At 40.8% G+C, this 72,089-nt stretch overlaps 3 protein-coding genes, 1 non-coding gene and 1 pseudogene across 4 annotated transcripts; all 5 read right to left on the reverse strand.

Annotated features, from left to right (window-relative positions):
- Positions 1-17,709: 17,709 nt before the first annotated feature.
- On the reverse strand, positions 17,710-18,753 carry LOC115081353 (olfactory receptor 1009-like). Its single transcript, XM_029585833.1, has one exon. It carries the CDS (start codon positions 18,751-18,753, stop codon positions 17,710-17,712), a length of 1,044 nt encoding a protein of 347 aa, XP_029441693.1.
- A 1,450-nt stretch (positions 18,754-20,203) lies between these two features.
- Positions 20,204-20,276, reverse strand: TRNAT-CGU. The gene has a single exon. It is a non-coding gene; the product is annotated as a tRNA-Thr (tRNA).
- Positions 20,277-36,607: 16,331 nt separating this feature from the next.
- On the reverse strand, positions 36,608-37,543 carry LOC115081354 (annotated as a pseudogene).
- Positions 37,544-37,771: 228 nt separating this feature from the next.
- LOC115081355 (olfactory receptor 1019-like) lies at positions 37,772-48,888 on the reverse strand. The gene is made up of 2 exons (XM_029585835.1): positions 47,980-48,888; positions 37,772-37,807 (listed from the first exon to the last, which is right to left on the reverse strand). Exons 1-2 carry the CDS (start codon positions 48,886-48,888, stop codon positions 37,772-37,774), a joined length of 945 nt encoding a protein of 314 aa, XP_029441695.1.
- Positions 48,889-57,709: 8,821 nt separating this feature from the next.
- On the reverse strand, positions 57,710-58,342 carry LOC115081356 (olfactory receptor 1019-like). The gene has a single exon (XM_029585836.1). It carries the CDS (start codon positions 58,340-58,342, stop codon positions 57,710-57,712), a length of 633 nt encoding a protein of 210 aa, XP_029441696.1.
- Between the last annotated feature and the right edge of the window lie 13,747 nt (positions 58,343-72,089).

The raw sequence follows: 72,089 nt of genomic DNA on the forward strand, positions 1-72,089 counted from the left end.
AGATTTCTTTCCTGGGTGGTAGGTTGCATATTAGGAGCTAACATCGTGTAACTATAGCATGAGTTATTTTTCTCTATATGCATCATCTTGAAATTATCCACATTAAATTTCATCTGCTATATGGATGCCCAATTTTCCAGTCTTACAAGGTCCTCCTGCAATTTATCACAATCCGCTAATGATTTAACTACTCTGAATAATTTTGTAGCATCTGCAAATTTGATTATCTCACTCATCATAGTCCTTTCTAGATCATTTATAAATATATTAAAAAGCACAGGTACAAGTACAGATCCCTGAGGCACTCCACTGGCCACTCCCTTCCACTGAGAAAATTGTCCATTTAATCCTACTCTCTGTTTCCTGTCTTTTAACCAGTTTGTAATCCTCAAAAGGACATCACTTCCTAGCCCATGACTTCTTACTTTTCCTAGAAGCCTCTCATGAGGAACTTTATCAAATGCCTTCTGAAAATCCAAGTATACTACATCTACCGGTTCACCTTTATCCACATGTTTATTAACCCCTTCAAAAAAGTGAAGCAGATTTGTGAGGCAAGACTTGCCCTGGGTAAAGCCATGCTGACTTTGTTCCATTAAACCATGTCTTTCTATATGTTCTGTGATTTTGATGTTTAGAACATTTTCCACTATTTTTCCTGGCACTGAAGTCAGGTTAACCGGTCTGTAGTTTCCTGGATCGCCCGTGGAGCCCTTTTTAAATATTGGGGTTACATTAGCCACCCTCCAGTCTTCAGGTACAATGTTAAACCTAAGCTATGACCCATAGATGGCCATCTCTTTAGCTCAGATATGGATGAATATGTGAGGATGAAAGGCCCTGAAAGGGGATAGACAACTTTAACCCCACTGTCCTGGGGAGGGGGGAGTCACATTACCAGGCCTTAGGAGCATTGGAGTAAAGCAATCAAGGGGAGGAATTACACACTCAGGGCATTATGGGCTGGGGGGGGGGGGGTTGAATCATCATCAGGGCCCTTCCTGGACTGAGGACAAACTCACACAAAGTTCACTGCTCACACCTACAGAAAATAGAAAGTGTAAAACACAGAAAAAGTAGTTGCAAAACATCCAGTTAGAATCACAGTCCATTTTGAATGCCAGTTTGCCACAGATCACAAAACAGGTCTAATTTTTTTCTGTACTCTTATCTCCCACGTTCCAGGACCTGTGGGGCTCACACAGGCATCCTCCACCCTCACAGAAATTGTAAACTTCAGTACTTATAAACCAGGAGCAGCTCTGGGATGGTGCACTGCACCCCCTTCCCTTGGGTAGATACAGCTCTCAAGCTCTGTAAGTAAGCTCCAGTCCATATGGCCCCTCCCCCCACCATATTTCTTTTGCTTGATTCCCAAATATTCAAACTTCCTCTCCTTTTCCACCAAATTGCAGGTTTCCCAATATCACTCTATACTCCTAAAAAGTTGTTTGGACTTTTAGATAGTTGTCCTGTCTCTTCCAATCTGCACTTTACTTCTGGGGCACCACTGGGGATGGTACCATAAGTCTCTACTCCCAGCTCCCTGGCTTATCTCTTCCATAATCTTTCAGCCTCCTGAGACCCCCTTCTTTAGATGATCATCTCACCAAGGACTAACACTTTCTTATATCCTTATGGTGATTGCTGAAGGTTGGCAAGTGGAATGCATGAAAAGGGTTGAGAGGGCTACTCAGCATTTCTAAGTTTTTGTTTACTATTCATGTATACATTTGCAAGAAGTTCAGTTCAAGCACAGGCTTGAAATAAGAAAAATAGATTGTAGCAGCGACAAGAACAAATAATGAAATATAAAAAAAAACAATCCAAACATAAAAGAAAGTTCTGCACTAATGCCTAATAATGCTAAGTGTGTCAGCAGTACCTTCTATGACATTTGCGAGTATAATCAATGGTCAGTGTACAACCATGTGCCCCTTATCGATTTGAGCATATATGTTTAACAAATGCAAATAAAAATCTATAAGGCTTCTTAAATTCAACAGCACCTGACACTGGCAGAGTTGCAAACTCTGCAAAGCTCTTGGTACATAACAGCTTCAGTTCAGCACTCCAGGGAATGGACAGCTCCTGTGCCATCTTATTGCATGTTTTACTGGCAGGCTTTGCACGGTTCTTTTTTTTTTCTCTTTGTACCTAAGATTTTATTTATGATTTTATTCTTTTGCAGTGAGCTTTGAACCTGCTTGGCTGCTTAAAGTGGAATATACATTTTTAATTAAAGTTCTCCAAGTGAAAGTTGGTGCTCACTTTTGCTTGGAAGCCTGCTGTGGGTACACAGGACATGAGGTCACCTGCACCTGGGCAGAACTGTGTTGGAAAGGTAGGCAGGAGGCTTGGAAAACAACTTCAAAGTGTGTTGCTCTTCCTTTCCCAGCCTAAACCCATCCTCTGTATAGCCTCTTCGGTGCGGCTGAATCCTGCACATGGTGCAATGATTTGTGGGCTTTTAGCAGGCATTGAAAGGACATTTCCTGACCAACATTTCAAGCCAGTAAAATGCTTTTTACCATTTGATATTGCTTCCCCAAATGGTCCTCTAGGTTGCTTGCCCATTCCCCCAATTATTCTAGTTTTGGCATCTTACTTCGCTTTCTCTCACTCTAAATGTAAACACCTCGAGGAGGTCCCCATGCATCCCTCAGGTGCAAGCTTTTCTCTGGTGTAAAAATTTCTGTGCAACATTGGGATCCTCCCTAGAGTGTAATTGGGCTAATACATTGCATTACACATTTGTTTGGACCAAAAACACCCCTAAATTGGGCCGTGCATGTATGAATTGCCTGCCATGCCTTCTCATGTGCAGGGACCATTTGGCTGCACCACAGCATAACTTGCCACAGTGCAGGGCCCTTAGCTTCCCATGCATGCAGAATATTGCAGTGTAAATCATGAAGGTGTACTTCTGGTATTCTGTGCAGAGCCCTGTACAGGAATTGCACAGCAGGGGTTCTGAACTTTACAGTAATGGGGAAGGTTGTAAGGGAAGCTCTCTCCCAACAGAAGGCAGGGAGCAGAGAGTCTTCAGCTGCTCAGGAGGAGGAGGATGTAGCTTGCACCTCTACCTGGCTGAAAGAGAGTGAGAGGGTCTGTCTCAGTAAGTGGAAGGCTCCTAAATCCTGAGGTCTGTCCATGGCAGTGAAGCAGGCTTAGATTTAAGTAAATCCCTAGAGGGGTTACTCTTCCAGAAAAAGAGTGCAGAGAAGCAGATGTGTAAAGAGTCTTTCAGTATTTTTTCACAGTGACCAACATGCTGGGTGTCTCCAAATGTGTATTTGAATGATGGGGCAAAGAGACAACATTTGCGATACATATGAAGAAGGATTATGCACCAGCAGCATTAAATCTTTCACACTGATGCCAATTCTTGACACATTGACCCCTCTGTAAGCATGCTGGGATTCAGCAGTGCTGTAATCCATTCTCCTGTATGCTATTTCTTGCTGAGCTGGGATATTCCAGGCTGCACTATCGTAGGATGGAAGAAGAGACACTCTCACTTGTTTACATAAAATCCCTCTGATGCCCCTACCTCCACCAAAATCTGACCCTGTCTGCACTAACAAAGATACTTAGGTCTTGGCTGAGAGATTCTGTATCTGCCATTATAAGACCTACCTTAAGCCGGTCTTTGTCTCTTCCACTCTGGTGTTCCCTAACAAGGCCAGTCCTGAATGCTGCTGCCAGAAGCTTCTTCCCTGGCAGAGACCTTCACTTGGTCTCCTTCAGTCTTGAGTCCATCCATTGTCTTCCAATAAAACTCTATTTCAAAATCCTAAAATTACCTTTCTGCAAAATCTCAAACGGCCATCTCCTGCACTGTATGCCTAGCCCTATGTATCTTCTCTGTCATTAGTGCCTTCTGTTACATTTTAAGCTCTTTCTGTAGGAACCTATGACCTTCTGCTCCATTGTTCCTTTTCTGGAAAATCTGTGTTAGTCTGGTATTCTCTTAGGCATCTCCTTATTGTGCATTTCAATGTGGGAATTGACGATGATTTAATAGGATGATATCTCTGCTAATATTAATAATCAGCAATGTACTTACACTCCTTGCTCTCAGGATAACTGATGGACTGTACCTGCTCTGATCTGGTAATCCTCTGCAGTCAGAAGCATTTATTCTCACTGTAAATCCCTTTGGGGAAGGATCCCTGAGGGTGAAAGCATCACAATGCAGAGTGCAGGGCACAGAAGTATGTGAGATCTGCTTTGTGCTTTTAATTAGACCATGCAATACCCACCAATCAAGTAACAGAGAGGGTCAAAATTAACCACAGCAAAGCAAAGCACACCAAACCTTCAATTTCCACAAATACACAATGCCCTTAATGGTAAAAAGAATACGGACACTGAGAGAGAATTTCTGAGCTGCCTCGAGGGAGTTTGTGTGCACTCTACTGAGGAAGCCCAGCCTAATGGAAGCTTTGTGAGTCAGCGGCTGGATGCTGAAGGCTCTGCTCTTTTTAGCATTACAGGTGCAATGTCTTTTTTTTTTTCACATCCTAGAGAATTTTTTCAGCTCTTTATCTTTTGCCCAAAAGAATCTTTTACATTGGTGTGTGCTCTTTTTGCTGATTAGAAATCTAAGGGAAAGCTAGGCCTTGAAGCTTGAGTGATAGCTTTGCTGGAATGTATTCTAAGAACATGACATTGCCATACTGGGTCAGACTAAGGATCCATTAAGCCCTGCATCCTGTTTCCAATAGTGGCCAATCCAGGCAGCAAGAACCCAAACGCTAAGTATATCCCACGCTACTGATGCCAGTAATGACAGTGGCAATTCCCTAAGGGCCACATTTTAAAAAGTGCGTGCGGGCATAGATTTGTTCGCACAATACGGCGCGATCAAATCAATGCCTGATTTTATAACATGCGTGTGCTGCCGCGCACATGTTATAAAATCCAGGGTTGGCATGCGCAAGGGGGTGCACAATTGTGCAACTTGCGCGCGCCGAGCCACGCAGCCCTCCTCCGTTCCCTCCAAGGTCGCTTCGAAATCAGAGCGGCCTCGGAGGGAACTTTCCTTCCACCTTCCCCCACCTTCCCCTCCCTAACCCGCCCCCAGCCCTAACTAGAACCCCCCTTACCTTTGTCAGGTAAGTTGTGTCTGCCTCCTAGCAGGCGTAGCTTACGTGTGCCAGCTGACGGTCGGCACGAGATCCCGGGCATAGCGGAAAATGGCCGCTGTGCCTGTAGGCTCTGGCCACACCCCCACTATGCCCCTGGACCGCCCCAGACTGCCCACGCCCTGTCCCTTTTGGCAAGTCCCCGGACATACGCGCGTCCAGGGGCTTGCGCTCACCACTGAGCCTATGCAAAATAGGCTTGGCACACACAGGGGTAGGTTTTCGGGGGTTACGCGCATATCTTTCGCACGCAACCCTTTGAAAATCTACCCCTAAGTTACCTTGATTAATAGCAGTTAATGGACTTCTCCTCCAAGAACTTATCCAAACCTTTTTAAACCCAGCTACACTAACTGCCCTAACCACAAATTCTGGCAAGAAATTCCAGAGCTTAATTGTGCATTTGTTTTAATGTGCTACTTGCTGACTTCAAGGTGTGGCCCCTACTCCTAATATCTGAAAGAGTTAATAACTAATTCATATTTACCCATTATAGACCTCTCATGATTTTATAAACATCTATCATATCCCCCCTCAGCCATCTCTTCTCCAAGCTGAACAGCCCTAACCTCTTTAGTCTTTCCTCATAGGAGAGCTGTTCCATCCCTTGTCATTTTGGTCACCCTTCCCTTTACCTTCTCCAGTGCAACTATATCTTTTTTAGATGTGGTGACCAAAATTGTACACAGTACTTAAGGTGTGGTCTCACCATGGAGCGATACAGAGGCATTATGACATATTCTGTTTTATTCACCATTTCCTTTCTAATAATTCCTAACTTTTTGTTTTCTTTTTTGACTGCTGCAGCACACTGAGTCAACTATTTCAATGTATTATACACTAATAGAACTTCTAATAGAAGTTTTGTATTCATTTTATGGGCAATGAAGCATTCACTTCCATAGATTTCAAAGCTATCTCCCTCCTAATCATGTAATTCATCTCCATAGACATCAATGGTACCATCTTCCTAATCATGCAGGTTACTTTTATAGACTTCAGCCCTGAAAAGCAGTGGACAATATCTGGATCACCTGCATGGAGAAGTAGTTACTAGGGATGCACATTCATTGCTCCATTAGTTTGATTGTATGCAAGTATCTCATGAATGGATACTATGTGAATGAAATGAATTGTGTACACACATGTAGGCATGAACACAAATCCACGCACACCATTCATTTTGTGTGCATTCATGAGATCTGCATGCATTAATCAACAAATGTGTATCCCTGGTAGTTGAAAAAAACAATGCAGATCTCCCTCTAATACAATCAAAATTAGAATACCTGGATATAGACAAAAAATATCATTCAAATCAAAATAACAAAATTATTGAACAAAAGAAAAGACAAATTAAAAAAAAAGAACACGGCATCAGAAAATAAGGTGTAAATTGATGTGTATCCTGCCGCCTCTCGCCTCGCAATGGGCCACAAGCGGTAACAGCCAAAACACCTAAAGTTCATTCATTTGCTGGTTCTGATTTTATAAAGATTTGTAAAAAATAAATAAACTGAAAACTCTTATAAAGGCCAATAACCAAAAGAGTGTTTGTGTCTCCTGTCACCACATAGAAGCTCCAAAACTTTAAACCCCCATATTAATCACCATAAGATACTTCTGTAACATTCGTAGGGAAAAACAGAAAAGGGCCCCTTTACAATGGCTCAAAAAGCCCAACATGATCCCTTGTATCGGTGACCCAACCACCTGGCGCCATTTTTCACCTCGTCTTTTAGTGTCTCGACAGTTTAAAGATTGTTTACCCCTTTCAGATTTCCACCCGGAGGCACATATTGTTGCCCCTGATGCAGGGGGTTGGGGGTAAACTTTATTTATATTATTTGATTTATATTCCAACTTTCAGCCACTTCACGGTGGATTAGATTCAGGGATGTAGGTATTTCCCTGTTCCCAGAAGTCTTAACGTATAAGAGCCTGATTTACTGAGGCTTTTTCCCCACTTTGTGTCCATGGGAGAAAGTTTTAGTAAATGATCCCCTAGGTTTGTACCTGAAGCAATGGAGAGGGAAGTGACTTGCCAAAGGTCACATGGAGGGCACTGGGTTAAAACCCACGTTTCAATGAGTATGGGAGGCCAGGCATTTTGGAGAACAGCCTGATTACATTTGGTGGCTGTGGGTAATTATTATGGAAGTTATTGTTAAGACGTGAAAGGGGTCCTAGGTATTGACTTACAGTATGTATTAGTCTGGAGATAATTAAAGATGAATAGGCCTGAGATGACCTATCAGTAGAGGTGGTGAAGCACTTTTAACACATTTTGGGCATTCTTGCAACAGTTATGTTGGGCAGTGGTAAAACAAGGGTTGAGGGGTTAGGCCACACACAGATGGTTCTCTGAATCTGAATCAAATGCCTCATGAGTTCTTTGTATGCCATTTTATTTTCTGTGGATTTTTGTCCCTTCCAAAATTTGCAGGGAATTAAATCCTTGGGCAAAAGATGCTGCCATTCCCAAACTGCTGGCAGATTTGGGAACTATTTTATAATATTTTAATCTGACTCTTGGGACAGATAAGGTGGGTAGTCATGAGAAAGGGTTGAGAGGTCAGGTAAAAGGCTTCAGGTAGGCAGGATGAGGAATGTCTAGTGTTGGGTTGCACATGATAATTTACTGTATATGTTCATCTACCCAAAGAAGAAGAATCTGAAGTAGGTAGATAAGATAGCTCAATGTGGTCTTAATCTTCTATCATTTACTATATTACTCTGTTACATCGATATTGCTCATCTCTATGCCTTCAGTGGAATCCTGACCATATTAGTCACCTCTATAGACTTGAATGGCATCACCCTCCTAACCACATCGTTCGCCTCCATAGACTTCAATGGTATCACCCTCCTAATCAGGTCATTCAGCTCCAGACTTCAGGGACAACATCCTTGTAGACATAGTTTTTACTCTCATAACTGCAATGATTATTTGTTTGGATGGATTTTTCCATTTTGTTAGTGGACTCTCAAAGTACTGATTACAATAATTCAACTCTATAAACTTCAGTTGCATCATTCTCTTAAATACTAGAAAATTATATGATAAGCTTGCTTATTAGAGATGATTTAGGCTGCCAGGCAAGTATCACCTTTCTTTGCATGATTATCTGTCTAGATGCACAAGTTCTATTCTATACTTTCCCATAGTCAATTTATCAATCATGTGATTCCTTTTGTTTTTCCAACAGGGCAACATTCAAACTTCATGGGTAACTTTTCCCCCATGGGCTTTGCACCAGTTCTTAAAGTGAAGAGTATATGTACCTTTTGGCTTTCAAACTTGACATGGGTAGAAGGTATGAGTTATGACTAGTGTTTGCTTCTCCTGCACGTGTTCTTCTTTCATGGCAGATAAAGTATGTAGATTTGAAAATGTGGCTTGCTCATTATTCTCCTCCTCCTCCCAACCTCAACAAACCATATCCAGGAATAACTTCTTTAGACGCAGCTAAAAGCTAAGAGCATTTATAGAATAGAGCATTATCCTTGTTGACCTCATCTATGTGCTCCCAGCAGCCTTTCAATTTTTGCTGGATAATTTTCTTCATCCCTTAGTTTAACATTTTTGGTGTTATCTTTCACTTTGGTGTAGCAATCATTGTTAAGCATGATCAAGAATTGAAGTTGCCCTACAAACCATGGTGCTGCACTGCCTTCTATCCCATGGCAGTTCCAGGCTGTGGCCCACTGCCCCTAACCAATCAGACCCAAACAACAGAAAGTAAGGTGGTCGATCAAAGCCGTGAGGATTAGGATAAAAAAGATAGATCTGAAGGTCCTTGATAACTGTTTATTAATAACTGAATTGCCCAGTAGATGCCCGACTCTAGGCCTGAGTTTCACCCTTATAGGGGCTGCTTCAGGGGCTACATAATGAAAGCAATCAATGGAAAATAATTAAAACAAATACATTAATAACAAATAGATATATAATAATATTAAAAATCCCACATCACATAATAAATAAACATAATAAGGCAGACAGACGAATGTTTAAATCAATATTCTGACATATAAAAAATTATAAATAAAACAGACATATATGTACAGGTTAGATCACAACAGAAACATATTTAAAACAAGACCATGGCAACAGCTTAGTATTGAAGTTATTTTTACCTTTTCAGGCAAAAAAATGTTACTTAACAGTATGCACATTGGGGTACATGTTCAAAGGGTTATGCATGTAGGTTGCGTGCGTAACCCTCGAAAACCTACTCCAAACCCCCCCTGCGCACGCCGAGCCTATCTTGCATAGGCTGCCTGTGCGCGCAAAGCCCTGGGACGCCCGTAAGTCCCGGGTCTTTCCTGGGGGGCATGTCAGGGGATGTGTTGTGGCCAGCACATCATCGGGGGCGTGTTGGGGCATGTCATGGTCGGTGCATCATTGGGGGCATGGCCGCAGCCTCCGGACCAGCCCCTGGACTGAGCCATGGCGTGCCGGCGGCCGGCCCAGCCGCCAGCGTAACTTGTGCAACGAAGATAGGGGGGGGTTTAGATAGTCCCGGGGGGGGAGGGGTTAGGTAGGGGAAGGGAGGAGAAGGTGCAGGGGGGTGGAAGGAAAGTTCCCTCCAAGACCGCTCTGATTTCGGAGCGGCATCGGAGGAACGGAGGCATGCTGCGCGGTTTGATGTGTGTGAGCTGCCGATTTTGGGCAACCTTGTGCACAGACCCCAGATTTTAACAGATATGCACGGCTACGTGCGTATCTATTGAAATCCGGTGTACTTTTGTTTGTGCCTGGTGCGTGAACAAAAGTATGCGCGCGTGTAGTTTTATAAAATCTGCCCCATTGAGTATCCGATGCCAATCAAGAAAAAATAGAAAATATAAAAAAATTAAACCAAATAGAATGGATCTGTTATAAGTTTAAAAATTATGTGTAATTTTACCTTAATTATAGTGATGTTGTCATGAAAATCCGGACCAGTGAAAAATAGTCTGTTTATATTTAGTATTAGCTCTTGTAAGTATAAAGGATTGATAAATTAATTGTTGCTGATTCATAAAAGATACTTTGAAGTACAGAACTATAAAAAATCAAAAGAAATAAATAAAAGAAAGGGAAACCATTCCTATAGACAATTTAAAACTATGGGGAATATAGTGTATGCAAAACATAACCGAGAACTGCTCATCATCAAGGCAGTCACTTACTTAGGGTCAACTCTAAAGACCAAACCAGAAGGAGAGGGACACCTAAGGGAAAAAATGATAGTCAATTAATATAGAGATTTATTTATTTTTATTTATTTAAAATCTTTTCTATACCATCATTAAGTTATTTACCATCATAACGGTTTACAGGCTGGCACAAATAGGCAAAATAAATGTTAGTACTTTAACAGGGGTGCCAATAGATAACCGGTAACATAATTTCATACAATTTCTATTTGAATCATGTCCTCTAGTGTCCAAGATGGTTATCCAATATAAACAATCCTCAAAGTGCTTAAATGAGAGCCCTGAAGGTACTGTTAATACATCACACAAAAAAATTATATAAAGTTATTTAAATATGCGGCTGTGCTGGGCTAAATGAGCAGACTTAGATAAGTAGTGCTTTCCTGCTCTATATCCCAGTTCTATTACCTTGTTATTTGTAACTGCTTCCTTCTACACAAATAGGTTATTGAATTGTTCACAGTACACCCCTGTTATATGTAAACCGGCATGATGTGTTTGCAACATGAATGCCGGTATATAAAAATTTTTTAAATAAATAAATAAATAAATATCAGGACCCGTCGAGCCATGCCTGTCCACATAAAAAGTTTTTGCATACAGTAAGGAAAGTGTACACTCAAATCTAAACAAAAAGATCAAGCAACCATTACATAGCTTAAAAAACTTAACTATAATTGCTCGAATCATAAAATGCACGTCATCTGCCATAGTTCATGTCGGCATCAAGGAGTGTGCTTGCTTAGGGGCATTTAAAAAGAATGGATTGGCGCAAAACAAAACATCAGTCAAACTATTGTGGGTGTGGCTAAGACATCAATCAAAAAAACGGAGTAGCAACAAAAACCATGGGGATGGCACATAGATAAAAACAATTGCTATTGGTAAAAAGGGAACTAAACACAAATTTTTAAAAAGACTGAAAACTTAAAAATAAATATAAATATGGAATGTAATAAAAAACCTAGGTAAATTGAACCAAAATAAGACAATATAAAGGGCCAGATTTTTTAAGTTATGCGCGGGTGTAGGTTTGTTCGTGCAACCCGGCGCGAGCAAATCTACGCCCTTTTTTATAACATGCCTCGTGCATGTTATAAAATACGGGGTCGGCGCGAGCAAGGGGATGCACCATGTGCACCTTGTGCGCACCGAGCCCGAGGGAAGCCCCAATGGCTTTCCCCATTCCCTCCAAGGCCGCTCCGAAATCAGAGCGGCCTTGGAGGGAACTTTTTCTCTGCTACCCCCACCTTCCCCTCCCTTCCCCTATCTAACCCAACCCCCAGCCCTAACTAAATCCTCCCCCCTCCTTTGTGGAAAAAGTTACGCCTGCCCAAGGCAGGCGTAACTTGCGCATGCTGGCTCTCCATCCCCCGACACAGGCCATGCCCCTGGACTAGCCCCTGGCCGTAGCCCCACCCCTGGAATGCCCCTTTTTCGAAGCCCCGGGACATACACGTGTCCCGGGCTTGTGCACACCGCCAAACCTATGCAAGATGGGCTCGGCACACACAAGGGCAGACAGGGGCAGCTTTTTGGAAGTTACGTGCATATGTTACATGCATAACCCTTTGAAAATCTCCCCCAAAATGTATAGAAAAAAACATGTGATACCGATATCTTTATAAAACACTGAAAAATCAAAGGGAGTGGCTAGGGCATGTCAATCAAAGATGTAATAATAAACGGAAAAAAGAGGACTAAACACTAGGGATGTGCAATCATTTTTCCTGAATTAAGCAATTTCAACAAAATTGCCTAATTTGGAATGGTTTGGGAGAACCAAAAAGCAATTTATTTTTTTCTGAAATTTCTGAAAGAAATTAATTTTCGTGTTAGTGGTAACAGGGAGTTAACACGCACTAACTCGAAAATCGGGATTCTCCTCCCCCCCCCCCAAAAAAAAAACAAAGCATGGGAAAAATGAAATTCCCTTGCGGGGGCCCCAAAACAAAGCCTGACACAAAATTTTTACCTGAAGTACATCTCTACTAAACACAAATTCCTAAGAAATTGGAGAAGAAATAAATAAAAAAGAAAAAGAAAACCTGATAGGCAAACCAATTACAAAATGTAAAACTGATGAAACCATATAGTAAAAATATAAATTACATAAAACTAACCATGTGGTGCTGTTATCTTATAAAAACACTGAAAAATTGATGTCTAAGTTTAAACCATATGGTGCCATGGTCTTAAAATCATATATGAATTTCTGTTCTAGCCATAACAGAAGTCTATCTAAGTCTCCTCTCCAATGCAGTGAAAGTTGCTGCAGGACACAAAATTTATAATCATCAAATTTATGGTTTTCCTGAATAGAGTGGTGACCAGCGGTTTAGATTCTATTTTTCTATTAATATTACTTCTGTGTTCAATAATTCTTTTATTAAATTGTCTAATCGTCTTACCGATATACATTTTATTATTCCTTTACTTTTGTAATTTGTAAACCGTCTCAATTTAAATTTATCAGTGCTCGGTATATAGTCAGATGTCAATTTTCATATTTACATTGCACACAGAACAGTTGTTACATGGACAGTGACCTGGAGGTCTGATATCCTTTATCAGTTTTTGAGGTAAGGCAGATGGTGAAATACAGGGCCGGATTTTAAAAAGGCTATGAGTATCGGGCCTATTTTAAAAAGGCCCGGCGATGCGCGTAAAGCCCGTGTAACCCCATCAGGGATTGCAAAAAGGGGTGGGGAAAGGGGCGGGGTGGTCCAGAGGCAGCTCCAGTGCTGAAGTAAGTTTAACAACAAAGAAAAAGGAAAAGGTAGGGGGGAAAGGGCGGGGGAGGTAAGGGAAGGGAAGGTGGGCTGGAGGGATAAAAAACGGGGGAAGGCAGCGCGGGGTTGGCACGTGCAAGGTGCATAATGGTGCACCCCCTTGCACGTGCCGATCCCCGATGTTATAACTTGAGCACGTCTGCGCACGCAAGTTATAAAATCGGGCATACATATGTATGCACACTCCTTTTAAAATCTACCCCATAGTCTTTAATAGAGATGTGAATCGGAACCGGAATCAGTTCGGATTCCAGTTCCGATTCACATCGTGTTTTTTTTTCGTCTGGCCCGATCATAGTTTTGTTTATCGGCTGCGCCCGAGCCGATAAACAAAACCCACCCGACCCTTTAAAACTAATTCCTTAACTTCCCCCACCCTCCCGACCACTCCAAAACATTTTACAGGTACCTGGTGGTCCAATGGGGGTCCCGGGAGCGATCTCCCACTCTCGGGCCGTCGGCTGCCACTAATCAAAATGGCGCTGATGGCCCTTTGCCTTTACCATGTGACAGGGGCCAGCCATTGGCATGGATATCCTGTCACATGGTAAAGGCAAAGGCTATCGGCACCATCTTGATTAGTGGCAGCCGACGGCCCGGGACTCCCACTGGACCACCAGGTACCTGTAAAAAGTTTTTGGGAGGGTCGGGAGGGTGGGGGAAGCTAAGGGATTAGTTTTAAAGGGTTGGGGAGGGTTTAGGGGTTATTTTTGTGTACCGTTTTTCCCACCCTCCCCCAAAATGATAAGAGAAGCCCCACGAACAATATCATGGGATTTTCCTATCATTTTGGTGGAACCCCTGATTTCTGACGATTTTGAAAATATAGTATGATATTTTCAATCATCCGAAGCCCGATTCACATCCCTAGTCTTTAATGTTTTTGGCATGTTTGTTGGCTATTAGCAGATTTTTATCTTTGAAACCAGCTAGCAACTGTGTAACTAGCCAATGTTGTTTCAGAATTTTAATGATAGTTTGTGACGTATGTGTATATGTGAGCGGACAGATAATCTTTTCATTTAGTTTTTTTTACTTTGGTTTTGAGGAGATCTTGTCTGATTTGTTTGAATGCCCTTTTAAATTCATTTGTGACATGTTTAACAGGATATTCCCTGTCAAGAAACCTCTGTTTCATTTCAATTGCCCTTGATTGAAATGTCTCATCTGCACATAGGCTCCTTAGTCTCAAAAATTGTGAATAAGGTAGATTATTTACTAGTATCCTGATATGAGAACTCTAATGCAACAACTTGTTCAAATCGGTGGGTTTCCTTTAAATACCTGTATGGAATCTCCTGCTCTTCAGAGATATTTGAATGTCCAAAAAAGAAATTAATTCACTGTTAAAATGCATCATAAATTTTAGATTAGAATCTAATGTATTTTTTAACCAATAAAAAAATTTTGTAAATAGCCTTGGCTGCCTTTCCATAATAAAAAGATATCATCAATGTGTATCTTTTTCAAATCATAATATTCTTCGAATATGTGTGCCTGACAAGGAAATCTTTTTCGAATTGGGCCACATATAAATTTTTTGTTGAGGGAGCCATTGCTGAGCCCATCGCTACTCCTTTAATTTGCAGAAAAATATTCTTGTTGAATTTTTAAAAAAATATTTTTCGTGCTATCTCCACAAGATCAATTACAAATTGATTTGGGATTCATCTGTGTGGGTTATGTTTTAAAAGTTGGTTTGCAATAATTTCTACAGCTGCTGTTTTTGGTATATTCGCATATAGTGACTCAATGTCTAAAGTAACCATTAATGTATCTTCTTCAATCTCTTGAAAATCTTCTAAAATTGTAATAAAATCCTATGAGTCTCTCGTATATGATGGAAGAGGTTTGTTTTTTAAGAAAAATATCTATAAAACTAGAGATTGGTTCAAACAAGTAACAGATCGCAGAGATTGGCCTTCCTGGTAGTGCGCTCAATGGTTTATGTACCTTTGGTAAGATATACATAGTAAGCATAATTGGATTGTCTACATTTAAAAAATCAAGTTCTTTATTAGTTAAAAAATTACCATCTCTGGCAGTACACAGTTATCAATTTCTTGCTTAATTCTTTTCGTTGGGCCGTTAGATAGTCTCTGATAAAATGATTGATCTGATAATTGTCTCTCTATTTCAAATATGTATTTTACACGATCCATGATGACTATGGACCCACCTTTATCTGTTGCTTTGATAACGATGTTAACATCATTTTTTAATTCAGTGATAGCCCTTATTTCACCCTTGGTCAGATTATTGAATGATTTATTTGAATCTTTTTGTTCTGCTCTAGTCAAACCATTTAAAACCAATGTCTCTTAGGTATGGATGATTGGGTTAACAGCACCAATTGGTAACCATCTGCTTGCCAGTTTAATGATAGACATATCTTGATTTCTTTGTCCCATACTTGAAAAAACTCAAGAACTTTAAGTTTTCTTTTAAATGTAAAAAGATCACTGCAAGTTCGAAAGGCATTATGAGAAGCTGTTGGTACAAATGAGAGGCCTTTGTTCAGTACTCTAGTCTCATCCGAATTAAGTGACTGTGAGGAAATGTTTATAATCTTATTTTGCATCCCTAATCTCGGTACATCTGGAATGGATTGTAAAACTGGTTGTGGAACTGGTTGTGAAACCCTCTCCCTCTCCATCTTCCTCTCCACCCACCTCTGCCTCTGGAAAAAGGAGATTCACATTTTTTATTAGTAGAGTACTCCTTTTCTGAATCCTTTCTCCACAAATTACCTAATTGTGAAACATGGGAATCATTTTTTTCATAAAAGTCTTGTTCTACATCGGTGTGGAAGAGGGTGCTGACGGGTCTATATTGTCATCTGTTGCAGTGCATATGCATTTAGCATTCCTATCTTTATGCTTACATTACTTCTCTTATCTTTCCTCTCCTCATTGTATTTTTTTTTATCTATGTGGAAACTCCTTGTCATTTCTAATAAAACGTTTATTGAATTGGTACAACAGGTATATCTTATTATTTTTGTAATCTATTTCATCTCGTTTGAACTTATCATATTTAAGAGATTTAAGTTCTTTTGTAAAGATTTCCAAATTTGTCTTATAGTCACTATAATAATATCAAAACATATGCCTCAGAAGTGGCCCCAACACTGATCCTGAAGGTCAAACTGTGCTTAAGTGACCAGGATTCCTTTAAGTCCAGAATATTCCACAACCCACAATAGCTTCCAGGTTTCAGTGTGTTTATGTGGGCTGTAAGGTCTGGTATAGAAAATTATATTGTTTGTTTGGTTGGGTTATTTCTAAATATGCCTTCCCAGCCAATTCATTTGGTTGCCTGGTGGATCAAATGAAATGTTCCAGCCTCTCTCTTTTTTTTTTTTAATTTCAATTTTTATTGAAAGTTTTCTTTGTATTTTTCCAGTAAAATAACAAAACCAGCTATTCACACCAAACCATCCAGTTACACAGTACATCCCCTCCCCACACCCCTTCCTCCCTATCCCCTCTCCATCACATTCCCAAGAATAATGAGCTAGCATTTGTATTCCATGTTTTGAAGGTTGACTTTGTCTTTTCAAATCTGATCATGGTATTATGATAAATTGACATCTCCATCTGATAGATTATGCAACAGTCTTTTGTAAACAGCAATCCTGCTAGGTGGACCCCTGCATGTCCAAAGAGTAGCAACCCTTCAACAGAAGCTGATAGAAGAAAAACCTGCAGATATTTCTCCACAATATTTATTTCCTTAATTAAAGATTGTATTATATCCCAATAAGTTTTAATTTGGGGACTTGTCCACCAGATATGCCCCATGGTCCCCTCTTCCACACATTCTCTCCAACATAAATCAGATGTATTTGGAAAGTTTTCAGTGTAACTGAGGTATAGTACCACCAAAAGTATATTTTATATGGATTTTTTACCAAAGGGACAGCAATGGATGATTTACTTCCTCAGTAATCTTCATCTAGTGTACATCCTAGGTCCATAACACAATATTTTTCATGCTTAAGGAGACCACCTGGAAAGCCACACAAAACCTTATTGTGCATTAGTAATAAATCCTTTCATAGGTAGAGCTTTGATGCAGTATCTTTCATATATACAAACCTCCTTCATATCCATCACCATATGTTTACCACTGTTAATATCCTAACTACCCCATGACTCCTCTAACACTACAATGTACATAACACATTTCACAAGATTGTTAAATTAATTGAAACATGTAAACCGTTGTGATGGCAATACCGAACAACGGTATCTAAAACTCTATAAATAAATAAATAAATATAGCATATGGTTTCCCCAAACCAGTTTTAACCACACATCACTGCATATAAAAACACAGCTGTAAAAATGCAAAGTGGTCCTTATCTTCCAGGTCATGATTGATTATATCACAAAACTTCAAATCCAGTCCAACACAGCGGACCGAGTATTTGGCCTAAACATATATCCTGGGCTTTCTTATTTTGTAGGACCACCAGGCAAACGAACGTCCTTCCCTCTTGCTTTTCAGCCATGCATAGCAAATACTTGAGAATGTTTGGTGGAATCTCCAATTGCTCCTTAATAATAAGATATGCTTTGGACAAAGGGTCTGAACTGGACACCTTGCACACCTTCTGAGCTATGATGCTTGACAGGCACAAATACAGAAAATGTTCTTCTGATCTTTGAATGAAAGGATTTTCTGGTAAATACTTTTCTTAAAGCACTTCTTACTTCTCTGTTTTTCAGGCTGTAAATCATGGGATTAAGCAAGGGAATTAAAACATTATACAGCAGAGCAAAGAGCTTGTTTTGATCCAGTGACTGCATGGATGTTGGTCTGACATACAAACAGAGCATGGTCCCATAGAAGAGAATAACGACCGTGAGGTGGGAGGAGCAGGTGGAGAAGGCTTTGTGCCTCCCCTCTGCAGAACGGATCCTCAGGATGGTGGAGATGACGTAGATATAAGATACAAGGGTTGATATAAATAAAGGTAGACCTAACATGATACTCCATATATAAGATATGTGATTAATGGTGGAGGTGCTGGTGCAGGAGAGTTTTAGCAGTGCTGAGATATCACAAAAGTAATGGTTAATCTCATTGGAACCACAAAAAGAGAAATGTGATACCAGGACAGTGTGTGTCATTGGTTCCAGGAACCCAAAGAACCAGGCCCCTGTGGCCATCAGTACACAAATCCTTTCATTCATAATTATAGTATAGCGTAGGGGATTACAGATTGCAGCATAGCGATCGTAAGCCATGACTGAAATAATAACAAATTCCACACATGTTAAACAGAGAAAAAAATACAGTTGTGTAAAACATCCATTTACAGAAATCCTATGACTCTTTCTTAATAGGATGTCCAGCAGTTTAGGGAGAGTGACTGAGGTGTAAGAAATATCGATGAAAGACAAGTTACAGAGGAAAAAGTACATGGGGGTGTGCAGGCGAGCGTCCAGGCACGTCAGGGTTATAATAGTGAGGTTCCCCATCAGGACGATCAGGTAAATCAGTAAGAACAGAAGGAAAAAAGGAGTTTGCAAGTCTGGAAATACAGGAAACCCCAGAATGATGAATTCTGTCACTGTGGTGAAATTTAACTCCTCCATGCACTCTGAAAAAAATAAGGGGGGGGGGTTAAATAAAATAGAGACAGAGTGCCATGGATAGGGTGGTGAAACTATGTAATATGTTGCCCTGAGACATGTAGAGTGACATAGGGTTACCTTAGATGAGAGAAGATGTGAGGTCATGAAGCTCAGCCTTACTTGTATTGATGGTTGGGAAGACACTGGGGAAAAGGTCATCTTTGGTCATCTTTTCTGAGGTCCTGCTGGCACCTGGATTCCAGTGAGTTAATAAAGGCTGTGAAATTACAGGAGAAGCAGAGGAATGGTGGGATATCATTCTGGACTTTGGTGGAATTGTTCACAGTTTTCTTATTTCTCTGGTAATCGCCCAGAATTGGTTCTCCCACTTCCCCTGTGGAGCTCACTAGTGTGACCAGTCCTGAACGCTGCTGCCAGATGCTGCTTTCGCTCTGTCTCCTTCATTCCTTGCTCCATCTATTGTCTCCCAATCTTTCTCAGAGGTCAGTACAAAATTATCCTTCTGCGACATCACAAACTATCCCAATCAGCGTTGCTTTCTCCCCAAAATCTGCTTCCGCTTTTCCCCTGTTTTCTGTCTTTGTGGATGGCGGTCTCATCCTCTGGTTCTCTTGGGGTGAACTTCGATGCCTCTCTCTCCACCTCCTCCTCTACACACACATACACAAAACTCTGCTAAAATGTGTTGATTCTTCCTGTATAATATTGCTAAAATCTGTCCCTTTTTGTCTGACCTTGTTACCAAAATACTCCTCCTCTCTCTTATCACCTCCCATTTATACTACTGTAACTTGCTCTTTGCTGGCCTCCCATTGAAGTATCTTTATTCCGAAATCTGCTTCACAATTTACCTTTCCTCAGTCTTGCTATGAACATGTAACTTCTCTTCTCAATTCGCTCTGTCAGCTCCCCATCCACCTCCACATGCATCTGAAGCTTCTCTTACTCCATCTACAAATGCATTCACTCTGTGGCTCCTCATTATCTTTGTGTTATCTCCACTACAGACGTCCTCATAACATTCTCTTTATCAGACAAGTTGCTCTTATCTGTCCTTCTCCTCCACTGCCTGGACTTCCCTGGTCCATGTGTCAAGAACCCTCTCTGGCCATATTCAAAACTAGTTTATAAGCTCATGCTCTTTAATAAACATCTTACAGATTCTTATTTGTCAAGGCTACTTTGTAAGCTTCTTGGAACAGGGACTGTCTCTTAAGTGAGTCTGTAGCAGTGTTGTGCCTAGTAATAATTTGGAAATAATGATAAATAGTAGCATGCACCACTATGCATTTTTCTCTGCTCTGTCAATGTGGTCCATTAGCTTTTAAATTCTTTGGCATTATGACCTGTGATCTATTAAGGTTACAAATTTTTTGAACCAAACCAATTTAGAGAAAAGCAAGCTGACCTTCTTTGCTCCCACTGGATTGTCTGTTGAAGGGCAGCTAGAAGGCTCTGATGAGGATCGAACTCATGACCCCTGGTTTACGAAACCAGTGCTCCTACCACTGAGCTACAGAGCCATCTAAAATGCTCTTGCTCTCTTCTTCCCTTCCTGTAATATTTGTGTAAATCTTGTGTCCTCTTAAGCATCTCCTTGTCCATAATAATGTGGGAATTGATGATTTAATAGGATGATATCTCTGCTAATATTATTAATCCACAATTTACTTACAGTCTTGAGCCTCAGGATAACTGATGGACTGAGCCAGCTCTGATCTGGTAATCTTCAGTAGTCAGAAGTATTTATTCTCACTGTATATCCTTTTCTGGAAGTTTCCCCAGGGCTGAAAGAGTCACAATGCAGAGCACAGGGAACAGAAGCAAGTGAACTCCATGTTATACATTTAATTAGATTATGGAATATCTGTCAATCTACTAATGAAGCCAGTCTATATCATCCATAGCAAACCACAGCACATCGAGCCATCAGTGTCTGCAAGTGCAGAATCCGTTTAATGGTATTTACATAATTTTATATTAGTAAATGCAATGTATGCACTAATAATGTAATGATATTCAAAACCTGTGCAAAAGAACTATGACTTTCGCATTCGTGCCCCTCATGGACCTCCATTTCAAAATATAAATTAAAAATAAATAGCCTTTAAATTTGTTTCTTTGTTTGAAGCACTCATATTTGCAGCAATATGGCAGATTGATTATTCATCAAAATATAATAGAGTCGAGTGTAGCCCCAAACAAATTAGTACCTAAAAGAGGAGCACAACAAAAATATATGAAGTGGTAAACCAGCAGTAATACAAAGGGCCAGATTTTAAAAGGGTCACGCACATAAGGTACGCGCGTAACTCTTTTAAACCCCCCCTGCGTACGCCGAGCCTATTTTGCATAAGTCCCGAGGCTTGCAAAAAGAAAACAGAGAGGATGTCTTGGTGTGGTGTAGAAGATATGATTAAACAAGGTGAAAGTGTGATCCGACCAACCAAATCTTATTCTGAATGAATTAAACATTGAAAATAATTCAGAATAAGATTGGAGCCTCAAAAAGTGGATACGGCAATGTAATACCATCTATCTGCGAGCGCGTGACAAGCCCTGCTATTGTGCAGTAAGCTTTGCAATCTCCTTCATTTAATTATTTTTTATAGAACTTAATTTGGTTGGTGGGATCACACGTTCACATTGTTTAATCATACGTTCTACACCATGCCAAGACATCCTCTCTGTTTTCACGCCAATTAACAATGAGAATCTAATTCAGAAATCACATAACTGCACCCTATTATGGATTTTTCTCGGTGTTCCTATGTACTATCTTGTGTTTTTGTACACCATTATGTTTGCCACACATCACAGGGCTCTTGTTTCTGAGATTGTACATATTTTCATGCTTTTTGTTGATTTATGTTATTCTAATGAGTCCATGTATGTGTTTTTAATTGTAATATATTTGTTTTAGTTGCCCCTGAGGCAGCTCTTGGTTATAGAGCAAAACTCCGCCAGAGTCGGGCTAATTTCAAATAAAGGGCATTATATATACACCGATCTCCATCTCTTCTTTGCTAGACAACCAATAAATCATAGACACTTATTTTAAATGCATAAAAGAAAATGAAAATGAAAAAAGTAATGTAAGAGATTGATTAGAAAATTGCTGAGCATTTATTCATTTTAGTGGTCTAAAGAGTCTCATTGAATTCTCTATAACCACATATAAGTGAATTTTTCATTTTACTCAACTATACATTTATGAAGGTCTCTTTAATTCTTGCATTTATTTGCATTCATTGATAATTGGCTTTTTGACCTATTCTCACTGCCATAACTTATTCAATTCTGTCATTTCTATAAATCTGAACATGGCTTCCTTTAGTTGACCCTGTGCATACCTCTTTTATGTTCAGCATAACATTTTGGTCTCTCTGAGTAGGTGTTTGAACAAAAGTTTGGATTAAGTGTCCCAGAGGCTTTCAGATGTGCAATATCAGTTTATTCCCAGTTTTATGTATAACAGTAAAGTTCATGTTTACTGTTATACATAAAACCTATCCAGCTTTACTTCTTTTTAGATGTGTTAACACATCTTTCTCTTAAATTCTGCTTCATTTTTTTGAAAGGGTTAATAAGCATGTGGATAAAGGTGAACCGGTAGATGTAATGCATTTGGATTTTCAGAAAGCGTTTGACAAAGTCCGTCATGAGAGGCTTCTAAGAAAACTAAAAAGTCATGGGACAGGAGGCGATGTCCTTTCGTGGATTGCAAACTGGTTAAAAGACAGGAAACAGAGAGTAGGATTAAATGGTCAATTTTCTCAGTGGAAAAGGGTAAACAGTGGAGTGCCTCAGGGATCTCTACTTGAAAAGAGTTTTTCAATATATATATAAATGATCTGGAAAGGAATACGACAAGTGAGGTTATCAAATTTGCAGATGATACAAAATTATTCAGAGTAGTTAAATCACAAGCGGATTGTGATACATTACAGGAGGACCTTGCAAGACTGGAAGATTGGGCATCCAAATGGCAGATGAAATTTAATGTGGACAAGTGCAAGGTGTTGCATATAGGGAAAAATAACCCTTGCTGTACTTATACGATGTTAGGTTCCATATTAGGAACTACCACCCAGGAAAAAGATCTAGGCATCATAGTGGATAATACTTTAAAATCATTGGCTCAGTGTGCTGCAGCAGTCAAAAAAGCAAACAGAATGTTAGGAATTATTAGGAAGGGAATGGTTAATAAAACGGAAAATGTCATAATGCCTCTATATCGCTCCATGGTGAGACCGCACCTTGAATACTGTGTACAATTCTGGTCGCCGCATCTCAAAAAAGATATAGTTGCGATGGAGAAGGTACAGAGAGGGGCAACCAAAATGATAAAGGGGATGGAACAGCTCAGCTATGAGGAAAGACTGAAGAGGTTAGGGTTGTTCAGCTTGGAGAAGAGAAGGCTGAGGGGGGATATGATAGAGGTCTTAAGATCATGAGAGGTCTTGAATGAGTAGAATGTGAATTGGTTATTTACACTTTCGAATAATAGAAGGACTAGGGGGCATTCCATGAAGTTAGCAAGTAGCACATTTAAGACTAATCGGAGAAAATTCTTTTTCACTCAACACACAATAAAGCTCTGGAATTTGTTGCCAGAGGATGTGGTTAGTGCAGTTAGTGTAGCTCGGTTCAAAAAAGGTTTGGATAAGTTCTTGGAGGAGAAGTCAATTAACGACTATTAATCAAGTTCACTTAGGGAATAGCCATTGCTATTAATTGCATCAGTAGCATGGAATCTTCTTAGTGTTTGGTTAATTGCCAGGTTCTTGTGGCCTGGTTTGCCCTCTGTTGGAAACAGGATGCTGGGCTTGATGGACCCTTGTTCTGACCCAGTATGGCAATTTCTTATGTTCTTATGTTCTAAGATTTGACTGGTTAAAATATGCCTCAGAGATATGGAAATAATGCTACAAAATTGTACTTGCTGTGTGTACAAATAATGTATGGTAACTAGGAAATAATGACTTATTTAACAAAAAACTTCAATAAATATTGGGCTAAATTTTCAACTGAGCATCTATCTAGAGATGAATGTATGCAGATTTCCACATTCACAAATCCAGTTTGTTTTCAAACACATGGCACCAGTGTAAGTAGTGTTTGAAGATCAAATTGCCTGACTAAATGTCCATGCATTCTGCTGACATGCTATTCAACAGTGGGGCAAAATGCTCTCAGTAGCAGAATGCTGACTTTACACTATGAACAAGGTTTTCATTTACGATGCCTAACACCTTCCCACCCCTCTGCAGAATATTGAGCCTTTCTGGCGAAAAGTGCATGCATACTTCCTGCTAAAAATCTACTTCCCTGGATATGGCTGATTTAGCTGGATGGCTGCTATTTTTTGCATGCTTTTCAAAGTGCCTAAACTTTTCAAAGTTTACCCCAAAGTTTCAAAAGAGTAGAGGGTCTAATTTACATCCCCAACCCTCTATCATGTCATACTCAGAGTACCAGCACCCTGGAGCAGATATTCCGGGGCAATGAGATATTTCATTCATTTTTCTCTGCACACATTGCAACGATAGCACTGATTTCCCACAATTAACTGGAATTTTATTTATTTTTATTGGAATTCAGAAGAACACCAAGGAAGAGACATTGATACAATCTGAAGATTAATGCACAGTACAGAAAGAGAAGACAAGTTTCACATTTTGCAGAGTGGATTACATATTATTCTAGGGCTGAAGACCATGAAGGCAGAAGACGTTGAGTTTTTAGATTCCACTTATAACAAAGAGATGAGAAGGTGCCTGGGGACTCTGCTCTCCTTTTGCACCATCTGCCTTGATGGCTAGAGAGTCAGTGGATGTGTTGTGAGGCTGCATCTAACATATGATGAAAAGTACAGAAGGGATGGTATTCAGCCTTATGAATAAGCAGGTATAATGAGGTAAATGTATTACATAGTCAGAAATAGCCAGAGATAGGGAGGAATTAGTCAGTCAGAGATATTGAGGACCTGGAGGATTCCGGAGGCAGTACTGCTTTGAGGAATGAAGAAACAGAGAACAAGGATTATTAGTCAAATTTTATGCTCCAGCCTACCCAGTTGATTAAGTTCATCCAAATTAGTGCACTGTATTCATGTAGAATACCTAATTGATTAGATTCTGCAGTTGCCCATTGCAGGTACATGACCCAATGTGTTTTGCTCAGCTTGTAAGCTTGCTTCTCCATTTCTAAGTCTTCTCTTGAAATATACAATATCATATATTCACCCATCCTGATAAACTGTACCTGGAAGTGGCAACTGAAATTCCTACATGCTGCATCACAGTGTGAAGTCCAGCGGGGAGACCCTGGTCGTTACCCCTTCAAGGGTACCTCCAATGCTGAAAGGCCCTAAGAATAACCTTAGAGATGCAGGGCTACTGTGTCTTTCTGCTGTTGCTTCCAGCCTGTATCTACCTAGTTTACAGGTGAGAAGCAGTTGATGTGGCACAGACCCACTCTGCAGAGAAAGCAGAGCTCAGGATGTGAACCATCAGGGACTGAAGTCATCAGCCAATGAGCTAACAGCATTAGACAATGGTTACGCATTTCACAAGTATGTGGTCTATCTGCAAATTGCTTATTTTTAAGTCTACTGGCTAAAATCTCCCAGGCTTGCTTTCTCTGCCCATCGCCTGAGCTCCCTCCTAGGAGGGGAACACTTTCCTCTTTCCTGACCACCTTAGAATTATGAATTTATATTGTTTTATACAGGCTTTGGGGTACATTTCTTTATCAGTGTGCCATACATAGCTGGATAATTTTAGGAAGCTATGAAACTTTTTTTTTTTTAAAATAAACGAGAGAGAGAGAGAGAGAGTTAAGGGCAAGCTGATTCAGGGATTTTCTAGTGCTTGTTCCACTTTGACCCTGTTGAAAATAACCTTATCCTTATTAGATCAGATACATTTCAGACCCATGCTCCACCTTCCTCCTAGATGTGGACTTGATGGGTGAAGGTTTACAAATGTTATCATCCCCAGACAGATGGACAGACAGCAGATGGAAGCTATGGTGGAAAATTCTAATAAAAAATGGATTACATATCACAGTGAAACTTGCACACTAGAGATGAGAAAGCTACAACCCATGTTGGTCTTGAGTTTTAGGTGTCTGTGAGGGAGTCTACAGGAAACCTCCCTCCGACCACCTTAAGGGACCGGCCACAGCTATCTGGTCCAGTTCTCTTTAAGTCTCAATCCAGCCTGTGATTCTGGGGCCCAGAGGGGATCCCTTCAGCCTAGCAAAAGAAGGCAGGACCTAGAAGGTTTAGAGGGGCCCCGGGTAGCAGTTAGAGACCCAACCTAGACAAAGACCTGCTATGTTTGAGGACTGTGGTTACCTGAAGTTAAGATGAGTTGCAATATTTGTTTGATTTTTGGCTTTTTCACTATAAATAAACACTTAAAGAAACAGCCAGAATCTGCCTCCTTATTTCTTTTGACTGTTTCCTAAGCCACGACTGGCCACGCTACCAGTGTCCTTAATAAGAATTCAAGATTTATATAGTTAGGGATTGCAGTCATTCTCTTAACCAGGTTATGTCCTTAATATGCAGGGTGCATTTTATTCTATCTCTTGGTCAGCCAGGACATTTTACAGTCCTGGGCAGAGAAAATGTTCCTACAGACTCTAGAAACTTGTTTTCTAATAAATATTTTTCTTAGGGCTTTTTTTACCTCTTGGTTTCTCAGGCTATAAATCATGGGATTGAACATGGGGATTAAAGCATCATATAACACTGCAAAAAGCTTATTTTGATTGAGGGACTGTGTGGATGTTGGTCTCATATATGAACAGAGAGTAGCCCCATAGAACAGAATAACAACCATAAGATGTGAGGAGCAGGTGGAGAAGGCTTTGCGTCTGCCCTCAGTTAAACGAATCCTGAGGATGGTGGAGATGATGTAGATATAAGATACAAAGGTTGAGATAATGCAGGGCATATCCAGGACAACACCTATAGTGTAAGTCAGACGATCAATGGTGGCAGTGCTGCTACAGGAGAGTTTTAGCAGTGCTGAGAGGTCACAAAATGAAATGGTTAATCTCATTGGACCCACAATAAGAGAAACGAGAGAGAAGGACAGTGTGTGTCACTGTTTCCATATAGCCAAAGATCCATGTCCCAGCAGCCATCAGTACACAGAGTCTTCGGTTCATAATAATGGCATAACGCAGGGGGTGACAGATGGCCACATAGCGGTCATAAGCCATGACTGTATGGAGAAGAAATTCTACACATACTGAAGAGATGAAACAATATGCCTGTGTAAAACACCCAACTAGAGAAATCTTCTGCCTCTTTCTTACGGAGATATCCAGCAGTTTGGGGAGAGTGACTGAGGTGTAACAGATATCGAGGATGGACAAGTTACAGAGGAAAAAGTACATGGGGGTGTGCAGGCGAGGGTCCAGGAAGATCACAATTATAATGGTGAGGTTTCCCATCAGGGTGATCAGGTAAATCAACAAAAACAGAAGGAAAAGAGGAATTTGTAGATCTGGAAATTCAGGAAACCCTAGAATGATGAATTCAGTCAGTGTGGTGAAATTTCTTTCTTCCATTGGATTTTGAAAATAAACAAAAGAAATTAAGGAGAAAGTGGAGTCATTAGAAATAACCTCACTGCTGGAACATGAGGATGCACACAGTTACTGCCCAGGGACGCACACAGGGATGCACACAGTTACTGCCCAGGGACACACACAGTTACTGGAGTTGAAAGTAGACATTAGTCAAAGTTCAGCCTTCTTCACACTGCCCATATATTACTTTTTATTATGCTGACAATACCGAGCTTGGGAAGCCATCATTTATCTTTGAGAGCTTCCTGGCACACCTCTACCTTGAGAGAAAGAGGGAAGACCATTAGAATGGACCAGCAGTGCCAGTATGAGGGAGATATCTTTCATCGGCTCAGGATAAATACTTCCTTCCTTCAACCTGACAGTCTCATGTGAAGATGGGGCTAATGTGGTCTCCAAGTGCATGTTACATCACGTGAACTAGCAACCTGTCCACCCATGACATCTTCCTCAAGTAATTGGATTTAGGGGCATTTATACAATGGCTGAGTGGTGCTGACCCTGAAATAGCTGCAGTTAAAATCTTGATATCATTTGGTACATCATATAATCACCTAAGCATAATCTGAGAAAAAGTGGGGGTTAATTCTCTCCAGGTGTAGCCTGTGCAACATAAGAACATAAGAACATGCCATACAGGGTCAGACCAAGGGTCCATCAAGCCCAGCATCCTGTTTCCAACAGGGGCCAATCCAGGCTATAAGAACCTGGCAAGTACCCAAACATTAAGTAGATCCCATGTCATAGCTTTAGCATATACAACACAACAGTGCAGGCAAATATCACAGTCCAATTCAAATTCACAAATGGGTATTTATTTTTTCAATTTTTTGAGCGGCAACTCCACTGGCTTAGAACATCACAAGTTCAAGGGGGTCCCCCGACACGGACCCGTGTTTCGCCAAAGCTGCGTCGGGAGGGACATGAAGCTCAAACAAACAATCTTAGTACATGGAATTCATACCTGGCAGGTATGAATTCCCTGCCAGGTATTCATTGAAGTGCAGTCCTTGCTCTTTGTGTTCTCTGGATAGCTATAGCATATGTCATATCAGGAAAGCCATCTGCAAGAATTGTATCACTGAAGTTAATATTCAAAAAAGTTGACTCGGTAACTTTGGGACTTACCTGGACAAGTCTTTGGTTTGCAAAACTCCGTTCCCCACCACCACTCAGTGGGTAAATGTATCCATATAAGAGGAGACGGAGTAGCGTATTTAGCTGTTGGAGTCATGTGTTGTTACTTTTGCTGAGGATGTATATAGAGGATAGGCCGTATGGATTCAGAGTCCTCACCCAGACACAAACTAGTTTGAAGGCCCCAGGCCAACCTCTGAGTGAACTCCTCTTTACTGTCTTGCACTGTGAAATGTTTATGATCAGATAAGAGTCTGTTTAGTTATTCCACTAAGTCTATGATGAGAAAACTAAAGCTTGAGAGAGAAAGTGCAGGCCACACAGCTGTGTCTAAAATCTGATAAGAACTCAGAGGGAGGGAACATCACTTTTTCCACAAGCATTTGTAGTGTAGAAGGAGAGGCGGCAAGAAAGAGAGGGGGAGAGAGCCCTGGACATGATGGTATGGCTGATCCTTTGGAAATGTAAGCTTTTTATATCTATGTAGCAATCTACCTTTATTTCTTATGCATAATCTGATCTTATTTGTTCTATCCTATTGCTCAAATAAACTCTTTCCAAAGAACCTGGAACCGTGATGTACTGAATCCAAGCTTGTGTGAGGCTCTTTGTGTAGGGGATAAGCTCCTGGATTCAAGCCCCCAGGTATAATCCCAGTAATTGTGTGTGTGTGGCCATTTGTGTAGGGGATAAGCCCTGGGTTCAAACCCCCAGGTAAAATCCCAGTAATTTTGTATGTTTATATGAGATTAGCCACCCAGGTCAGAGCCCCTGGGCAGGATGCCAGCGTGCATGGTCTGAACACATAATACTGGCTCACTGTTTAACAGTTATTTTGTGTCTTTTCTCTCTTACAGGTAATTATAAGATGAGTTGAGGTGCTGATAAGATATCAATGCTGGAAAAGTCCCTGAGTCAGTGAAAGTTAAGATATAAAGCGTCAGTAGATGTCCTGACAGTGGATGCATGTATAAGGTGGTGGGGTCCAGCTTGTCTGTATATCTGACTAAAGTGGCAGAACGAACAATACAGCAAACACATCATACAGCCCGTCTAGACTGCTCAGTTTGCTCCCACTCAAAATGTCATAGGCCCCAGTTGTGCTCGGGTTTGTTTCTCACTCCTCTGCATCCAAGAAATCTCTGTGCCCTCCCCCCCCACCCCCATGAAAAAAAAACAAACTCCATCAGTGTCCCTACCTCCATCACCTTCCCTGGGATGCTGCTCCTTGCATCCACCACCCCTCCCATGCAGCAACATTTCCCAGTGTTACTCCTGAGCCTACACCCTTTGACCTCTTGTTCCAGATTTTCCTTTCTACTCAAAAGGCCCAAACCTATTAACTATTCATGCAAGGCATTGTCCTGTTTCTATCATTCCCACCCACCCCCCTCTCTCCTTTCCTCAGGACATATGTATCTGGGTCCCTAAGACCCACCGCTTAGCGTTCCTGGTGCAGACCCCACCTCTGGTGTTCCCAGCACACATTAACTGCTTTCCGCACCTTCATATGCAAGGGGCAATGAGCCGTAACTTTGGGTCACATAGCACCAGACTCGTGGCACAGGGAGGGTAATTTTCAAAGGGACTTCTCTGGGAAAAACTGTTTTACATGGAGAAATTGTCTTGATATGCAGGTAAAGTTACAGGCAGCTCATGTTCATATGAAAATTAACCAGGATCGACCAGAGATGTTCCTGGGTAAAAAAACTGGAGTGGTGGTGGTGGTAGGGGGGTGGTGTTTGGGCAGATACCCATACTTCTGCTTTTTAAAACCCATGTGGGTAGATTTGGTGGGATAAGTTTCAAAGCAGACTTATCCATCGAGGTCCACTGTGAAAATGGGTGAAACTTGCACAGGCTGTGTTGCAAATTTACCTACAAAATGTGTTTGCACCCATGATACATTAGGAAAGGATTATGGACTAGGCCAAAGTGACATAAAACCCTTTCTATTGACTCCGTGCTTCCTGGGGTCAATCGGCAGTGCTGTAAAATATTCCCCTGAATGCTATTCCAGGCTGTGCTATCATAGAATGGAGGAATGAATGCATGCATGTGAAGAAGGTATCCTAATTTTACCAAGATTAAATAAAACCCTACTGATGCCTCTGTCAATGCCAAAACCTTATCCTGTCTGCATGAAGCAAGATCCAGAAGCTCTCCCACATGACTTAAGCATCTCCCATTATAAGTAGGGTAACTTCCCAGAACTGGGTCTTTCTCTTTCATGGTGGAGCTCACCAGTGTGGCCAGTCCTGAACGCTGCCACCGGCAACTGCTTCCAGTGGGGAGGATTTGACTCTTGCTCCTTCATTCTTGAGTCCATCTATTGTACCCCCATTTTTCTCTTGATTCATTTCCAATTGGGATTTGAAGCCAGAGTTTAAATCTCACCTCCGCACCTTGTGACCTTGGGTGAGTCACTTCACCCTCCATGGCCTCAGGCACAATCTTAGTACCTGATTCACTAAGGGTTTTTCCCATAGACACAAAATGGGAGAAACATTTTAATGAATCAGGTCCATAGACTGTGAGCCCACTGGGACAAGGGAATACAATCGGTATCTGAATGTAATCCAAATTTGAAGTGCCCGAAAAAGCAGACTATAAATCAAACTCCTAAAAGTCTCTTTCTGCAAAACTCCCAGCACTGCATGCTAAACCCTACAGACTACAATTACATTTTAAGCTCTTTGGGATAGGTACCTGTGAACTTCTGTCCTGTATGTCCCTTATGTAAAATGTGTGTAACTCTTGTGTTCTCTCGCCTACTATTTAGTCAAACTCAGGAGTCCCAAAGAGCAATACAGAAGAATGAAAACCAGACCTGGATGTGACAAAGTAGATAAACAATGTGAAAGCAGGAAAGAACATTTTCCAAACAAGTTCAGAGGAATAAAATGAAGAAAACAAGGAAATTAGCAGCTTGAAATAAAACAAAGAATGCAAACAGGAGCAAGTCAAACCAGGGTGAAGAGAGACCGGTATCGTACTGTAAATGTCTGAGACCTCCAAACTCCAGACATACCTACGAGCGTGAATTAGCTGAGAAATTAGGACCCTTAGATCAGGAGAGAAAGCCGGGTTCCCCCCCCACACACACACACATTCCCAATAAACAAAAGCTTAGGAGTAAGAGTCGGTGAAAAGCCAATTCGTGAACAGATTTTGTACTTCACGCAACTCTGGAAATTCTGGAGAAAGGGGGACGCCAGTCCAGATGTAAGCATGAACGCCACAACTTCGCAGCCCCTTCAGCACCGAGGGCGAGCAGCAGAAGAAATCCGAGAGGGAAAAAAATGGGCATTTGAAAAAGAGAGGGAAGAATCTAATGAGGAGCTCCACCCTCGGTGTTTTTTTGTTCTCTTCTTGCTTAATAAAATGATTTAAATGAAAACAAACAGAACTCTTGTGAGGCCTATTCCATCGAGTTCTTTCATATCTCCTTGTTGTGCATTGTATTGCAAGAACTGATAATGTTTTAATAGGATAACTCGCAAGCCTCGGCAGCCAGCAGCATTTATACTCATTAAAGATCCCCTTGGGGAAGGAACCCTAGAGTGGAGGCACACAACAAAGAAGCAAGTGAGCTGTGCTTTGTGTATTTGGATAGAATATAAAATACTAGAGATGTGACTCGGAACTGGAATCGGATCCAATTCCGGTTCTGAGTCACATCATGAATTTTTTTTCGTGCGGCCCGATCGGGTTTTTTTTATCGGCTGCTCCCGAGCCAATAAACAAAAAATCCACCCCAACACTTCAAAACAACTGCCGTAGCTTCCCCCACTCTCCCGACCCCCCAAAAAAACAATTTAAATTACCTGGTGGTCCAGTGGTGGTCCCAGGAGCGATCTCCTGCTCTCGGGCCGTCGGCTGCCACTAATAAAAATGGCGCTGATGGCCCTTTTCCCTTACCATGTGACAGAGTATCCATGTCATTGTCCCCTGTCACATGGTAGGAGCACTGGATGGCCTGCGCCAGCCGTCAGGGTATCCGTGCCATTGACCGGCCAATGGCATAGATAACCTGTCACATGGTAAGGACAAAGGGCCATCGGCACCATTTTTATTAGTGGCAGCCGATGGCCCGAGAGCGGGAGATCGCTCCCGGGACCACCACTGGACCACCAGGTAATTTAAAACGTTTTTTGGGGGGGGTCGGGTGGGAAGCTAAGGGAGATGTTTTAAAGGGTTGGGATGGGTTTAGGGCTTGTTTTTTTGTGCCATTTTTTCCGCCCTCCCCCAAAACGATAAGAGAACCTCACGAACAATTTCGTGGGGTTTTCCTATCAGTTTCAGGGAGCCCCCGATTTCTGACAACTTTGAAAATATCGTATGATATTTTCAATCATCAGAAATACGATTCACATCCCTATAAAATACCTACTGGTCAGCTAGTACAGCAGGTCTAAATGATCTGCAGCAAAACCCAGCACATCAAACCTTCAATGTCTGCAAATACAGAATCTTTTTAAAAGAAAAAAAATACAATTTCACTCCCCAGTTATATCACCCTCACATCATTCACCTCCATAGACTTGAATGGTATCATCCTCATAACCATGTCATCCATCCATAGACTTCAATGGTATCACCCTCCTAACCATGTCATTCACCTCCATAGACTTCAATGGTATCATCCTCCTAACCACATCATTCACCTCCATAGATGTCAAAGGTATCACCCTCCTAACCACATCATTCACCTCCATAGACTTCAATGGTATCACTCTCCTAACCATATCATTCACCTCCATAGACTTCGATGGTATCACTCTCCTAACCACGTCATTTATCTCCATAGTCTTCAATGGTATCGCTCTCCTAACCATATCATTCAAGTCCAGACTTCGATGATATCACTTTCCTAACCACATCATTTATCTCCATATACTTCAATGGTATCTCCCTCCTAACCATGTCATTCATCTCCATAGACTTCAATGATATCATCCTCCTAACTCAGTCATTCCTCTGTACAGGCTTCAATGGCAGCAACCTCATACATTCTTCAGTTTCTCTACCCTTGGTCATTGACCTCTAAAGATATATGGTATTATTATCTTATCTAAGCCTTTTGCAGTTATAGATATCAATAGAAAATTACAAGATCCTCAGTCATTGGTAGCTGTATTTTCTGACACTTCCAAGCAGATTACATTCAGGTATTGTATGTATTTCCATGCTTCAGAATGCTTAAAATCTAAGTTTATACCTGAGGAAATGGAGGGTGAAATGATTTTCCAAGGTCACAAGAAATGTCAATGGTTTGGTGGCTGAAGCTCTGACTACTGATGACCCTTCCACACTGGTATTGTTATCAAGAGTTTTTGGTGTCTCTCTTGATGTGCAAGTCCTTTCCAGATTTGTATATGCTTACATTATAACTAGAGTAGCCATGTTCCCTCTCCAAATAAGATGCTACATTCATTTACCTTGAACCATATTTTTGTTTTCAAAGTCCTGCTTATCCAGCTTGTCCAAGTTCTCCAGCAGTCTTTTAGTTTTTACAGCATTATTGTCTCTAATCCTATATTAAAGTGTTCCATCTTTTGTAGGTAAGTATAGAATATTATGATAAAGATGAATGAAATGCCTATGGAATAACAATTAAATGCTTGCTGTAGTACAGTGGAATATAGAATAGTATTTTATAAGGTACTTTAGTATAGTATTAGTTGAAAGTCCATCACAAAGTGATGGGGTAGACCAACATTGCATCTGGTTGCTTCCCTCCTCCTCTTTCACACCTGCCTCAACATAATCTCCCTTTGCTCTCTAGCCCACCCAAGAAAGCTGTTCTATCCCACCCCCACCCATCTTTAGGTCTCCCATGTACCCTGGCTCTCTTCCTTAACCCAAGGGAATCCGAGCTGTTCAGAGGATCAATACACAATCTCTCCTGTCCCACCTGCAACATTATTGAAGGTAGCACGGCAAAGTCGTAGCTCCCTTGTCCACCAGTGTCCATTCTGTGCAGACACTTGATGCAAACAGCACACTCTTATTGGCTTTCCTTTCTTCAGACAAAGTTTTAAATTCTGCTTCCCATGTGTGGTCTGTAAATTTCAATGCATTCTGCCATGGCTTCTGGTCATGTTACATCACTCTTGAGTGCAGCAGCCTTGCCATAGAATAGCCGAACATGTGTACCACTAATTTACCACTATGCATGGTGATATGACATTCAGATAGTACCAATGTCTGAAAGCAGATGCCATGAGATAGTCTTTACCATGAAGGCATTTTTTCAGTTTTGCAGTACACACAGGAACAGTTAGACAGAGTCAGCATCATCAATGGACATTTATTGCTACTCAGATTACATCTTGGGAGAGACACTCTCACAACACAGATTAATGCTCAGCAGAAATACATAAATTAAATTTTCACCTTTTCCCGAGTTCTATTCATTATCTTTGGGAGAAAGCAAAGACAAAAGGCATTTGGGTGCTCAGTTTCCAAGTGTCCATTCTAGAACTAAAGATCAGAGGACTGACATGGTCAACGTTCATTAAATGGAGATGAGTGATCTCTGACTTTCTCATACTCTGGTGCTTTTCTAATTTGCCCTAGCTTCTGATGTATCCATGAGTGCATAAGGACATTTTATAAGGGATTTAGCCAGGTGCATAAGTATTTATCTGGTTGGCGTGTCCTTAGTGACAATCCTTTATCTCAGAGCAGCTAACAGTACAGGAGGAGGTGGATTCAGGTTGATGGGGTAAAAAAAAAACCACGCATACGATTGCATTTTCAGATCTACCACATTTGCAAGGCTTGTTTTCTGTTCTGCTGCCAACAAATAAAACAGGTGTAAAGGACACGGATGCTTTTATTTTTGTCCTTGTACCTTTCTAAGAAATTAAAGGGAAACTTGCACACATTGGTTCTCTTTAAATATTGGCTATAACACCCCTGGGGACAAAAATGTGCACACACTTTACAAGCTCGTGGGTTACTGAAAATGACCCTGTATGCTTCTGTCTATGTGTCCCATGTATAACACCAGTTATTCACTGCTTACTGAGTCCAGTTCTGGGAAGATCACCTGAGAGACAGTGTGCGCTCACTCACCAGCTGAGTTCCACTGTGGAGGCTCACTCATCATCCCTTAAACCATCTCCCAAGTGGCAAAGGTCATTGCCTATTACAGATTGGAAAGGGGTTGGTAGAGTCAGGCCTAGTTCATGCATGGCTTGGTGCAGGACTTGAATTTCCAGATTTTCTGAAAATATCAGTAGCCTGTATTTGCAGGACTGAGCCAGGCTGTCCTTGGTCTCCTACATAACTAGTAACATAAAAGAAGCACACGTGCACCTATAAACACGCAAGGTTAGAAAGAGAGAGAACCTCTGTAAGAGAGACAATCTGACACTTTATCTCCCACTGTAAGATGAGCACTTTCAACTCAGGGTGGGTTTTGGTGGGGAGGGGACGTTATTACCAGGGTTTATAGACCTTTGTGCCCTAGGCAGAACAATGTAACACTGCCTGCCCCAAAACCCACCTTGAGTTCAAAGAGCTCCTCTTACAGTGGGAGATATATAGAGTGTCAGATTGTTTTCTTTCCGACTTTATCTCCCCCCCCCCCCCAGCATCTTAAAACTCAAAATCCAGCAATAAGATTACACGGGTAAGATACCAATCAGACTTTGCAAAATTCAGGGTTATGGCTTCTTAAAATTCTCATGCGTGTATGTGCCATTTTTACGCAAGCAATGCCTTTAAAATTTAGCTGTCTCTTCAATTTTTTGGTTTCAGCAGTACATAAGAGAGCATGATTGTGAGAACACAGACTGTATCATCCCTTTAATAGTGAAAACTTATAGAAACATTAAATATGATGCCTGAAATGGGACCATGAGGACCATCTAGTATCTGCCCAACTCCATTTCTGTTGTGTTCCGCACACTCCACTGATCACTGAAGTTTCCCTCACATCTTCAAAACTGAGGATCCTCTGCCCCTCTCAGGCTTTCTTCAGTTCCTTTAGTGTTTTTGTCTCCCCTGCTTCAGAGGGTCTAAACAGGTCAAATTTCATGATATATTTTCGTCAGCCATGACATTTGACAGTCACAAACGCAGATGTTCTAATTTTTCATTTAAAATGATTTCTAATAAATACTTTTCGGAGGGCTTCTTTTACTGCTTTGTTATTCAGACTGTAAATGAGAGGGTTACACATGGGGATTAAAACATTATACAGCAGAGCAAAGAACTTGTTTTGGTTCAAAGACTGCATGGACGTTGGTCTCATATACAAACACATTATAGTCCCATAAAAGAGAATAACGACCGTGAGGTGGGAGGAGCAGGTGGAGAAGGCCTTGAGTCTTCCCTCTGTGGAACGAATCCTCAGGATGGAGGAGATGATGTAGATGTAGGATGTCAGGGTTGAAATGAGGCAGGGCAGTGCTATAAAAGCTCCAGCAATGTAAGTTATACTTTCAACAGCAAAGGTACTGGTGCAGGAGAGTTTTAGCAGTGCAGAGAGATCACAGAAGAAATGATTAATCTAGTTGGACCCACAAAAGGAGAAATGAGATATGAGTGTATTGTGTGCCACTGGTTCCAGGAGCCCAAAGATCCAGGTTCCTACAACCATCAATATACAGACTCTTGGATTCATAATCACAGTGTAACGTAGAGGGTGACAGATCGCCACATAGCGGTCATAAGCCATGACTGTAAGGAGTTGAATTTCTATACATAATGAGGAGATGAGAAAGTGCATTTGTGTAAAACACCCAATTGCAGAAATACGTTGCCCCATCCTTAAGAAGATGTCCAGAAGTTTGGGGAGAGTGAGTGATGTGTAAGAGATATCGAGGAAGGACAAGTTACAGATGAAAAAGTACATGGGAGTGTGCAGGCGAGGGTCCAGGCACATCAGGGCTATAATAGTGAGGTTCCCCATCAGGATGATCAGGTAAACCAGTAAAAATAGAAGGAAAAGAGGAATTTGTAGATCTGGGAATTCAGGAAACCCTAGAATGATGAACTCTGTCACTGTGGTGAGATTTTCCTCTTCCATTGGAGTTTGGGATATAATAAGGGAATTAAAAAAAAATTGACATTGTTACAATTAAGCTCAATAGATGAACATGAGAGAGGAAGCTATTAGATGCTGCCCAGGGACTCATATGGTTACCGGAGATTAAAGGAGTTGTCTGCCCATAGAGTTCAACCATCTTCACACTGCTCACATTCGGGTATTTACAAGTTTACTATGTTGATAACGTGGAGTTCAGAAAGTGATCATTCATCTTCCCTGAGAGCCTCCTGTCACACCTATATCCTGAAAAAGAACAGAAGAAGGACCATTAGAGTGAACCAGCTGTGCAAGTTAGAAGGAGTCAGTTTTGAAAACCATTGACCAATTTTCTTGGCAAGCTTTTATCTTCACCCAGAAAACGTGAGGGGCAGAGGTAGCCATTAATTAGCCAAATAACACAATAGGAAAAAAATCAAAAACAGAATGACAACTCTTGAAGTCTCATTATAAACTTAAAAGTAGGTCACGCATCTGTAACTCCTTCCCAACTCCCTCCTTATGGGTAAGGGGCACACAGTCTGTACTGGGGCTGAGTCCTTATCTCTCTCTCTCTGCTCCCCAGTGTGAATGCTCCATTGGAGGGAAGGATTTACTCTCTAGGACCAATGTGCTGACTGTTTCTGTGTCTTCAGTGTGCCAGTAAATAGCTGGGACTCCGTACTGGTGTTCCAAAATAACATTTTACTGAATAAATCTTCAACATGAATAAATTACCATTTTGTTAACTTCTTCCTGGTATGATCCATCATACAGAAAATAAATTCCAGTTATAAAATCTATGACTCCTTGAATCTCTCTATGGGGTTCCCTCTACTCCCTCCTGGACATTAGTGAGGCTTGGTGGTAACTAGGCAGGTTCCTCCCTTCTACTGAGGTTTTCCCTTGGTGATGCCTGCAATCTACTGCTTGATTCTAATTCTCAGTTCCGTTCCTCTCCATAGTGTGTCAGACGGGCACCTCCTCTGCTGCTGGGTGAGCACTGGATAGGTAGCTCAATGCTTCCTTACTCCTCTCAATGGGCATTGGATTGGCAGTCACTCTCTCCTCTAATAGATTTCCATTGTGTTGTTACCAAGTCTCTCAGGTTGAGTGATTTCAGGGGTGAACTTCAAAGGCACTAAAAGCACAAAGCAACCTCCAGCTATTAAAACAAATCAATCAGGGAAGCCTTACACATCTATAATATCACTAATGCTAAATCATAAGTGACTGTTCCTAGTTGTAATCTTTTGTCTTAATGCTTAACTCATAATCAAAATTCGATAGTCATCCACAGAATTCTTCACTGAAACACAGAAACATAGAAGTGATGGCAGAAAAGGACCCAAGGTTCATCCAGTCTGCCCAGCAAGCTCCTATGGTTATCAGTTTCCCATACTTATAGGTTACTCAGATCGCCAAGGTCAGGACTCATGTTGGTTACTGTTTGAGACCAATTTTCCTTCCCACCCACCCCCTCCCCCTGCCATTGAAGCAGAGAGCAATGTTGAATTTGGCTTAGCTGCCAACGTCAAATGTCGCCCAGGGTATGCCTTACTTATAATTCAGCCCTGAGATGAGCCATATTTTGCTCAGAAGAGCTGCTTCAGGGGGGCAGTAACTACATATGCTGTTAAGGCATCATTAAAAATAAACATAGATATCATGTATGCACAACATCCATCCCAAGAATACATCACAAACAAGAACAGCATTCAAAACATATCAATAGGTGCATTTTGTATATTACCAGGAGCTGTGTTATAATCATGGCATGCAACGGATGACACTTGGCTTCAGCATCCCAGTGATGTATTTTATAGTGCCGGATTCTACGGATGCCTTATTTCTAACTTCTTGATGACACACTGGCAGTGCTAATTCTTTTCTTAACTTGTATAAGGTACTGCTCTTTGTGGTGTCATTTCTTTTACTTGGATCATTATTCCTGGGTCAGAAAGTTGGGGTACCTTTCATGGGGAGAAAGCCCATGCTTTTATCCACGGACTTTGCACCAGTTTCCGAAGGGAAAGTCCAAGCATCCTTTCTCTTGGAGAATCACCCTAGAACCAAGGACCCAAATTTATCCCCACATGCTCTGCATAGACTTGTTTTTCCTTGAAAATAATATGTGTAGATTTGAAAATACCATATGCGGGCGTTATTACTCTCCCCTGACCTAAAAGTGCTCCAGAAACACCTCCTTCTAATCCAGCTCACAGCACACAAGCCATGGTGCACCGTGCATACATTAAGCTGGAAAGGGCTGGACAGTTTTATGCATCCACTTTATGGATCCATAAAGTCTAGAGGACGTGAATGAAGAGTGGATGGCTTGTGGGAATGACGGCTACTACCTGGAGATAATACCCTTATTCAATAAACATACACATGGTTAATGCGACTCCAACATTGCTCTAAGAGTCCAACATTGCTCTAAGCTTCAATGGCAAGAGGAAATGAGGAAAAAAGGATTTGCATTCACAAAAAAGTGGGGAGTAGCTTGCTTGTTACGGCGGTTACTACCCCAAACCAAATAAGCCTGATACTTCACACATATCCAGCATAGCTCTCTGCTTCAATGGCAGGGGAGAAAGACCGCTACTTTACGCCTACCTAGCATAGCTCTCTGCTTCAATGGCAGGGGAGAAAGACCGCTACTTCACACATATCCAGCATAGCTCTCTGCTTCAACGGCAGGGGGAATGAAGAAAAGTGGATCTATATACAGACAACAATCAACAAGGACTGAATTACATAGCCTGGGTAAACAAATAAGCATGGGTGTGGCTTGCTTATTGCGGCGGTTACTACCCCTAACTAATTAAGCTATATATTTCACTTAGATGCAGTTCCAACACTGCTCTCTACATTAATGGTGGGGGTGGATGGGAAATAGAACCAAAAGGTTACTAAGAGCCAAGAGAAACAGATAAGTATGAGAAGAAAAAAAAGTGTGAAGCTTGCTGGGCAGACTGGATGGGCCATTTGGTCTTCTTCTGCCGTCATTTCTATGTTTCTACTCAGGAGAATGGCTTCTGAAATTATCCCGATCTCTGTGTTGCATTCACGCACGGTGAACTCTACAGTCTTCAAGTCAAATCTCTCTTGCATATATGGTGCTGACCCAGGATTCACAGACCAACATTAAAAACTTTTTAATCCTAAATATTAATTAAAAGTAACACAAGAGCTCACAGAAGAGCTTGTCTTTGAATATCAGTGCCTGGGAAAATGTGCATAAAAAATCACCTGTGGGCTTTTTGCCTGGTATTACAGTGAGTGCTGGGAGAGGGGAGCTGGAGCGAGTACTTTATAAATAAAAAAAAGATCTCCCCCTCTTTATAGTGGATAATTGTATGAGCATTGTCATGAACCCCTGCAGTTACTGTGCAGCCACTCTGAGGATGGTAACTTCAGACAGAGCCAATTTAGCTGGAGAAATGACTGAAAAAGTTGCCTCAGTGATTATCAGCATGATCCAAACCCTATTCATGTTTCTGCTGTAACAAAATGTGATTCAGTCTAATGAACCAAGATCCAGATCACACTCATATATGCTAAATAGTTTTCACAAGGGGAACCTCTCATAAGTGGGTCTCTGTCTCTTCCACAGCAATGTCCATCAGTCCTGGAAGCTGCTGCCAGAAGCTCCTTCTAGGTCAGAGGCTTGACTCCTTCTAGGTCAGAAGCTCCTTCTAGGTCAGAGGCTTGACTCTGTCTCCTCCATTTTTGACTGTCCACTGTCTCCCAATCTCTTTCTTGAGTTCATCTCAGAAACTCCTAAACCTTTCCTTCCTAGTCCTGCTCTCCAGTGTCCCACCCTATGTCTCAGTCCTCATCTCTTCCTGTGCTCCTTTACACCTTCCACCTCACAAGCACAGACATCACCCCTGTGTGCTCTCCTTCCTTCATGCCTTCTCCCTCCTTTCTCTTCACCTCTGGATCTTTCTCCCTCTCTCCTCACCAAACTCCTCTCTCCATCTCGAAATCCTGCCTCATCTCCTACTTAGCAATAAAGCTCTCTGCTCCCTTTGTTCTGCATCAATTACATGCTGTCTCCTTCTCAGAACTGCATTGCCTCCCTATATAACTCTTCTGTCACAGCTGTCATTGTAAGCCTATAATGGAAAGGATCTGTCACATCCTGTTTGTTCTTCATTTGTGCTATCTTAATATAACTCCTGATGGAGGCTGAGTAGGATCAGTGCTAATAACATCCTTCACACATTTCTTACATTCAGGGTCCTCCTCATTCCATGTACGATCAGCGATGACCCTCGCAAGACTGGTAACTGAAAAATCTATACCAGATCTGTCCTCAATAGGTAGAATTATTTACAGTCACTGTGCACCCTTTTGGGAAAGCATCCCTCAGGCTGAATATTTCTAATAGTAGTTCACCTAGCAGATAAGCAGCAAGGGAATCCTGCGTTGTGTACATAATTGGAATATCTTGTACACTTGTGATTATAAGCAAAGGATTGTACTTCAGTGATATCACCCACGTAACCACGTCATTCCCCTCCATAGACTTCAATGGCATCACCCAGGTAACCACATCATTCACCTCCATAGACTTCAATGGCATCATAAATGAAAGTGTTCAGCCGTTCCAAGGTGTGACTGTATCTATATTATTGGAGTTTTATCGATTGCCCTGGGAGTGTCACGAAATAAGAATGGATATCGTTTCCCCTGAAGCAGGACCTTAAAAGTGGGGGTCCGAAACGTGATCGTGTTGGGCTATGCAGATGAGTATCACTGCTGAATTACTTTGAATTGGGATTAAGAAAGTGACATTTAACTTGATTGTAATTTGAAATGTCATCTTGGAGCTCTCATTAGGGTGATGGAGAGAAAGTAAGAAAACTAAAAAATTAAAAAACAAAAAAATACAAAAAATTATATATATAGTAAACCGGACCCAAACCACAAAAAGAGTCTGGTAGAATACCGTGACCCTATGAGTAGTGGTCCTACAAAATTATTTGGTCATTGGATGGGATATTAGCTGGTACAAATTAATTAAACAAAGAAACCAGTTTCACTGACAGTTGATGTATTGTTTACAATTTGGTGCCTGGAGTACAGATGGTTTGAGAGCCACAGGTTGTGATTGATCACCCAGGTAACTACATCATTCCCCTCCATAGATTTCAGTGGCATCACCCTCCTAACCACATCATTCACCTCCATAGACTTCAGTGGCATCACCCTCCTAACCACATCATTCACCTCCATAGACTTCAATGGCATCACCCACCTAAACACGTCATTCCCCTCCATATATTTCAATGGCACATCATTCCCCTCCATAGACTTCAATGGCATCACCCTCCTAACCATGTCATTCCCCTCCATAGACTTCAATGGCATCACCCACCTAACCACATCATTCACCTCCATAGACTTCAATGGCATCATAAATGAAAGTGTTCAGTCTCAATTAAATGTTTTGCTGTAGTACAGTGGTATATAGAATAGTATTTTAAAGAATAGATAACTAATTCTAAAGACCATAACAAAGTAACTGGGTAGTTTCTCCCACCTGCCCAACATAATCTACCTTCGCCCTCTAGCCCACCCAGAAAAATTATGTTCTACCCTACCATCACTCAAATTCCAGAACACCTTACATCCCTTATGTCCCCTGGCTCCCTTCCTTTCTCCAAGGGAAGCCAATCTCTTTACAGGTAGGATCAATACTTGATTACTTCTGTCCCAACAGCTGTATCATTGAAGATGGCATCTGCAATGTCATGGCAATCCTGCCCATGAGCGTGCATTTTTGGCAGACACTTGATGCAAAGAGAACAAATTTATTGGCTTCTATTTCTTCTTCAAAGTCATAGACACAGCTGTCCATGTGTTGGCTGTAAATTTCAATGCAGTCTATTGCAGCTGTGTAAGAAAGGCTTCTGGTTGTGCTACATCATGCTCTAGTGCAGTAGGCCTGCCATAGAATTCCTGACAAGTTTACCACTAATGGATCACTGCTCATGATGGTATGATGCTCAGAGAGTATTGCACTGATTATACCTGAATTCTGAAGATGCTGTAAGCTGCCTTGGGAAGGCTAAAAACCCAAGATATGATTTATTATCATTATAGAGAGTACCAAGGTCTGAAAGATACTGTGAAATAAAGTCTTTGGCATGAAGCTGTTTTATTTGGTTTCACATTGGAATGGTTAGACAGCGTCTGCATCATCATTGATAAGACAGGCTAAGAGAAAATTTGAAAAGAAGTTGGCCGTAGAGGCAAAAAGCTCATAGTAAAAACTTTTTTAAATATATCCGAAGCAGAAAGCCTGTGAGGGAGTCAGTTGGAGCATTAGATGATCGAGGGGTTAAAGGGGCACTTAGAGAAGATAAGGCCATCGCAGTAAAATTAAATGATTTCTTTTCTTTGGTGTTTACTGACAAGGATTTGGGGAGGTACCCATACTGGAGAAGGTTTTCATGGGTAATGATTCAGATGGACTGAACCAAATCATGGTGAACCTAGAAGATGTGGTAGACCTGATTGACAAACTGAAGAGTAGTAAATCACCTGGACCGGATGGTATACACCCCAGAGTTCTGAAGGAACTAAAAAATGAAATTTCAGACCTATTAGTAAAAATTTGTAACCTGTCATTAAAATCATACATTGTACCTGAAGACTGGAGGATAGCTAATATAACCCTCATATTTAAAAAGGGCTCCAGGGGTGATCCAGGAAACTACAGACCGGTTAGCCTGACTTCAGTGCCAGGAAAAATAGTGGAAAGTATTTTAAACATCAAAATTACAGAACATATAGAAAGACATGGTTTAATGGAAAAAAAGTCAGCATGGCTTTACCCAAGGCAAGTCTTGCCTCACAAATCTGCTTCACTTTTTTGAAGGAGTTAATAAACATGTGGATAAAGGTGAACCTGTAGGTGTAGTGTACTTGGATTTTCAGAAGGCATTTGACAAAGTTCCTCATGAGAGGCTTCTAGGAAAAATAAAAAGTCATGGGATAGGTGGTGATGTCCTTTTGTGGATTGCAAACTGGCTAAAAGACAGGAAACAGAGAGTAGGATTAAATGGACAATTTTCTCAGTGGAAGGGAGTGGACAGTGGAGTGCCTCAGGGATCTGTATTGGGACCCTTACTTTTCAATATATTTATAAATGATCTGGAAAGAAATACGACAAATGAGGTAATCAAATTTACAGATGATACAAAATTGTTAAGAGTAATTACATCACAAGTAGATTGTGATAAATTGCAGGAAGACCTTGTGAGGCTGGAAAATTGGGCATCAAAATGGCAGATGAAATTTAATGTGGACAAGTGCAAGGTGATGCATATAGGGAAAAATAACCCATATTATAGTTGCACAATATTAGGTTCCATATTAGGTGCTACTACCCAAGAAAGAGATCTAGGCGTCATAGTGGATAACACATTGAAATTGTCGGTTCAGTGTGCTGAACTCCTTATTAGAAAGGGAATGGTGAATAAAACGGAAATTGTCATAATGGCTCTGTATCTCTCCATGGTGAGACCACACCTTGAATTCTGGTCGCCACATCTCAAAAAAGATATAATTGCGATGGAGAAGGTAAAGAGAAGGGCTACCAAAATGATAAAGGGAATGGAACAGCTCCCCTATGAGGAAAGACTAAAGAGGTTAGGACTTTTCAGCTTGGAGAAGAGACGGCTGAGGGGGGATATGATAGAGGTGTTTAAAATCATGAGAGGTCTAGAATGGGTAGATGTGAATTGGTTTTTTACTCTTTTGGATAATAGAAAGGCTAGGGGGCACTCCATGAAGTTAGCATGTGACACATTTAAAACTAATCAGAGAAAGTTCTTTTTCACTCAACGTACAAATAAACTCTGGAATTTGTTGCCAGAGGATGTGGTTAGTGCAGTTAGTGTAGCTGGGTTCAAAAAAAGTTTGGATAAGTTCTTGGAGGAGAAGTCCATTAACTGCTATTAATCAAGTTTACTTAGGGAATAGCCACTGCTATTAATTGCATCAGGAGCATGGGATCTTCTTGGTGTTTGGGTACTTGCCAGGTTCTTGTAGCCTGATTTGACCTCTGTTGGAAACAGGATGCTGGGCTTGATGGACCCTTGGTCTGACCCAGCATGGCAATTTCTTATGTTCTTATTGGTTAACCTTGAACTTTTTTCTTCATTGTTCCGCTTATCCAGTTTTTCTAAGTTCTCCTGCAGTCTTTTAGTTTCTTCTGGATTATATTCTCTAATCCTGTATGGAAGTATTCAGTTTCATGTAGTTCAGAATAGAATATTATAATGTAGAAGAGTGAAATGCCTTATAGAATAGTAATTAGATGTTTGCTATAGTTCAGTGGCATATAGAATAATATTTTATAGTGTAGATTACTAGTTCAAAAGTGACTGGGTAGACTCTCCCAGCTACCCCAACATAATCTTCCTTTGTCCTCATTACCATCCAGTAAAACTATGTTCTACTCCACCGCCATCCAACTTTCAGAACATCTTAGATCTCCCATGTCCCCTGGTTTTCTTCCTAGTCTCAAGGCAAGCCAAGCTGTTCAGAGATAGGATCAGTACCCTATCCCACCAGCTGCACCATTGAAGATAGCTCTGGCAAAGTCATGGCTCCCCTGTCTACCAATGTCCTTTTCTATGGAGGTTTCCCTTTTTTCTTCAAAGTCTTAAATTCAGCTGTCCATGTGTTAGCTGTAATGTTCAATGCAGTCTGCCATGGCCGTGTAGGATAATCTTCTAGTCATACTATATCACATGCTAGTGCTGCCATAGAATACCCTGACAATTTTACTACTAATTCATCACTGCTCATGATGACTTGATGCTCAGAGAGTTCTTGCACTGATTGTACCTGAATTCTAAATATGCTGTAAGCTGCTTGGATATTATTTGCAAAGGCGGGTAAAAATATAAATTATGATTTATTGTTAATATAGAGAGTAGCAGGATCTAGAAGAAGATACTGAGAGAGAAAATCTTTCACATAAAGATGTTTTATTCAGTTTCACTGTACAACACAAGAATGGTTAGAGTGTGCATCATCAAAGAACATTCAATGTTATTCAGATTACATCTCAGGGGAGTCAGTCACACAGTCAGCAGGTTAATGCTCAGTTGAAAAAGAATTTAAAATTTAGCTTTTCCAGAGTGGATTATGTATTCACGAGTTATGCTTATTATTTGTGGGAGTCAATTGAAACAAAATACATTTGGGGCTCAATTTCCATTGTAGAAATAAAGATCAGGTGGTACTGGCATGGTCATTGCACTGTTTTCTTCAGGTTCCATTAAATGGATACGAGAGTGTTTCCTAGCATTCTCCTACTCTCATGATGTCCAATTTGCATGAGCTTCCAGTGTGTCTATGTGTGCATACAAAAGAAATTTTGAAAAGGGATTTAGCTAGGTACATAAGTAGTTACCGTCTTGAAGTGCCCTGGGTGAGAATCCACCCTCTCAAAACTGCTAACAGTACATGGGAATATTCAGAAGGCACTTTTATCCAATTTAAATAAAGAAGTCCTTAGGAGCGGTTTCTGGAGTGATTCAGCTTGGGGGAGTAAACAACATGCGTGATATAATATTTTCAGATGTTCTTTAAAAAGAATGGTATAAAGGAAGGGGCTCACTTTTGTGCCTCTGTACCTTGTAGGAAATTATCAAAGGGAAACTTACCCATGTCGGCTACAAAGTCCACTGAGATAAAAATGCCCTCACAGCTATGCAGAAAATGACCCTTGCATGCCTTTGAATAACACCATTCATTCAGTGGTTACTGAGTCCTTGAAGGTCAGCTGAAAGAGGGCATGCTTGCTCACTCGTAAGCTGAGCTCCGCCCTGGAGAACCCACTCATCATCCTTTAAACCATCTCCCAAGTGGCAAAGGTCACCACATATTAAGAACTGGAAGGAGTTGGTAGAGTCAGGCCTAGTTCTTACCCAAAGCATGCATGGACTTGTAGTTCCAGATTTTCTAAATATAGCAGTGGCCTGAAATTGAAAGACTGGGCATGGATGTCCATGGTCATGTACACCTAGCTGGTAACTCTTATGCTGGAGACTGTTGCCAAACTAGCCTGTTTGGTCTTGGAATTTTTGGGCCATATAAATATTTTATAGAAACATTAAATATGATGGCAGATAGACTATATATTCCATCTAGCCTCTACCCAATTCCATTCTTGATGCAATGCCAGTTGATTGCTGGTGTTTTCCTCAACTCTTCAACACTCAGGATCCTCTCTGCCTGTCTCCAGGGTCCTTAAATTCCTTTAATGTTTTTGTCTTCAGAATCTAAATCTTTATACAGAGGGTCTGAACAGAATGCATTTCATGCTATCTTTGGTCAGCATTGACGTTTTATATGAACAAACAGAAATGTCCTTCTAATTTTAATTTAAAACAATTTCTAATAAATACTTTTCCTAGGGCTTCTTTTACTGCTTTGTTGTTCAGACTATAAATGAGGGGATTAAACATTGGAATTAAAACGTTATAGAGTACAGCAATTATCTTGTTTTGATTCATTGATTGCATGGATGATGGCCTAAGGTACAAACCAATGACACTCCCATAGAAGAGAATAACAACTGTGAGGTGGGAGGAGCAGGTGGAAAAGGCCTTGCGTCTCCCCTCCGTGGAACGGATCCTCAGGATGGAGGAGATGATGTAGATGTAAGATGTCAGGGTTGAAATAAGGCAGGGTATTGCTATAAAAATTCCAACAATGAAAATCATACTTTCAACAGTGAAGGTGCTGGTGCAGGAGAGTTTTAGCAGTGCTGAGAGATCACAGAAGAAATGGTTAATCTCATTGGATCCACAAAAGTAGAAACGGGATATGAGAACAGTGTGTGCCAATATTTCTAGAAACCCAAAGATCCAAGTTCCTGCAACCATCAATACACAAACTTTTGGATTCATAATTGCAGCATAACGTAGGGGGTGACAGATGGCCACATAGCGGTCATAAGCCATGACTGTAAGAAGGACATGTTCTACACATAATGAAGAGATGAAAAAGTACATTTGTGTAAAACATCCAACTGCAGAAATATGTTGCCCCTTTCTCAAGAGGATATCCAGCAGTTTGGGGAGGGTGACTGAGGTTGAAGAGATATCAAGGAAGGACAAGTTACAGAGGAAAAAGTACATGGGTGTGTGTAGGTGAGGGTCCAGGTATGTTACAGCTATAATAGTGAGGTTACCCATCAGGATGATCAGGTAAATCATTAAGAACAGAAGGAAAAAGGGAATTTGTAGCCGAGGATATTCAGGAAACCCCAGAATGATGAAATCTGTTGCTGTGGTGAGATTTTCCTCTGCCATTGGACTCTGAGAAATAATAAGGGAAATTAAAGAAAAATTAGCATCATTAGAAATAATCTCATTAGATGCACATGAGGGGTGAATCTATCAATGCTGCCCAGGGATACATACAGTTACCAGAGATGAAATGAGAGGTCTGTCCATAGAGTTCAGCCTTCTTCAAACAGCCCACATTTGGGTATTTATTTGTTTGATATGTTGATGAAGTGGAGTTCGGGAAGTCATCATGCATCTTCCCTGAGAGCCTCCTGGAAGACCCATATCCTGTGAAAGAACAGAGGAAAGACCATTAGGGTGAACCAGCTGTGCGAGTATGAAGGGGCCAGTTTTGAAAACCATTGACCAGTCTTCTGGGCAAGATTTTACCTTCACACCAAATAGAGTCGTACCCTAAATGGACAACTAAAATACAGAATGAGAACTCCAAATGTGTCATTATAAACTTAGAAACAGTCCATGATTCTCTAACTCCTTCCCAGCCTCCCATTAAGGGTAAGGGGCTCAGAGAGGGTGCTGGAGCTAAGTCCTTGTCTCACTGCTCCTGCTCCCCTATGTGAATGCGCCATTGGGGAGAGGAAGGATTTACTTTCAAGGAACAATGTGCTGACCATTTCTGTGTCGATAATATGCCAGTAAATAGTTGGGAATGCGTACAATTGTTCTAACCAAAACATGTACTGAATTAAATCTTCAAAATGAATAATTTCTCATTTTGTACATTTCTTCTTTGTACCATCTATCATACGAAAATAAATTCCACTTATAAAATCTGTGTCTCATTGAATCTCTCTATGGAGTCTCCTCAATTCCCTCCTGGACATTAGTGCAGGCTTGGTGGTAACTAGGAAGGCTCCTCCCTTCTACAGACATTTCCCCTTGGTGATTCCTGCAATCTATTGCTTGATCTTGATTCTCATTTTCTTAGTGTGCCAGGAGGGCACCTCCTCTGTTGGGTGAGCACTGGATAGTTAGCTCAGTGCTTCCTATCTCCACTCAGTGGACATTGGATGGATTGGCATTCCCTCTCTCTTCTAAAAGATTTCTATCATGTTGACACAGAGCCTCTCGGGTTCAGTGATATGAGGTGAACTTCAATTTCCCCAGTAACCAAGGCAACCTTCAGCTATTAAAACAAAGCTCTCAGGGAACATCATTAATGCTAAATCATAAGTGACTGTTCATAGTTTTAATCATAAGACGTGTAATTGTCTTTAGTCTTAACTCATATGCAAAAGTCAATAGTCATCCCTAAAATCTTCACTGTACTTAGCTTAGATGTTGAAGAGCATCAAATGCCTGATTTATAATTCAGCCCCAACATGAGTCATATATTGCTCAGAACAGCTGGTTCAAGGGGGCAGTAGAACATTTACCACAAGAAAACAGCACAAACAAGAACAGCATACAAACCATTAATAGGAGCGTTTTGTTAAGTTATCAGGGCTGAATTATAATTACAGCATGCAAAGGATGATTCTTTCCTTCAGCATCCTGGTGATATATTTTATAGTGAAGGATTCAATTGATTCCTTATTTCCAAGTTTATTACAACACAGTAGCAGAGCTATTTCTATTTCTTTACTGGTCTAAGGTACCACTCTTTATGGTGACAATTTTGCTTACCTGAACATTTATCCTGTATTGTATCAATATTCTTGGGTTCAGAAACTGACACGAGTCTAGAGTATCTTTTAGGGGGGTGATTTTGAAAAGTCCCTGCATAGAAGGAAACTCTCTGGGTGCTTTTATTCTTGGGCTTTGCACCATCTTCCAAAGGGAAAGTCCGAGCATCCTTTCCCTTCCAGAATCACACTGGGACAAAGGACCCAGATAGATTTTCCTCCTGCATGCTATGCAAAGAGTTTTTTCCCTTAAAAATAATGTGCATAGATTTCAAAATCCCACCTACCGACATTATTTCTCTCCCTTCACCTAACCATGTCACCGGAAATGCTTCCAACTAATGCAGCTCACAGTACTGTAGCCCTGGAGCACTGTGTGTGTTTTTAGCCGGGTAATGACTGGGCAGTTTTCATGCATCCAGTGTACTCAAGAAAATCAGCATTTACCCGGGTGAATGTCTTTTGAAAATTGCCCGACCCATGTGCTGCATTCACATGTGGTGCACTCTACAGTCTTCAAGCCAAGTCTTCCGGGCTACGCTTGCATATTTGTTGCTCCCCAGGATTCACAGCCCAACATTAAAAAACATTTTCAATCCTAAATATAAATTAAAAATTACACAAGAACTCACAGAAGAGCTTGTGTTTGGAAAAATGTGCATGATAAATCACCTGTGGGCTTTGTGCCTCTTATCAGTGTGAAAACTGGGGAGAGTGCTTGTTCTTTATAAATTGGCAAAAGATGTCCTTTTTATAGTGGATAATTGTACGTGCATTGTCGTAAACCCCTGCAGTTACTGTGCAGCCATTCTGAGGATGGTAAATTAGGACAGAGCCAATTTACCTGGAGAAATGACTGAAAAAGTTGCCTCTCAGTGTTTATCAGCATGAGCCAAACCCTATTCATGTTTCTGCTGTGACAAAATGTGATCCAGTCTAGTGAACCAAGATCCAGATCACTCTCGTATACCCTAAATAGTTTTCACAAGGGGGGACCTCTCATAAGTGGGTCTCTGTCTCTTCCACAGCAATGTCCATCAGTCCTGGAAGCTGCTGCCAGAAGCTCCTTCTTGGTCAGAGGCTTGACTCTGTCTCCTCCATTTTTTTCTGTCCACTGTCTCCCAAGCTCTTTCTTGAGTTCATCTCAGAAACTCCTAAACCTTTCCTTCCTAGTCCTGCTCTCCAGTGTCCCACCCTATCTCTCAGCCCTCATCTCTTCCTGTGTTCGTTTACACCTTCCACCTTCCACAGCACAGACATAACCCCTGTGTGCCCTCCTTCCTTCATGCCTTCTCCCTCCTTTCTCTTCACCTCTGGATCTCCTTCCACCTTTCTCTTCACCAAACTCATCTTTCCATCTTGAGGTCCTGCCTCATTGCTTACTTACCTTGAGAGATCCTTTAGTGATAAAGCCCTCTGCTCCCTTCTGCATATAATACACACTGCCTGCATCTCAGAACTACATTTCCTGTTTATATAACAGCTCTGTTACAAATGTCTTTCATTATACTGTAAGTTCTTTGGGGAATGACACCTGCACCTCTATCTACTCCTGTTTGTTCTTCATTTTGTGCTGTCTTAATGTAAGTCCTTTATCCATTGTGCATGCCTCCTTCTTGTTCCTGACAGAGTGTAAATGGATTGAGGATCAGTAGGATAAGGATGCTTCGAATGCTAATAAAAAAAAAAAAAAAGCATCCTTCATACATTCTTTAACCTTAACGGACCTCAGCACTCCATGTCTGTCATTCCATGCACAATCAGTGATGACCATTTGTGTTCATGAGCCCTTCAGGTAGAAGTATTTACAGTCACCGTGTAACCATTCGGGAAAGGATCCCTTAGGCTGAAATTGTCTAATAATAGTTCACATGGCAGAGAAGCAACAAGGGAGCCCTGCAATGTGTACATGGTTATAATATCTCATATACTTGTGGTAGACAGCAAAGGGTATATTCACAGATTATAAGTAATGGATTGCTAAAGGAAGGGTCTTCAGTGGCATCACCCTCCTAACAACATCATTCACTTCCATAGACCTAAATGGTATCACCCTCCTAACCACGTCATTTACCTCCATAGAGTTCAATGGCATCATCCTTGTTACCACATCATTTCTCTCTATAGATTTCAAAGGCTGCAACCTAGTATATTCTTCAATTTTTCTATGATCAATCATTTAAGGATACGTGATATTATCCTCCTAGCCAAGCCTTTTGCATTCATAGTTAGCAATAGCATTATTCTTAGAATGACTAGACCATCACTTATTGGTAGCTGCCTTTTGTGACACTTCAAAGCAGATTACTTTCAGGTACTCTAAGTATTTCCCTGCCTGAGAGGGCTTACAATCTAACTTTATACCTGAGGCAATGGAAGATCAAGTGTCTTGCCCAAGGTCACAAGGAATGTCAGTGGGTTTCAAACCCTGGCTTCCCTGATTCAGAGAATGCTGCTCTGATTTCTAGGCTACCCTTCTACTCTGATTTTGTTATCAAGAGTTGTATTGTATCTCTTGATATGTAAATCTATTTCAGATTTGTATATTCCTAAATTTATAAATAGAATAGCAATTTTCCCTCTCCAAATACCAGATGTTAAATTGGTTTACCATGAACGGTGTTTTCTTCATAGTCCTGCTTATCTAGTTTGTCCAAGTTTTCCTACAGTCTTTTAGTTTCTTCTGGATTATTTTCTTTAATCCTAAATTAAAGTGTTCAGTCTCCTGAAGTTCAGTATAGAATATTATAGTGTAGGTGAGTGAAATACCTTTTATCTTTTCTGAAATACAGTGGCAAATAGCATAGTATTTTATAGCGTAGATTACTAGTTCAAGACCCCATCAAAAAGTGATTGTGTAGAATCTCCCACCTGCCCCAACATAATCTCCCTTCACCCTGTAGCTCACCCAGCAAAATTAAGTTCTACCCCCTCCCCCCCCCCCCACCTCCAACTTTCAGAATATCTTAGGAACCCCCATGTCCCCTGGCTCTCTTCCTAGCCTTAAGGCAAGCCGAGCTCTTCATTGACAAGATCAGTACCTGATCGCTTCTGTCCCACCAGCAAAGCCATGGCTCCTCTGTCCACCAGTGTCCATTCTGTGCAGACAGTTGATGCAGTGCTCTCTTATTGGCTTCCCTTTCTCTTCAAAGTCTTAAACTCAGCTTCCCATGTGTTGTCTGTAAATTTCAAAGCAGTCTGCCACAACTGTGTAAGAAAGGCTTCTGGTCGTGCTACATCACACTCTAGTGCAGCGGCCCTGCCATAGAATCCCTGACAAGTCTACCAGTAATACTTCACTGCTCCATGATGATACGATGCTCAGAGAGTATTGCACTGATTGCACTTGAATTCTAAACATGCTGAAAGCTGGCATGGGCAGGCTAAAAATCAATTTATTATTATTATTTTAGAGAGTACCAAGGTCTAGAAGCATATACTATGAAATAAAATCTTTGACATGAAAGTGTTTTATTCAGTTTCACTGTACACACTTGGTTAGACAGAATGGTTAGACAGAGAATGGTTAGACAGAGTCTGCATCGTCAATGGACATTCACTGTCATTCAGATTACATCTTGGGGAGACACTCACATATTCGGCAGGTTAATGCTCTGTAGAAACACATAATTTAAAATTTCACCTTTTCCAGAATGGATTACATATTTATAAGAACATAAGATATGCCATAGTGGGTCAGACCAAGGGTCCATCAAACCCAGTATCCTGTCTCCAACAGTGAACAATCCAAGTCATAAATACCTGGCAAGTACCCAAACATTAACTAAATCTGAAGCTACTAATGCCGGAAACAATAATTGGCTATTCCCTATTGATTAATAGCAATTTATGGATTTCTAGTCCAGGAACTTATCCAAACCTTTTTTAAACCCAGCTATACTGACTTCCCTAACCACATCCTCCAGCAATGAATTCCAAAGCTTAATTGTGCATTGAGTGAAAAATAATTTTCTGCAATTTGTTTTAAATATGCTATTTGTGTTATCTAAAAGAGTAAATAACCAATTCACATTTACCCATTCAAGTCCTTTCATGATTTTGTAGACCTCTATCATATCCCCCCTCGGCTGTCTCTTCTCCAAGCTGAACAGCCCTAACCTCTTAGGGCTAGTTATACTCATTATCTGTGGGATACAAAGAAGACAAAAGACATTTCAGGCTCAGTTTCCAGGTGTCCATTGAAGAAATAAAGTTCAGAGGAACTGGCATGGTCACTGCAATGTTTTCATCAAGTGACCATTAAATGGAGGTGACAATGATCCTTGACATTTTCCTACTGTCATGTTTTCTAGTCTGTACTAGCTTCCAATGTGTCTGTGTATGCATACAAAGAGATTTAGCCAGGTACATAAGAAGTTATCTGGCAGGAGTGCTCTGGAGGAATTTTGTCCTCTTCAGGGAAGCTAACTGTTCTTAGGGTGTGGGATAGCCAAATAACTTTCTTAGGTTGGTGACTGACTCCAGCTTTCTTCTTAATTGATTTCAACTTTATCTTATGACAGAGAGGTTCAGGAGCTGCCTTCTCCTGGAGACGCAAGACCTCCTGTTCCCTTCCCAGCTGGGCTCACCTTCTTATCCTGCTCAGCAGGGCCTTGTCCAAAGAGCTCTCTCTCTCTCCAAGTTGGACCAGGCTAGATGCCTTTTCCTATACAGGTTAAAGAGGGGGTATAGATCCACTGCTTTAGAGGGACTTTCAGAATATACTTTTATTTGATTTAAAGAACTGGGATCCTTGGGGGGGGGACTGATTTAAATGGGGGGGGGGTGGCTAAATAACATATGTGCAATTGAATTTTCTAATATTCATGCACATTACAACCACAAGGGTTAAGGAAAATGACCCCTGTATGCCTCTATGTGTCTTGTGTAAAGCACCAGTTATTCACTGTTATTGAGTCCATTTCTGGGAATGTCAGCTGAGAGACAGCACACTCATATGCTAGCTGAGTTCCACCATGTGGAGCTTGCTCATTATCCCTTGAACTGTGTCCAAAGTGGCAAAGTTCATTGCACGTTACAAATTGGAAGGGGCTGGTAGTGTCAGGCCTGGTTCTGGTCCAATGCATTCATGGACTTGTATTTCCAAGATTCCTATACTAGCAACGGTCTGTAATTCCAAGACTGGGCCAGGATGTTCCTGGCCACCTACACCTTGCTGAGAATCACCACATCAGAGACAGTAACCTGCTAGCCACTTTGATCTTGAATTTTTGGGTATCATCAGTACATATCAGAGAGCATAACTGTGAGAACACATATCACTCATTAAAAATGAGATTTTATAGAAATATAGACACATTAAATATGATGATAGATGGGGTGACTCCGAGATCCAAGATGGGGTGACTCCGAGATCCAAGATGGCTGCCGCGATGTGAGCACGGACGCGACTGAGCTCCGCATCTCTTAATGATTTTGCCTTAATATTTCTTAAGATTGCTTTCTTCTTGAAAATTTTCCATGCCACAAACAAAACGAAAAGCAAGGATCCGTGAGGTCCTTGCTTCTATGCCAGAGATTTCTTACCGTCAGATGCGGATTGAGGAAGCGTTCCAAGCAGTGCAGTCTGTGCTGGAGAGCGGGGCCGCTGGTGAAGTAAGCAGAGAGCGGTTGCCCTTCACCCTGGCCGAGGAAATATCACTCAGCCCCGGCGAGCCAACAACTCCTTCTATGCCCGGCAGGAAGAAGGGGAGGTGGAACATCAGATGCAGGAGACGCCGATACTGCTGGTAGAAAAACCAGAAGACTCCCAGAGAAGAGGTATGGAATCCAGGCCTACTTCGGTGAGTTCTGTTAATTCAGACTCCAGGGAGGGAGCAGCAGAATCTGGGTCGCCTTCACCGGGCACTAAAGGCCTTCCAGACAAAGGAGATAGGGGGAAAAGTATACAAGTAACGTTGAGCTATCCCTTAAGAGTGCCTGAAAAAAATAAGGATTGAAGAAATTTGGAAAGCCCTGACCACAATGAATATGGCTATAATTGACTTGACAAATGTGGTTAAAGAAAATATGGGAAAGACTAATTCTTTGGAGGAAAAAATAATTACTGTGGAAAAATCCCTGGTAGAAAATGAAAAAGAAATTAAACAGATTAAAGAAGTACAAATTAATCTTATAAAATCAGAATCCTTTGTTGAAAGGAAGATGGATGCAATGGAAAATCTAATGAGAAGAAATAACCTCAGAATACTAAATTTTCCGAGAACAAAATGGATGCCATTGAAAGAACTGATAAAGAGTTACTTTATTAATATATTGGCTTATTCAGAAAAAATGGTACCTGTTTTTTCTAAACTATACTATCTACCAGGTAGACAGGAAAAAGAAAAAGAAGAAATGCAGCAACGTGATGAATCTATGGGAAATATTACTCCTAAAGATAATTTAACAGAATTTTTGGAGAAGTCTTTTGAAGCAATAATTGAAGACAGAGCAACAGTTTTTATTACTTTTCTCCAAATATCTGAAAGAGATGAAGTGCTAAGAAGAGCTTTTAAAAAGCAAACAGAGCTTTTCTATGGCTTCCAAATACGTGTCTTCCCAGACATAACGAAGAAGGTTCAAGAGAAAAGAAAAGAATTCCTAAAAATGAGGAATGAGATTGTGTCCAGGGGAGCCAAATTCTATCTTAGGTACCCTTGCTGCTGCATGTTGATTTACCAAGATAACAGATACATTTTTACAGAGATGGAACAACTACGAGTATACTTGGACTCTCACTCCATATAGGTCTAGAAGAATAGGCTAAACGTGAATGTTAACTGCACTCTCACTCGTGTTAGCATAAATATGTCTTTGAAATTACCTATTAATCTGTTCAGTATTGGGTCTCCCCCTTTTTCCTATAATGGTTTGGAATGTGTTATACTGATGTTGTTTCCTGATTTGTTAGAATTTGAGAATTTGGAGTTCTGTATAACAACCAAAACTTTCCTATATATGCATCAATGTAATTTGAAAATTTGAAAATTAATAAATAAAAAATTTAAAAAAAATTAAAAAAAATATGATGATAGATACAGACTGCCCAATTCCATTTTTGGTGCAATGCCGCACAGTCCAACTGATCACTGGCTTTCCCTGATGTCTTGAATACTCAAGATCCTCTCTTCCTGTCTCCACTGCCTCCATCCTTGGACAGAAGGTCTGAACAGAGGGCATTTCATGCCATCTTTTGGTTAACCCTGATGTTTGGCAGTTACAAATGCAGATGTTCTTCCAATCTTTAATTTAAAATTATTTCTAATAAATACTTTTCGGAGGGCTTCTTTTACTGCTTTGTTATTCAGGCTGTAAATGAGGGGGTTAAACATGGGAATTAAAACATTATACAGCAGAGCAAAGAACTTGTTTTGATCCAGTGACTGCATGGATGTTGGCCTCATATACAAAATCATTGTAGTTCCATAAAAGAGAATAACGACTGTGAGGTGGGAGGAGCAGGTGGAGAAGGCCTTGCGTCTCCCCTCTGTGGAACGGATCTTCAGAATGGAGGAGATGATGTAGACATAAGATGTCAGAGTTGAGATGAAGCAAGGCATGGCTATAAAAACTCCAGCAATGTAATTTATACTTTCAACAGCAAAAGTGCTGGAGCAGGAGAGTTTTAGCAGTGCTGAGAGATCACAGAAGAAATGATTAATCTCATTAGACCCACAAAAGGAGAAATGAGATATGAGAATAGTATGAGCCACTGGTTCCAGAAACCCAAAGATCCAGGTTCCTACAACCATCAATATACAGACTCTGGGATTCATAATTATAGCATAATGTAGGGGATGACAGATTGCCATATAGCGGTCATAAGCCATGACTGTAAGGAGGAAAAATTCTATACATAATGAAGCGATGAGAAAATACATTTGTGTAAAACAGCCAATTGCAGAAATATGTTGCCCCTTTCTCAAGAGGATATCCAGCAGCTTAGAAACAGTGGCAGAAGTGTAAAAGATATCAAGGAAGGAGAAGTTACAGAGGAAAAAGTACATGGGGGTGTGCAGGCGAGGGTCCAGGCATGTCAGGGCTATAATAGTGAGGTTCCCCATCAGGACAATCAGGTAAATCAGTAAGAACAGAAGGAAAAGAGGAATTTGCAGATCTGGAAATTCAGGAAACCCCAAATAATGAATTCTGTTGCTATGGTGATATTTTTCTTTTCCATTTTACTCTGGGAAATAATAAGGGAAATTAAGGAAAACTGGCATTGTTAGAAATCAGCTCATTAGATGTACATGAGGGGGGAAGCTATTAGATGTTACCTAAGGACATATACAGGTACCAGAGTTGAAAGGAGATGTCCATAAAAAGAGTTCAGCCTTCTTCAATTAACCCACATTTTGGTATTTACTTGTTTGCTATGTTGATGACGTGAGTTTGGGAAGTCATTATTTATCTTCTCTGAGAGCCTCCTGGCACACTCATATCCTGTGAAAGAACAGAGGAATGTCCATTATGGTGAACCAGCTGTGCAAGTATGAATGGGGTCAGTTTTTAAAACCATTGACCAATCTTCTATGTAAGATTTTACCTTCAAATGGAAAAAGAGAAGTGCAGAGGTAGCCACTAATCAGCTAAACTTCACCAGAAAGCGTGGTACCCTAAATAGACAAAAAACAGAATTTCATCACAAACTTTGAAATAGGGAATGGCCACGCATCTATAACCCCTTGTCTCATTGTCGATGCTCACCAGAGTGAATGTTCCATTGTAGGGGGAAAGTTTTTTTACTTTTAAGGGCCAATGTGCTGACCATTGCTGTGTCTTCAGTGTGCCGGTAAATAGCTGGGACTCCATACTGGTGTTGCAATGTAAATCTTTACTGAATCAAATTTTCAGGATTAATAATTTGCCATTCTCTAAATTTCTTCCTTGTACAATCCATCATAAAGAAAATACATTCCAATTATAAAATCTGAGACTCTTTGAATCTCTCTTTGAGGTCCCCTCTATTCCCTCCTAGACATTAGTGTGGGCTTGGTGGTAATCAGGAAGGTTCCTCCCTTCTACTGAGGTTTCTCCTTGATGATTCCTGCAAACTACTGGTTGATGTTGATTCCCAGTTCCACTCCTCTTCTCCTTAGTGTGTCAAGAGGGCACCTCCTCTGCTGCTGGGCAAGCACTGGGTAGGTATTTCAATGCTTCCTATCTCATTGCAATGGGCACTGGATTGATATTCACCCCTTTAAATGATTTCTACCATATTGGCAATGAGGTTGAGTGACACAGAGGTGAACTTCAAAGTCCCTAAAAGTGGTAGACAGCCTCCAGCCACTATAATAGACTCTTTACTTATAAAAATGATTGCGTGACCTTTCCTGCTGTTGATCAGAACCCTAGAGGCCCAGAGGCTTTCATTCTAGTTTCAGAAAACGACAGTTCTCTCTCCTAGTTTCTTCCAAAAACAAAGTACAACATGGAAGAATAGGTCTTCCATGCAGTCCATCTCCAAATGCAGCAACCACCTGTGGGGATGTTGAGGCAACATGATACATTTCTCTGACCTCCACTGCCTAGCCCGACCCTTCTACAAAGCCCCACTCCTCAGTAAGCTTCCCAGTGAATCTTTACACATGTATAATATCACAGAAGCTAGTTGTAATTTTAATTATAAGACATGTAAATATCTTTAGTCTAAATGTTTCTCATATGCAAAAGTCAATAGTCTTCCACAGAATCCTTCACCGTGCTTAGCTTGGATGCTGAAGCCATGACATGCCTTATTTATAATTCAGCCCCAACATGAGCCATATTTTGCTCCGAAGAGCTGCTTCAAGGTGAAATAACTACATATGCTGTTAAGGCATCATCAAAACTACACACAGGAGAGATTGTGTATGCACAACATTCATCACACAAATACATCACAAATGAGAAAAGCATATAAAACATATCAATAGGTGCATTTCAAACGTTATCAGGGACTTTATTAAAATTATGGCATGTAATAGATGATGGCTTCAGCATCCTAGTCATGTTCTGTATAGTGAAGATTCTATGGGTGCCTTATTGATGACACAGTGCTAACTCTGTTCTCATAACATGTCCATGGTGCCACTCTTTATGGTGACATTTTGTTTGCCTGGATATTTGTCTTCTGTTGGGTTTCAGAAACCTTTTCACGAGTCGGGGGTACATTTCATGGGGATAATTTTGAAAAGTACCTGCATGGAAGCAAAATGCATGCTTTTATCCTTGGATGTTGCACCAGTTTCCAAAGGGAACATCCAAGCATTCTTTCCCTTTGAAAATCACACTGTGACAAAGCACCCAATAGATTTGCCCTTGCACACTCTATAGGGAGATTTTTCCCTTGAAAATAACTTGCATAGATTTGAAAATCCCATCTACGAGTGTTACTTCTCTTCCATGACCTAGCCATGACTCCGGAAATGCATCCCCCTTATGTTTCTCACAGTACACGAGCCCTGGAACACCATGTGTGTGCACTGTGCACATAGCTGTGTAAGGGCTGGGACGTTTTCATGCACCCAGGTAAATCAGCATTTACTCAGGTGAGTGGCTTTTGAAAACTTCCCAGCCTGTGTACTGCGTTCACGCATGGTGCACCCTACAGCCTTCAAGCCATGTCTCCCAGGCTAGGTTTGACTATTCGATGATACCCCAGGGCAATGACAAAACATTGCATATCATACACAATAATTTAAAAATACACAAGAGCTCAGGGAAGAATTAGTAGGGTGGCCTCAGAGTGGAAGGGTAAGCATGTAAGGCTAAAGGGATGGGAAAAGTGATTCTAATGCTGAAGGCAATATTTTAAACAGCCCACGTGGTTGCAAACTCTGCCAGCACATTATGATGCCCGTGCTCAGTGGATTGCTACTTGTTAATTATTAGCACCTGGAAACACTTGCAGGATAAAATGTATCTGCATGCTTAGTGCCAGGCTCTTTCTGTGCGTGGTGAGAGATGGGAGCGAGGAGAGAATGCTTGTATTTTGTAAACCTGCAACTACACCCCAACCTACACATGGCCTGAAGGACTGCCCTCTTTTTTAGTGCAGCTAAATGTCCGTGCATCATTATGAACACTGTAGTTACTGTGGAGGCACTGTGAGGACTGCAATTTCAGACAGGGCTGATTTACCCAGAGCAAATTGCTATTTTCCTGGATAAATGACTGCAAAAGCTGTGGCTCAGTGTTTATCAGCATTAATCATGTTCTACTGTGACAAAATATGATTCATTCTAATGAACCAAGATCCAAATAATGTTCCTGTATCCTAAACAATTTCTACCTTAACAAGGGGAACCTCTCATACGTGGGTACCTGTCTTATCCATAGCAGTGTTCATCCGTCCTGGACGCTGCAGTCCTAAGCTCCTTTTAGGTCAGAGGCTTGACTCGGTCTCCTTCATTCTCAAGTCCAACCACTGTCTCCCTGTCTCTTTCTTGAGTTCATCTCTGTCTCCTAAACCTTTCCTTCCTGGTCCTATGTCCCAGCCCTCTCTTTATATCTTCCCCTGCATACAGCACAGACCTCACACCTGTCTGCCCTCCTTCCTTCATGTCTTCTGCTTCCTTCCTTCAGCTCACCTCTGGATCTCCTTCTGCCTCTCTCCTCTCCACCTCCAGATCCTGCCTCATCACCTACTTGTCTTGAGAAAACCTTTAGCAGTGAAGTCCGCTGCTCCTTTTCTTCTGCATCCATCATACACTGCTTCCCTATATAACTAATCTATCCAAATGTTTTCCATTACATTGTAAGCTCTTGAGGGAAAGGAACCTGCAAGTCCATCTGTTCCTGTTTGTTCTTCATTTTGTGCTTACTTAATGTAAGTCTCTTACCCATACTTCATGCCTCCATCTTGTGCTTGGCAAGGTGGGAATAGATGAAGGTTGAGTAGAACCCTTCAAGTGCTAAATAACAAACATCCCTCACACATTTCTCACCTTCAGGGTCCTCCTCATTCCTTGTAGATTAGCGACGATCCTTTGTGGGCACGAGCCCTCGCACATTCAATAACTGAGAGATCTTCCCCTGCTCCATTCTCAGTAGGTAGAAGTATTTACACTCTCCATTTGCCCCTTTGGGAAAGGATCCCTGAGGTTGAAAATTTCCAATCACAGGTCACATGGCAGAGAAGCAGCAAGGGAGTCTTGTTTTTTGTACATGGTAGACCCTTGTGTATACTTGTGATTGAGAGCATATGGCGTACTCCCACATTATAATGCAACGGATTACAAAATGATGGGAAATGCTAGTTTATTAATAATTATGGCATTTTGAAATTAATGTGAACAATGCTTAACACTTCCATAGCCCCTAATAAGTATAGTCAGCACTTTGTTGAAGCATAAAAGAGACAAATGTTAATGATGTAGCAGCCCCTGCTTTCTGGACTTACAATCTAATTCATGAGCACAAGACTTTTTTTTCTTGACACTCTGCTGGCCTGTTTTGAAGTGGGCAGGGGGGCGGGGTGGGGGGGGGGTGGATAACCTGCCAGACCTGATCCATTGGCTGCTTTCAGCCTGTCCAGCGCAGAGTTGTGGTCTCTCTGTGTGGGTGTTGCCACACAGGCTGGGATTAAGGGTCCCAGAGGCTTTTAGACTTCTCAGCTCTGATTATTGCTAAATTCATTCCTGGTGTTAGATGGAAAACTTACCCAATTTTCCTTCATTTAGATAAATCTTTATACACCATTCTCTTAACTGGTTAGACAACACAGACACCTTGTGGAAGATCTGATTGGTAAAATATGTTATGGGCAGAGGGAGATGGGAAAGCTGCATGCATGTATCTGCAGTTTGTACACATGGTTAGGTTTAATTTACTTTATTAAAATGTGTTAATTGGGTGCCAAAGGCACTAAAAGATGTACAGAGTCACATACATAAAAAATAAATAAATAAATAAATAAATAAATAAATAAATAAATAAATACAAAAGTACCTCAGTATCCTGAATGTAACAATCAAAGCTTAATCGCAGAACCATTGCCTCAAGAAGCAAGAGACATGTTATGAAAGTTCAGGCATAAGCCTGGTTAAAGAAAAAAGCCTATAACATAGCTAAAAAGGATTTTAGGCATTCAGTCAGCTGTAAAATGTCTGGGAGAGTATTCCAAAGTAAGAGTGCTGTGACTGACAATGCACAGACTCTAGTTTCTGTTACATGAACTTACTTTAAAAGTGGAATATTAAGCAGACTATGAAATACCTGCCCATTCACTAGCATAGCCAGTCTACGTTATCTACAGCAAAAAACAGCACATCAAACCTTCAACATCTCAAAATACAGAATCTTTTAATACAAAAAGAATAATATTTTCACTGACTTCAGTGGTACCACCTTCTAACCACATCATTCAGCTCCATAAACTTAAATTGTATCACTCTTCTAACCACATCATTCACCTCCATAGACTGCAATGGGATCACCCTCCTAACCACGTCATTCACCTCCATAGACTGCAATGGGATCACCCTCCTAACCACGTCATTCACCTCCATAGACTGCAATGGGATAACCCTCCTAACCATGTCATTCACCTCCATAGACTTCAATGGGATCACACTCCTAACCATGTCATTCACCTCCATAAACTTCAAAGGGATTGCCCTCCTAACCATGTCATTCACCTCCATAGACTTCAAAGGGATCGCCCTCCTAACCATGTCATTCACCTCCATAGACTTCAATGGATCACCCTCTTAACCACGTCATTCACCTCCATAGCCTTCAATGCTGTCACCCTCCTAACTACTTCATTCACTTCAATAGACTTCAATGCTCTCACCCTCCCAACCTCAACATTCCCCTCCATAGACTTCAATGGTACCACCTCTTAACCACGTCATTCCCCTCCATAGACTTCAATGGGATTACCCTATGAACCACATCATTCCCCTCCATAGACTTCAATAGTATCTCGGCTCCCTCCTAACAACATCATTCACCTCCATAGACATCAAAGGTATCATCTTCCTAATCACATCATTCAACTCCATAGACTTCAGTGTCTTACATTTAACTTGCGAAAACCTATGCATTATCCTCTTTTCTTCTGTTGGATCCTTCTTCCAATTTTTGAATGAAAATCTTTTGGCTAAAATAGCCTCTTTCATCTCACCTTTTAACAATGCCAGCAATCATTTTGCCTTCTTTCCAGCTTTCTTAATGGGTGCAAGAGATCTGGACAGTCCTTTAGGATGGTATTTTTTAACAATGTCCACACCTCTTGTACACATTTCACCTTTGTAGATGTTCCTTTCAGTTTTTTTCTAACTATTTTTCTCATTTTATCAAAGTTTCTCTTTTGAAAGTTTAGCACTAGAGCCATGGATTTGCTTACTGTCCCCTTTCCAGCCATTAATTCAAATTTGATCATATTATGATCAATATTGCTAAGTGGCCCCTCCAGCATTAGCTCTCTCACCAAGTTCTGCGCTCCACTGAAAATTAGATCTAAAATTGCTCCATAAAACTGTCATTTATTCCATCCAGGAACTTTATCTGTCTAGCATGTCCTGATGTAACATTTACCCAGTCAATACTGGGGTAATTGGAATCTCCCATTATTACTGCATTACCTATTTGGCTAGCTTCTCTAATTTCTCTTAGCATTTCACTGTCCGTCTCACCTCAATTATCTATAATGGCATACACTCATATCCACATCATTGACCTCCATAGACTTCAATGGTATCGCACTCCTAACCACTTCATTCACCTTCGTAGACTACAGTGCTATCACCCTCCTAACCACATCATTTACCTCCTTAGACTTCAGTGCTATCACCCTCCTAACCACATCATTCACCTACTTACATCTCAGTGCTATCACCCTCCTAACCACATCATTCACCTCCATAGACTTCAATAGTATCACCCTCCTAACCACATCATTCACCTCCTTAGATGTTAGTGCTATCACCCTCAAAACCACATCATTCACCTCCTTAGACTTCAATGGTATCTCCCTCCTAACCACATCATTCACCTCCTTAGATGTCAGTGCTATCACCCTCAAAACCACATCATTCACCTCCTTAGACTTCAGTGCTATCACCCTCCTAACCACACTATTCACCTCCATAAACTTCAGTGCTATCATCCTCATAACCACATCATTCACCTCCTTAGACTTCAATGGTATCTCCCTCCTAACCACATCATTCACCTCCTTAGATGTCAGTGCTATCACCCTCAAAACCACATCATTCACCTCCTTAGACTTCAGTGCTATCACCCTCCTAACCACACTATTCACCTCCATAAACTTCAGTGCTATCATCCTCATAACCACATCATTCACCTCCTTAGACTTCAGTGCTATCACCCTCATAACCACACCATTCACCTCCTTAGACTTCAATGCTATCTCCCTCATAACCACATCATTCACCTCTTAGACTTCAGTGCTATCACCCTCCTAACCACATCATTCACCTTCTTAGACTTCAGTGCTATCACCCTCCGAATCACATCATTCACCTCCTTAGACTTCATTGCTATTACCCTCATAACCACACCATTCACCTCCTTAGACTTCAGTGCTATCACCCTCCTAACCACATCATTCACCTACTTACATCTCAGTGCTATCACCCTCCTAACCACATCATTCACCTCCATAGACTTCAATAGTATCACCCTCCTAACCACATCATTCACCTCCTTAGATGTTAGTGCTATCACCCTCAAAACCACATCATTCACCTCCTTAGACTTCAATGGTATCTCCCTCCTAACCACATCATTCACCTCCTTAGATGTCAGTGCTATCACCCTCAAAACCACATCATTCACCTCCTTAGACTTCAGTGCTATCACCCTCCTAACCACACTATTCACCTCCATAAACTTCAGTGCTATCATCCTCATAACCACATCATTCACCTCCTTAGACTTCAGTGCTATCACCCTCATAACCACATCAATCACCTCCTTAGATGTCAGTGCTATCACCCTCATAACCACCTCATTCACCTCCTTAGACTTCAGTGCTATCACCCTCATAACCACATCATTCACCTTCTTAGACTTCAGTGCTATCACCCTCCGAATCACATCATTCACCTCCTTAGACTTCATTGCTATTACCCTCTGAAGAATATGTCTGATTAAGAATACCCAGACGCCTCTGCTGTACTAGCCTGTCAGAGGTGAATGAACTTTGAGAGACTTTCTGACTATCACAGGTTCGAAGGATGCAGAAGATTTGGGAAACTTGTAAGCTCTGCAAAGCCTATAATTACAGGCCAGGAAGGCATCAATGACAACATTTGCTTTACAATGCAGAGAAACTGAGTCTTGGATGCAAGCTTTTATCTTGCAGATGCTGGTTTCAATGACCTGAAACCAATTTGAAAAGGAGATCTTGTGAGGTGATAGTTTTGAATGAATCCTGGTGCCAAGAAGTGGAATCCAAGTCTAGCTCTATTCAAAACCCAGACTGCGAGTTGTGTACATAAACAAAGAAGAACAAAAGAAGAACAGAAGAGAATACTTGCATCAAAGTCATTGATAAAGGAACTTGTTTACAGTGGGAGGAGGAACAGGGTTAGAAGAATTCTTAGTTGAGGGAGGTCCTCACAAGCATTTCCTATACAGGATAGATTGTCATGACAACAGTATACGGTATTTTTTGTAAGGAAGTCTTTGGCCTGTTACGTCATTCATTCTGGAAGCTTCGGGAATGTTGTATTTTGATTATATAAGTCAGGGCAGGTCAGAGATTCACTGAGATGCAAGTTATTACAGATAGAGGGCAGTTATATTGCATCTCACAAGAACACTTGTTTTTTAAGAAGCCAAATAAACTAAATTTGAAAACCTCTTGTGGATTTGAAATGTTCTTGTTGCCCTAAAGCTTTGAGTCCAGCAAAAATTATACACCTCCGAATCACATCATTCACCTCTTAGACTTCAGTGCTTTCACCCTCATAACCACACCATTCACCTCCTTAGACTTCAGTGCTATCACCCTCTGAATCACATCATTCACCTCCTTAGACTTCATTGCTATTACCCTCATAACCACACCATTCACCTCCTTAGACTTCAGTGCTATCACCCTCATAACCACATCATTCACCTCCTTAGACTTCAGTGCTATCACCCTCATAACCACATCATTCACCTCCTTAGACCTCAGTGCTATCACCCTCATAACCACATCATTCACCTCCTTAGACCTCAGTGCTATCATCCTCATAACCACATCATTCACCTCCTTAGACCTCAGTGCTATCACCCTCATAACCACATCATTCACCTCCTTAGACCTCAGTGTTATCATCCTCATAACCACATCATTCACCTCCTTATACGTCTTTGCTATCACCCTCATAATCACATCATTCACCTCCTTAGACTTCATTGCTATCACCCTCAAAACCATATCATTCACCTCCTTAGACTTCAGTGCTTTCACCCTCAAACCACACCATTCACCTCCTTAGACTTCAGTGCTATCACCATCCTAACCACATCATTCACCTCCTTAGACTTCATTGCTATCACCCTCATAACCACACCATTCACCTCCTTAGATCTCAGTGCTATCACCCTCATAATCACATCATTCACCTCCTTACACCTCAGTGCTATCACCCTCATAATCACATCATTCACCTCCTTAGACTTTATTGCTATCACTCTCATAACCACATCATTCACCTCCTTAGACTTCAGTGCTTTTACCCTCAAACCAACCATTCACCTCCTTAGACCTCAGTGCTATCACCCTCATAATCACATCATTCACCTTCTTAGACTTCAGTGCTATCACCCTCCGAATCACATCATTCACCTCCTTAGACCTCAGTGCTATCACCCTCATAATCACATCATTCACCTTCTTAGACTTCAGTGCTATCACCCTCCGAATCACATCATTCACCTCCTTAGACCTCATAATCACATCATTCACCTCCTTAGACCTCAGTGCTATCACCCTCATAATCACATCATTCACCTCCTTAGACCTCAGTGCTATCACCCTCATAATCACATCATTCACCTTCTTAGACTTCATTACTATTACCCTCATAACCACATCATTCACCTCCTTAGACTTCAGTGCTTTTACCCTCAAACCTCACCATTCATCTCCTTAGACTTCAGTGCTATCACCATCCTAACCACATCATTCACCTCCTTAGACTTCAGTGCTATCACCCTCATAATCACATCATTCACCTCCTTAGACTTCTGTTCTTTCACCATCCTAACCACATCATTCACCTCCTTAGACTTCAGTGCTATCACCCTCATAACCACATCATTCACCTCCTTAGACGTCAGTGCTATCACCCTCCTAAGCACAGCATTCACCTCCTTAGACTTCAGTGCTATCACCCTCTGAATCACATCATTCACCTCCTTAGACTTCATTGCTATTACTCTCATAACCACACCATTCACCTCCTTAGACTTCAGTGCTATCACCCTCATAACCACATCATTCACCTCCTTAGACTTCAGTGCTATCACCCTCATAACCACATCATTCACCTGCTTAGGCTTCAGTGCTATCATGCTCATAACCTCATTCCTCTCCATAGGTTTTATTGGCGGCAACCTCTTAAATTCTTCAGTTTTTCTGCCCTTGATCATTGACCTTTAGATATATGATATTATATTTCTAGCCAGCTTTTTGCATTCATATTTGTCAACAGCATTGCAATTTTAAAAATTATAATATTTCAAGATCCTCACATAATGGTATTTGCTGTTTTTAACACTTCAAGGCAGATTACATTCAGATCCTGTATATATTTTCCTACCCCAGAGAGCTCACAATTTAACTTTATACCTGAAACAATGGAGGTTAAAATGATTTTCCCAAGATCACAAGGAGTGTCATTGCGATCCAAATTCTTGCTTCCCTGGTTCAGAGCATACTTATCTGATTACTAGGCTATCCTTCCACTTTTGTATTGTTATCAAGAGTTTTAGTACCTCTCTTGATGCATAAAACCATTTCAGATTTATGGAAAAAATCTTTGTATTCATTTCACAAGGCATACATGAAAGAAAAACATACAAAATAAAGTTTGCTTTACACCAGCTGCAAATAACAAGCCTATAGTATATTCAAAGCAATTATACAATTATACAATAAAGTCACATGAATAAGACTCCTCTCCCTGTCTACCCCCTTGAACCCCCCCCCCTCCACTGAAATAGGTCACACAAGTTTATATCTTTAGAGAGTTAACAATCATACTATGGAGTCTAGCTGTCAGTGTATTAGGAAATGGAGTCCCAATTTTTAGGACTTGCTGCTTATGTTTTGCTGAACTTTTGAGCACAGATTTTCCATTATCAACAGATTATGCATTTGTTTGTGTGTGTGTGTGTGTGGGTGGGGGGGGGGGGGGGGGAGGGGTCAGCAGCCACCGTATAACAAGATTACCACAAACATTTCTCAGACACATCATAGTCAGCCAGTATATCCCTAAGTGCTGCAAACCCACTGCAGCACTTATGGAAAAGGTATCATCTGCCCAGGAGGAAATAGCTTGAAAAAACCTTCCCTCAAAGCTGTTGTATCATCTGACATGACCATAAACAATGTACCAATGTACTCTCCTTAGATTTACATTTGGGACAATTTCCCTCCATTGTTATCCCAAAATGTTTTGCTTTTTGTGGTGAATAATACAATCTATGCATGCTCTTGAACTGCATTTCTCGCAAGTTGGTACTAGCAATAAATCTCCATGTACCCTCTATAGAAAACTTTGAGTCATCTTCCCCCCATGTCAACCCCTGATCTCTTGAACACACACCTGTTATTCCCATCATAGGATCTTCACTCCAATCATTTACTAAATTGTGATACATCTGAGACAGAAGTCCAGATTGTTGAGTAAGGCACACAATTTGCTGTTTGAATTTTTGTGCCTCAAAAACATTTGCTTGCATTTGCAGGAAAGATGTTATATAATGTACTTGCAAATATGTGAAGAACTCCTTTTTGTCCAAATCATATTTTTCTTTTCATGTTTGAAAACTAAGCACTCCCTGGTGGGTATCTAAAAACATTTGACCAACCATCATAAACCCCTTTTCTTCCCATCTAGAGGAAACCCTATTGTCTAACCCAGGGCTAAAATTCAGGTTGCCTTTAATAGGTAAAAATACTGATACTCTCAGCTGGAGACCATATTTATTTCTCACCTATCACCAAGCTCCCATGATAGGTATATATATATATATATATATTTTTTTTTTTTTTTTAATTTAAAAACTCTTCTATACTGTTGTTAAGTTAGATAACCATCACAACGGTTTACAGCAAGGCACGATAATGAAAATGTGAGTGGTATTGATTACAAATTAATCATGTGCCATCATAGTACGGTAACAATTTAATACAATAATCTATGTGTGTAAGTTAATCTTGTCTGTTGGGAGCATATTACGCGGTTTGAATTTAACATTAATATGCATTAGTAGGTTTACAAGTAACAACTTCTAGTTTGGTGCGTCCTTATCAATCAACTGTTTTTCTCCTTCTCTTTATCTTTATAAAAAGCTTGTTTAAAGAGCCAGGTTTTCAGGTTGGTTTTGAATATTTAAAAAAATGTTTTTGAATATTTTATTATATATATATATATATATATATATATATATATATATATATATATATATATATATATATATATATATATATAATGATTCTGGCATAACCATTGAGGTATCTCCAGATAGTTCCCATGAAGAAGATATGTCAAAGCCATTGGAGAAATTCACTTTTGTCCAGCACTTGATCCATCACTACCCCTACCCCAGTCAGCTAATCTCTGACAGTACAGAGCAATCACACCACTTTATACTGCCATATGTCTGGAAGGTTAACACCCACATCCCCCAAACTCCGCTGCAAATGCAAGACACTCATATGTATCTTTTCTTTTCTCAAACAAATTGTGATATTATCCTGTTTCACAATGTCACATCTTTTTTTCAAAAACATATTTATTTATGTATTTATTTATTTGGTTTTATATACCATCATTTGGTGTAGTCATCAGAACAGTTTACAAGATTCAAGCAGAATACAGATAAATTAAACAGAGTTGATCATTGCAAAAATAACAGTGGGAGGGATGAAGGGAAGGGGTGAGGGTGATGGGGAAAAGGAAGAGATGGAAAGAAAGGGAAAGGAGGATGGTAATGGTATTGGGATTTATTCATCTTAGATGCGGACTCTTAGTGTTGTTTCTTATAAGTTCATATTGGTATGAATGGTTGGTGGTATTGATTGTAGTTAGATTGTTGATTTAACTGATCGCTAATGTAGACTTTGTGGAAAAGTAAAGTTTTTAGATCTTTCTTGAATGTTTTGATATTAGTTTGTGCTCTCAAATAAGGTGGTAAGGAGTTCCATCTTTTTGGGCAGGCAATGGAGAATGCTCTATTTCTTGTGGTTGATAGGTGGGCATCTTTGATGGGAGGAATTATTAGACGAGATGTGTTATTTATCGAAGATTCCTGTGGGTATTTTGTGGAGTGATTTTTAAACCTGTTTGTTTTTGATGATCGGAGTGTACTAATTTGTGTATGATGGTCAAGATCTTATAT

The sequence above is a fragment of the Rhinatrema bivittatum genome, unplaced genomic scaffold, assembly GCF_901001135.1.
Source record: "Rhinatrema bivittatum unplaced genomic scaffold, aRhiBiv1.1, whole genome shotgun sequence".
NCBI classification, from domain to species: domain Eukaryota; kingdom Metazoa; phylum Chordata; class Amphibia; order Gymnophiona; family Rhinatrematidae; genus Rhinatrema; species Rhinatrema bivittatum.

Excerpts from the sequence above, each read along its gene's own strand:
- LOC115081353 (XM_029585833.1), bottom strand. The coding sequence starts at position 18,753 with ATGGAGGAGTTAAATTTCACCACAGTGACAGAATTCATCATTCTGGGG.
- LOC115081355 (XM_029585835.1), bottom strand. The coding sequence starts at position 48,888 with ATGGCAGAGGAAAATCTCACCACAGCAACAGATTTCATCATTCTGGGG. Across the intron at positions 37,808-47,979 it reads TAAAAGAAGCCCTAGGAAAA|GATATAGGTGTGACAGGAGG; the intron begins GTATTTATTAGA and ends GTTCTTTTTCAG.
- LOC115081356 (XM_029585836.1), bottom strand. The coding sequence starts at position 58,342 with ATGGCTTATGACCGCTATATGGCAATCTGTCATCCCCTACATTATGCT.